The 72,089-nt window shown below is 39.4% G+C and overlaps 2 protein-coding genes and 1 pseudogene across 3 annotated transcripts; 2 read left to right on the top strand and 1 right to left on the bottom strand.

Annotated features, from left to right (window-relative positions):
- The window catches only part of LOC122070000, a 5,616-nt pseudogene extending 3,195 nt beyond the window's left edge, over positions 1-2,421 (top strand).
- A 19,654-nt stretch (positions 2,422-22,075) lies between these two features.
- Positions 22,076-23,995, top strand: LOC122070001 (expansin-A2-like). The gene is made up of 3 exons (XM_042634105.1): positions 22,076-22,286; positions 22,373-22,685; positions 23,212-23,995. Exons 1-3 carry the CDS (start codon positions 22,148-22,150, stop codon positions 23,513-23,515), a joined length of 756 nt encoding a protein of 251 aa, XP_042490039.1. The 5' UTR covers positions 22,076-22,147; the 3' UTR covers positions 23,516-23,995.
- Positions 23,996-27,197: 3,202 nt separating this feature from the next.
- LOC122069998 (monothiol glutaredoxin-S15, mitochondrial-like) lies at positions 27,198-47,171 on the bottom strand. 2 transcript variants are annotated; one of them, XM_042634100.1, is made up of 7 exons: positions 46,983-47,171; positions 45,428-45,588; positions 31,654-31,788; positions 31,414-31,513; positions 28,994-29,060; positions 27,574-27,652; positions 27,198-27,499 (listed from the first exon to the last, which is right to left on the bottom strand). In XM_042634100.1, exons 2-7 carry the CDS (start codon positions 45,500-45,502, stop codon positions 27,440-27,442), a joined length of 516 nt encoding a protein of 171 aa, XP_042490034.1. In that variant the 5' UTR covers positions 45,503-45,588; positions 46,983-47,171; the 3' UTR covers positions 27,198-27,439. The 2 variants fall into 2 exon arrangements, with proteins under 2 accessions (XP_042490034.1, XP_042490035.1); XM_042634101.1 differs by lacking the exon at positions 46,983-47,171 and adding an exon at positions 38,532-38,776 and having other exon boundaries at positions 45,428-45,564.
- Between the last annotated feature and the right edge of the window lie 24,918 nt (positions 47,172-72,089).

Genomic DNA, 72,089 nt, shown 5'->3' with positions numbered 1-72,089 from the left:
GAGAGAGAGAGAGAGAGATGTTTTCAGGATAAAGACTATAGTGGATGAGCCGAACTTGAGTGGGTTTAAACAAATAGATGGACGAACAAATGGATCGTCCGATGGGCAAGTGGGTTTAAACAAATGGATATATAGAAATATGGGTAATTGGCTTTAGAAAAGATAAACTACATTTATGTGCTTAATGATGATAACACTTCATGACCAGCCAATTGGTGGGTACATGCATAAAACCATGTGAGAGAGGAGTTCACATCCTTAGCAGTGAGTGATGAAATGTGGTGAGTATTGAACGGCCCAGAACATTTGGGCATGCATCCCAAGAGACTCCCAACCACTTGATGCTCACTACATTGGAACAGTGACTGCAAACTATTTTCACATGTGATAGAGGGCTTTCTCATGCATTTCATAGATAGAATTTCGTCTCAAATATTACAAATGTGCCATCTAATTTGCCATAGTATATTCATTTCCTTCTTGTGGTTATCTTGTAATTTTCTTAACTTTCAATTTTGCTAGCTTGGTGGGTTATGGCCTTCCTTGGCATGTTGAACATTAAGAACATGTATTGATGCCTGATGCACCGAAGGGACATGTCCCAATGAAACTCACGTGGTAGGGGATTGTGTTGGCATTAGGGCCCCCCTCATCTGACCTGAAATTTAGCTGTTGTGAGTTTGGTACCTCATTTGGGGCCATTGGTAACTGCATTCTGTGACCATGCAATTAACCACCGTTAGAAAGTGACCAATATGAAGTTGATAGTGGAAACCCTCAAGGGGTAGGGCACCCTATCCATATTACTTGTGCTGTGTGGGGTGGGGGGTCGCTTTGATCAGTCTAAAGTTCCTATCAAGTGGGACTAAGGGACAACCCTTGTTAAGGGCTCTTTCCTTGGAAATAATTAACAACACTATAAGATAAAAACTGTTTGTTGTATATGTACTCACATAGGTGCCTTTAGAATCACCATTCTTAGAAGAACATAATGTGACTATCCTATGAATAGGGATGTCCATCTCTATCCTTAGCCCAAATTGTTTTACATAAAAAATTAAAGGACAATCACAACCCATTAATCATATGTAACACTTCAAAATAATCAAATCAGTTAATTAATGGACACATAATTCCAATAGTTCATTTAACTGATCAGATTAGATTTGGGGAGAATTTCCCTTTAGAAGCTACTATGAACGAGGAGCAAAAAACAGTAGATTACAAAATAGTCATGCATGAATTATTGTGAGGAGAGCATAATGTCATAGCCTTATATCTTTCTAAGCAATCGCATCGACACTTAGCACTCTTGCTAGCACTAAGTCAGCCTTATTAAGGGACCTTGAAAGAGATGTAGTAAACATGAGAGTTTGAGGGAAAGAACTTGTATTACACTTAAGAGCTTTGAGTACAATGCTTGGATACTCACTTCTTGGTGTCTTGGCCAAATGAGGCCACTTCTTTCATAGGCACCCCAAGTTACAAAGAATGCGTAGGATTTGTACAAGTGCCACACATCTAATGACTAAGAATCTTCTAGTCACTTGGAGTAGAAGTTTCCAATTCGATCAAACCGGTAAGCCAAACGAGCCAAAAGGTAATTGGGCCAAACCGTGCATTATGGTTGCAAAAGTCTTATGATTTCCACAGAGGGTCTTGCGTGCCGGGCACCCAAGTGAGGGAACCAACTTTTTGTTGATTTCTATACATATATTTTATTTTCATTTCCCTTGTTAATCATGGCTCTCAATGGAGAAGGGTTTTTTTTCTTTTTTTTTTTTTTTTTTTTAAATGGGACCTCACTGGTCTGTGGACCATTTTTTTTAGGGTAATTTACAGCACCACCCCTTAGAGAATGCCACTATTATAAGAACAACCCCTCTGTTTCACCAAATTAAACTCAGACCCTTACTGTCAATCACTGTTAAAGAATATACCTTATGTGCTAATGCCAGCTATTATATTTTATTTTAAATACCAAAATGCCCTTACTATTAAGTACCTAAAATACCCCTCCGATTCAGATCGAGAGACTGGAAGATCTCTTTGTGACTTTCCATGATGAGCAGGCGATGAGGGACGCTATTGAAGGGATGAACGGCCAAAGCCTCGATGGTCGTAATATTACCGTCAATTAAGCACAGAACAGAGGAAGTAGTGGTGGAGGTGCTTACCGCAGTGGTGGCGGCGGCAAATACGGTGGTGGTGGCGAAGGATATGGCGGCGGTGGTGGTGGCTAAGGTGGAGGTCGACGTGATTGTGGTGGTGGTGAGGGGTACAGCCGCGGTGCTGGTTGTGGATATAGTCGTGGTGGTGGTGGTGGTGGATACAGTCACAGTGGTGATCGTGGTGGTTATGGAGACGGTGGATCTCGTTACTCGGGGTGGCGGTTCCTCCGATGGCAACTGGAGGAACTAGGGTTTGGTATTGATGTTTTAGGGTTTGATGTCATGTGATTAGTCTTTTTTACCGATGGGGTTACTCTTCACTGTTAAACAGAGGTTTCCCGACCGATGGTAACCGTGGTGGTTATGAAGATGAACCACTAGTATAAGTGATTCATCTTTTCCGACTGATGGCTTGTTATCTCTAGAGTTGTGATTCGAGTCCTCTGGTATCGTATTAATCATCTTACAAAGAATAGAAAAATATATGGTATTTTTCCATTAAAAAAAAAAACTTTAGAGAGAGAGAAAGAGAGAGAGAGAGAGAGAGAGAGAGAGAGAAAGAAAGAGATGTCGAAAGAGGAATTGGGTTTAAAAACAAAGTTTAGTGAATAGGATATAATAGTCATTTTAACTTTTTACTGTTAAGTGACTAACGGTGGGGGTCCTAAGTTTAATTTGGTGAAAGAGAGGAGGTGTTCCTATAATACTGGCATTCTCCAGGAGGTGGCATTGTAAATTACCCTTTTTTTTTTTATTCATCTTTTTTTTCATTTGTTTTTTTATTTTTCTTCTACGACATATTTTTTCTTAACCTCACGGTTCCATGAGATCTACTCTCTTCTCTCTTCTCTGTGTTTTCACTTTTTACAAAAAAAAAAAAAAAAAAAAAAAAAAAACCTAACCCACTTTCGTAGGAATCACGATTGCACTTAGTATGTGCAACAAGCCTTTAAACCCCTAGTTTACTCTAGTGGATGAGTTGTGTCTCGTGAATATTTATAGGGAATATACACACAAAATTCTAGTGTTAGTTGATCCGTTCATAAGCATAGGTAAAGAATACATCCATTTTTAAATTGACAATAAGCATGATAACCAAGCTTTGAAATTGAGATTCTTATGGACCCCATATTTTGAATTTTATTATCTCACTCCAAGTTGTGGAACTATCATACCTCCCAATTAAGGAGCTTCCTTATGATGTTCACTCTATTTCTTACCAAAACTATTCCATAGAGATTATCCTAAGAGCATCTTCTAGGTTACAAAAAACCTTAGCTTGGGCCAGACATAAACCTGGGAACTTTATATTATCATTGCACATTTTGCTAATGACGGGTATTCAGGCCTTCGGCCTGATTAGTCCCACGGGCCCATACTGACCCCACAACCGTATGGATCGGGTCATATTGGGGTTAAATGAGAACCATTCAACTTTCACTAACAGCAATGAAGAGCACTAAACAACCCGTGTGAGTGGCCCAAGGTGTGCCTAGTGGGAGTTAAACTTAGGATGTTCGAATTTATGGCTCTTCCCTTAACTATATATAAACTTTTCTAAAACCTTCTTGATTTTTAGAGTTTGTCTAGAAAGTCTAGAGGTTCTAGAAGCTTCCCTAGAAATGTTTAGATTCCCTACAATTTATGGAGAGTTCTATGCAGTGAAGAACATTAAACACTCCTGTGTGAGTAACCCAAGGTGTGCTTAGTGAGAGTCGAACTTAGGATATCTGAGTTTATAGCTCCTCCCTTAACTATATATAAACTTTTCTAAAATCTTCTTGATTTCTAGAGTTTGTCTAAAAAGTCTAGAGGTTCCAGATGATTCCCTATAAATGTTTAGATTCCCTACAATTTATGGAGAGTTCTAGACATTGGACTTTGCTTAACCCAATGAACATATGGGCTTGAAGCTTGGTTTGTGGGCCTTTATTGGGCGGGTTATGACAATAAACTAACATAGAGAAGGAAGCAGCAGCGAGATTGGAAAAAGATTTGGAATCACTTTTTACATGTCTTGTCCAAACATGTGTCTACTCTTGCAAAATCTCTCTCCATAAATTAATCACAAGAAATCACTACTAATTTATAATCAATAGTTTTTCTGAGCAAAATGTTGTCAAAACGTACCTAATTAATTACAGTTAAATCACATTGCATTATTATATTATGCCCCAATAGGGTGCAGCACCGGATCCTCTTCTGTGCCACTGGTGGCCTAATGTGCATCTAATGGCTAGAAGTACTTGGGAACACATCCCAACACATGGGCACGCACCCCAAGTCCTCCCAACCATCAGATGTGCGCTAGGTCTCTAGTGCCATTGGAAAGGATTTGAATACTAATCAACACATGTCTGGCTTTCTAAAAATATCAATGGCAACTGTTATGCTATGCAAGTCCGAGACAATATCGTTAAAGATGGTTTGATTATGGCTATTCCAAATCTGCCATAACATAGAAGATCAAATAATATGAAAACATAGATTGCTAGACGCATCCTCGTATCTTTAAAAAAATTCAGTCATTCTTTATCGCACACACCAATATTGAGATCCTGAGTATTAAAACGGAGTGGGGATACTAACCAAACATTCATAAGAAATTCCCATTTGAAAAGAGCATGTACAATAATTTCCTTCTCATTAGAGCACAAAGGGAAAAGAGCTATGGGAGTCAAGTTGCACTTAAACAACAGTTGTTTGACAGCAATGGCATTAGTGCAACAATTTCACACAAACAACGTAATTATGTGAGGGTTGCAAAAACCCAAGGGGTTAGCACAGCTGGTGAGCAACGAACTTGGTACGAGTCGTAAACTCAGACGTCCTAAGTTCGACTCCCACTAGGCACACCTTGGACCACCCACACGGGAGTGTTTAGTGCTCTTCACTGCTTTCAATGAAAGTTGAAGTGGGGTCAGTATGGGCCCGCGGGACTAGTTAGTAGATACCCGTTTTTAACAAAAATAAATAAAAAAATGTAAGGATTGCAAAGTCCATTGTTGATGAAATTTTGGTTAAAGAGGCCGCTGTTTTTGGATTGTATCATGTTCGGTGGTTTCAACCACCCCTTTTCATTTGTTATTATGTTATTTTGAGAAATATCTTCTCCTTTTTGGATTTTATCAGATAAAAATTCTTGTTTTTGCTATAAAGAATTTATATTATACGGTTGTAGATTATAACTATGTTGAAATATCTTGAAAAATGAAGATATAATAATAAACAAAAGAAACCCACCAAATTTTACAAGAATCTCCCAAGAGAGAGACAGAGATTTCAAAGAGGGAGAAATTTTGAAATTCCGTAAATTTTGATTTTCAACCACCTTGAGATGATCAAGTTTCGAAAATTTTGCCTCTAATTTCGGAAAATTTTAGTTCAACCCTAACTTTTAGAAATAATCCAGAAAAAATACCTAGTTCCATCAGATTTTAGAAATTTCGACCTAGATTTTGATTTTGACTTATCGAAACCTGCGGTTTAAAATTATGTTTGGAAGAATGTTTATCACATGAGAGAGAGAGAGAGAGAGAGAGAGAGAGAGAGAGAGAGAGGCTTCAAGAGGGATTTGGAAAGATGTTTTATCATGTTGGAAAGAATTCAAAGATGGAGTTGGAAAGAATTCAAAGATGGAGGTTTTTTCTTTTTCTATTTGGTTGGAATTTCGAAGAGGGAGTTGGAAGGATGTTTATCATTCATTCCCTCCTTTTCAAAGCAATCAAGCCGACATGAAGCCTAAAGGCACCATAGTTAGTTTGTTCTCTTCTTATGTCAATATCAGATCTCTTTATTTTCTCTTGTCAGTTCATTTGTACTTTTCTGTTAATTTAGTCCCCAAAGATATGAAAAGGATGCATCAATATTCTAATTAGCTTGGGACCGCAATTACCGTTAATTGCATGTGCTCGTAACATGGTAGGGCCCTTATAACACAAATCTCCCGACCTTTCTATTCACACGCTTTCACATACCAAATAGTTTCATATATATAAATAGATATGATTTCATAAAAAAACAAAATTACAACAAAAGGCTGCGATCGATGTCACTTAGGTTGTTCTTTTATTCGATAAAATAAAAATATAAATAATTTATAGAAGCCATCATTTGTACCACTAAATTTGTCAAAGTCCATGAATCAGAAATAAACACGTGTTCGATGCATGATTTGAACCGACAAATTATAGAGTGACATTTTGAATTCTTTGATTTTAATATATATATTTTAATAAATATTTATTAATTATCTTATCTGTTTAACTAATTAGAATATATTATTTATTTATTTGGCCGAAAGAGATTTGGGCTCTTTCAATTTTTTCATGAATGTGGCTAAAAAAACAAAATGAGCAAAACAAAATTTATGAAGATTTTTACAAATCTATGCAATCCATCTTAGTTACATAAACAAACAAAACAGCTATCAGGTGATCGTGTGATTGGATTATGTATATCTATTATTTTTTATTATTTAAAGAAAAATATACATAAGTAACAAATAAGGGAAAAGGTTTTCTCTGGATCTGATCACAGAGGTTATAGTAGCATACTCTCTCTATATCTTCTCACATGAATTGTTCTCTCTACAGGAAGCGTGTGGTTCTAAGTTCAACTCTTATTATCTCTTTGGTGCCACTCATACAAGGTGTTTAGTGTTTTTCACTATTTTTAGTGAAAGTTGAATGATTCTTATTAACCCGGGTCATCCATGCGGTTGTGGGGTCAGTATGGGCTCATAGGACTAATTAGGTTGAAAACCTGGATACCCGTTATTACCAACAACAAAAAAAAAAAAAAAAAACCCTTCTACATAAAACCCAATTTGTCGATCCTTGTTGGGGTATTCACCAATGCCACTTGCAAATAACCTTCTCCCAGGAAGTAATAACCTAGTAATGAGTTACCAATCTCAAATGACTAGAAGGACTTGGCTTTCGTTTAAATTAAGTTCACAATGAAACACTTCTTATCAAACTGGGTTGGAAACTCCTTCAACAGCCTTAGGTCATGCATGGTGTCGAGTTCTTAAAGCTAAGTATTTCACACAATCTAGTATTATTGCTTACAATTTTGTTCTCTGGAAGGATTCATGGATATGAATAGCATCAACCCATATCTTACCGAAGTTTAATAACTTATTCTGTTATAAAGTTGGTAATGACATGTTTGTAAATATTTAGAATGATCCATGGATTCCTTATTGGCCTCGTACATATTTAGATTCGGTTATATCCCTGATTCCCTCTTTTGAAAAAATATTAGATAGTTCATGGTTGGAAAGGGCTGTAATGTTGCAAGAGTATCCTTAATTTTCTAAGATTCCTTTGGCAGTCACAGGCCTTATTGCATTTTCCCACTTTTGGATTGACTGTCAAGAGCTAACAGTTTGAACAGAAGAGAACTCTATACGTAATTTCAAGTGATTTCAAGTGATCTCTGTCTCTTGTTGAAAGGTCATTTGCTCTCTCATTACTAAGCAAGCAAGTCAAGCCAAACGAGAAGTACTGTCTGTCTGTAAGTTGTCCTTCTATCCATTCAAGTAGGTTCTAGAGTGGAGTGATTGACTCTCGGGTGAGAGGCAGGAATGGAACACCCTTCAAGATAGTACTCATATAGGAGCTGTCTTCTTGGTAGGAGTAGTGCTAGGCACACTGTTCACTCTGTCTAAGAATTGTGATGTAGTGATGAGCGCTCTTGATTGAATGAGTCTAGTAAAGTAAGTGGAGTTGAAGTCAATGTTGAACAACGAAGGCTGAGTGTACTGAAAGCTCTTGGGAGTTATTTCTATACTATTGAAAATTAAATATGCTTTGGGAGTTATTTTCGATCTATACAATTGTGGAACAAGATAAGGACAATATTTCAGTAGCTCATAAATTATCATATAAAGCTAGGCTTGAAAAAATTAGGATAGTTGCATTTGAGAATTTAAACTCTCTATTTTCTTTTACCAAAAAAAAAAAAAACACTAAAACCCCTTGTTTGGTGGGAAGTCTATCTAGGACCGTCCGGCTATTCATATAATTCCCAATTCATCCTAACTGTCTGGCAACACACGGATGGGTGATTAATTGTCAAATTCTTTAATCACATACTTCCCATTAAAAAAACATTATTTTTTATATATTCAGTCATTTTTGTAGTAGTCATAACTCTTTTTTTTTTTTTTTGATAGTAGTCAGTCGATTCAGCCCATCCATTTCCATTCAACTATTTTTCAAAAAGTTTCAAATTTTAAAAGATCTTCAAAGTTCTAGTTCACAATGTGGCCTCATTTTAACTTCATTATTAATACAAGATTTAAGTATCGTTCGGCCACAGGAGGAGAAAGAGCCCCTCCACCGTTCATTATGTGACCCGGTGATTTGGTGAGGAAAAAATAATCTAATTTAGCTTCATTAAATGTAACGACTTCGTAGGAGCTTATAAATATTTATTAAGAAAAAAGAATGCGCTCTTCTATGTGCCAATAAAAAAAAGTCTAGGTTGAGGTAAAATCTCTTCCACAAATTGAGTTCACTTTTTCATTTAAACTCAATGCATGCCGTGCCATCTTGGTTTTCGCGACTCAAGGGGGTTATGTAAAATCTCAAAAAAGATGGAACAAATGTGTAAGGTCCAAGTTTCACGGAGGTCACGGTGAATGGGCATCAATTCATTGTGTCTCATCAACATTTTACAATAGGGAGAAGAGACATGGAAAAGATATGAGGTCACATCAAGATCCTGGCATCGTATATAGAGATAAGATATATGGAGGAGATAGGGGGTCACATCAGGATCCTGACAATCGTATATGGGGGAGAAAGAGAGTTACATCAAAACCCTATCTTCTTTCATCCACCGAATGAAGGAAAACTTTGTCTAATGTATAAAGGTTATGATGCCACAAACCCAAAAGGATCTAATAGTAAATCACTTTTTTTTTCTCTTTAAAATAAATTTTGGATAGTTAAGATTGTCCTTTTGTAACAAACTTTTTGGGTTGTTGAGTTTAGTACTTTTTTGGTTGATGATTTCAGTGTAGTCAATTCTACAAGGACTAAAGAGAGTTTTTGTAGTTTCAACGTTGGATGCTCTTATGATATCAGAGCAAGGTTTGAGAACTTAGTATCAACAATGGGATCAGTCAAGGTTGATACCCAATTTGATATGATTGTTACTTTTAGTTAGAGAAGGAAGGAATGGATGACATGGCGGTCTTTCAGCTCTTCGATTCCTTACTGTACCAGATGGATTTTTGCTTTGTTGGTCCCAGGTAAAAGAAAGATTGGTGATTGGTAGTCTTCTCTCCGTGAATTTTGGAGGTAGGGGGAGGTCGTCCCTTTAAACAGGTCTAATCTCGATTGGCCTAGATCGGAGAAAAATATCCTCATTTTCAATTAAAAAAAATCATCTTTTCACCATTTTACCTTTGCCCATATCAAACCACCAATATGATATCCGTCAAGAATTGAGATCGATCAAGGCTAATACTGGACTGGAGATTTTTTGGCCTTCATCATAATCTCCCACCACCACCTTGAAATCTAAACCACTGGGCAAGACCAGCTTTCCCACGACCTCACCAAAACTACTAGGTGCTTTCAGTAAATCAATCGCAATGTCATCCAATATTAAACCATAGAAGTCAACGAAGGCTGGTTAATGGAGAACAAAGGCTTACATTGCTTTCTATTGGCACCATAATCCCATTTATTGAAGCTTCCAAACCAAAACTTCCATAGAAAGCTTGGACAATCAAATCGAAGATATTGAATTGCATTTTACTTTCATAAAGGCTTCGATTGGTTGCAATGGAAATTTAAAGGGAAGAGAAGTAAAATTTTTATACTTTAAAAAAAATGTTTATAATCATTACCCCATGTGATTGTATAAACTACTTAATTTTTTAACCATATTTAGTAATGATATATTTTACATATAATTTTTATTTCACATATTATAGGAAAGGGTTTTGGATGCAAAGTAAAGTGAAATTTTATAACCAAATATGGAATGATTTGAAGTTAATGTTAAAGTCACTTTGGTAATAATTACATATATTTCTTTTTCAAGTATAAAATTGTACTTCCCTTCCCTTTAATTCCCCTTACAACCAAACATAGCCAAAGGGGTTTTGATGGGAAAATGGTGCTTCAATTGTGGTCAGAGGCATAGAAGGAGGTGAAGGAGGTTGATGGAAGAAGTAAGAGATGTGGGGATGATTGTGGTCGACGGCTACTAGGGTTTGCCTATCGAACCTAACTTATACTTGTATACTTATATATACTTCTTTACAATTAATAATAATAATAAAAAGACATATATACACTTATATATAATTAATTAACAAATATAAAATTAGGGTTGGGTTGGGTGAGCCAAGCTCAGCCCAAGGCCTCAACCTTAGCCAGGCCCAACCTTGACTCAGGGCTTGAGTTTTTCAAACCTAACCCGCCCTCAGGGCAGGGCCAAAATTCTTAGCTCATGCCTTGTTTGGGCTCAGGGTAGGCTAGGGCAGGTTCAGGCCAACAGGGCCAAACTTACACACCTAATATGAGGAAATTATTCAATAATTTTGATATAATTTTGCGACAGTAATAAACTGTGTATACATTATCTTTCTTTTGGAAAAAAACAAAAACCAGTATTACAATGACATATAAAAAGAGAGTTTTATAAAAGTCCTCCCACTCCAATTTTGGCATTATAATGGCATAAGAAAGGTGTTGGAAGAGTACTACTGATAGAAATTTTGGCATTATACTTGTTTACCCCGAAAGGGCCTAGTTCGGTTAGTTTCTCGAAGTCCTAATGCTTCTATAACGAACTCAACATAATTTAACTCTCAAGGGTATTATTAGTATTTTCCTACATTTGGGTTCTCTTGAGGGATTTTCCTACAGTTTGCCTTCTTTATTTTTTTTTCCTAATGGGGTTTGCTATTTATAGCCATAAGGATATGTATTTTTATCAGGAAATGGAGCTTTTGCTAGAGATAGGGTTTCACTGAATTTTTTATTTTTCTTCGATGGAAAACCTATAGTCTCTTTCGAAGAGGATTGAGAATTTCTAGAAATTACCTAGAATTAAACCCTAATATGGCCCAAAGCTCAAATCCAACCCGAAACCCTAATCTTTCCTGGGAGCTCTAGCCAAATCATATCTAATCTTGTAGCATTCGTTATTTACGCACTTTATATTAACAAATTGATTCTTAGTACTCTCTAATGATCCGAGAGCAGCATGAAAAAGGATTACCGAAAATCCCTACGGTGCAATAGGGCAAGAGTGCTTCCTTGAAAATCTCGAATTTTTCTAAGCAAAAAATGATATTGAAACCCACACCATTGGATAATGCTCATAAATACAATTTCGACAATACATGGTGCATAAAAATTGGACCACCGGATCTCCCGGAAGTCAGACACCCTAATTAGCGCAAAACTGCCTAGAAAATGACCATTTTGCCCTGAGGGCCCACAAAATTTTACCAGTTCAACAAGTTTTTTATGGCCCCATAAGGTTTTGGTGGGCTCGTGAGATCCAAAATGGCCATTTTACCCCTAACCCTTGCCAAAAGCCTATAAATAGGGCCATTTGCTCCATTCCAAGTCACATTAGGCCACTATGGGCTCCACATCCGAGGAGAAGTCCCTTTTGCCCTATCTCTCCTCCCTAAGTGAAAGATTAACAAGATTCCTTTACTTTGATTCGGGTGCTAAAACCCTAAAAAACCAAAAAAATGAAAAAATCCCAAAAAAATAAAATAAAAAACCCTTAGGATTCCCCAAAATGTCTTCTTGAATCTCAAATTCGTCAGATCCCTTGAGATTCCCTCACACCAGTTCTCGTGTCCAAAAATTCAAAAATTCTAAAATGATCCCTAGCCTTTAGGAAGCCCTAAGAATCCTTCCAAAGCTATTAGAAAGCCCAAAAAAAATCCATATTGTCCAAATTCTCTAAGGCCTCGTTTGTTTAGAGGGGAGTTAGGGGTGGGAGTGTTGTCAGGATGGGACCCACATGTTAGTGGGGTGAAATACAGAAAAGGAATGATGAGATAAAGTAAAAAAGATCCGACCCCAACAACGTTTGGTTGGAGGAGAGAGGAGAAAGATGGAGAGAAGGAAAAAGAAGTTATGGAGATTCGGCTGGAGCTCCTTCACCTATTGCAGAGATCAGCCAGAACCCCAATAGCAATCCCTATGCTTGGGTCCCTATACTTGATATTCGGTTGGGGTGGGAATACCAAAACCCCAAATCAGCAGTGATAGTGTTGCTTTGCAGCACTGTGAAAGAGAGCAAGGGGCTATGGGTTTTGATCTATACCATGAGAGTTGTGGATTTTGCAGATCAAGGAGCTGTCATTTTTTTTTTCTTTTATTCTTCAAAGAAAGGGTGGAAAGAGTTGGGGTTAGATCCGAACAACAGAATCAAATATCTACAGCTACTATCGAGTTTGGGCTGCGTTGGATATGGTCACGGTAGGGGTCTACTGTGACCTGTTGTAGGGGTGAAAGGGCGGAAAGAGTTGGGGGGTTCTGCTCCTTATGCTTTGCGTCGGATCAGTTAGAGAAATGCAGTGGCATTAGTGTTGTTGTGACCTGTTGCAGCGGTGGTGGGACGACAACGTCAGCAGTGATGATGGTTCGAATGGAGTTTGCCAAAGTCCCTATCAAACTCCTACCATTTTGGTGGGACTTTGGTGAGCACTGGGGTGGGAGAATATGAAGGCCACATGGGCCAACAAGAATTATTAGGATGTTCCCCCAAAATCCCATCTCTATTAAACAAACAACTCAAATTTTTTTGGGGTGGAATAGTTCGTATAACTATCCCACCCGTTAAATCTCACCCCAGCAAAACCCATCTAAATAAACGGGTCCTAAGATTCCTTTAGATTCTCAGAACACTACCAAAATTTTTATAAATTCTAAAAACTTCTCCAAAGTTGTGAAAGGTCATAAGAATGCAAGATTCTCCAAAGAAGGAAAGCAGATGGTCAAATCCACCTTCACCTCAACCAAGGAACACTTATTGAAGTTCATGTCCTTAACAACAGGGGTCCTCTGCTCTCAACACAAACAAGAGTTAAGCATAGGTATAATCTCTCAACTCAGTAGGAAAAATTTAGACTTTTAATTCATATGTGATAGTGTATATAGTAGTGTAATAATAACTTAGTCATGCATTCGATATCGGATTAATTAAGGGAGATGTTAGTTCTTAAGCATCTAGTAGGAAAATCAGTTCAATCCGGTGGAGTAGGTGCCTAACACATTCCCCAACTCTACAACCTGACACTTACCCTTGTGTCTAGATCAGACCAACTTTCAAGCCCTATCCTTAGGGATTGGGCTCACCCATCAAGTCCTAGGCCCTCATAGGCCCTAACCCTAGGTGGCCCTCTCTCACAGCTACTCTCGTTCCATATACTCGTACATTAGCTTTCGTTTCCTTTTCTAGTCTCCTATCCCATAACTTAACTCAACCCTTCTGGTTTCTTCCTTCTTGTTCCAAATTCGAGAGAAAAACCAACAACAGACATTTCAGCTTGCGGCTCAGTTTCTCGCTTTCGACAGGCCAAGGGACTGACGACTTACAAGCCTAGCCCGAAACAAAGGGATTGGATTTCACCTATGGTCAGATCCGTGGGCAATCATAGTGTACTTTCTTTGTGGTGTTGTTGACATTGTTGAAAGTAAATTTCCAATTTTTAAGTAGTCCTAGCTTTTCGGAGCTGATCCCAGCTCACACTATGGTGGAGGAGGTGCCATGAAGATCTAGGAGTGTGAGCGCAACATGAGCTGAAAGGCTCCCATACTGTTCGGAGGGCAGAGGGCATAGATGCTAAACATGACCCCCACCTATCATTGTAGAAGCTTCTAGGAAAAATTATGGTTCTCAGATACGTAATCAATTAATCCCCCAAACAAGCAAGGGCCCCACTATAGCTAAAGGCCCCTATTTGAGTAAGTTGCGGGACTCCAAATATCATGTTTTCTAATCCCCAATATTTTTCAATCTTTAATAATCCTTTTAGAAAACCTATATGGAATAGAGCCTCCGCAAAATAAGACCCCATGTATCTCCGAGTGAGGATGCGATGGTGTGGGGTCCATGGATTTCTAAAAGAAGACCGGATCCAAAATGGTCCCTTACAAATGGCAAGAAAATATGTCTTCTTCTCACCATAAGGTAGAAATGGGTATTTTATGATGAGACTTGTGTATCCCAAAATTGTAGGTGATTCTAAGAACGGTCATAATATCCAATTTCCAAGTGGTAAAATGTTTTCTGGTATACATTCCCTAAGGGTACTTTTGCCAATCTGTTTTATGGATATTGTGAGGGTTCCTTCGAGGTGGTAAAATTTTAGTGTCTACACCGACGTAGTAAAGATTTGGGCATAAAAAAAAAAATGTCCCTCTAATTGTTCAAAACCAACTTAAGATGTGGGAAAAGGGTGAATGTTAATTTATAAGATGTGGGGCCCCTAGAAAGAATAATTGCAACCCGAGAATTAATTTCTAGGACGTGAGGCCCGCAAAGAAAATAATTGCAACCCAAAAAGAAGGTTGTGTCTCCTTGGATCTTGGCTGAATTTTTTTGTCTATAATTATCGTGTTTCCGAGAACATACCCTACAAATGACAAAAGCAACTTGGAAAAAAAGTTGTGAAGGAAAATCTCATATGATAGGTAGGCCAAGTGTTCGATTTCATAACCTTCCAACAACAACAAATATAAATCTGCCAGGATGAATATACCCTACAACATTAAATTGATGTTTGTGCAATTACTGGGAGTTTGAGAGCTTCTCACCTCATGATAAATGGGTTTAAACTTTGATAATCTTTAATTTATTAACAATAAAAAACTCTCTTCATATAAAGGAGTTTTGATGGGTGTGAGAGTTATATTTATTTTCTTAAAAGCATGGTAAAGTAATGTGTTTGGATATAATGGGATGAAATATACTCTAAATAATATTGGGAGATGAACTTTCGTGTTTGCTATTGATGCTTTCACCCCATCCCCTTCCAAAATCCTACTAAATTGGTGAAACTTTATGGGGTGAAAAGTCATTACAATAAATGGCTCTCTTTCTTCATTCCTCTATTTTCTTTCTCACAACTATATGCTAACCAAATATAAAAGTCATTGTAATTAATGTCTAATTTTTCTCTAATTTTATTTTTTTTTCTTTAACCTAAATTAATATACAGAATTAATAGTCAAACATTCCCACCCTATACTCTCTTCTAAACATAAACAAACAGGCATCATAGTCTCACAAATGAAATCTTTTGAATGGTAAATTAATAATTTTACAGAAAAAGCTGAAAAACGGACGAAGCTTTAAAGCAACATCTCAATCGCATGTTCATAGGAGGTATTGTGAATTCAAGTTGAACCACTGTTTTAAAATAATAAAAGATTGTTCCACCCCTCATTTTGGGTACAGAATCCAGACATTTGTCAGTTCATTTGTACTTTTTTCTGTTTATTTAAGTCCCGACATTTTCATATGATAAGGATGTATCAATATTCCTAAGGACCGCAATTACCGGTAATTGCATGTGCTCGTAACATGGTAGGGCCCCTGAACAAAGCGAAGCAACACTCCTATCGGAGCCTTGTGCGCGTCAATGGATCTTACGTCGAACAAGTTACCGACCCTAAAGCTCTGTAGAGCTGTCGTATGCGGGCACTACTGGGCCCATGGCTTCTCGATGCCAATCTCGCATTTGACACGTAATACACATCTCATTAGAAAGATCACTAGGGAATTGAACCGCGATCGATGTCACTTGGGATTTATGTTGTTCTTTTATTCGATAAAAAGATAAAAATAATTTATAGAAGTCATCATTTGTACCACTAATTTTGTCAAAGTCAATGAATCCAAAATAAACACGTGTACGATGCATGATTCGCACCAACAAATTATCTTATCTGTTTAGCTAATTAGAATATATTATTTATTTATTTGGCCGAAAGAGATTTGAGCTCTTTCAATTTTTCATGTATGTGGCAAAAAAAACAAAACGAACAAAACAAAATTTATGAAGATTTTTACAAATCTATGCAATCCATCTTAGTTACATAAACAAACAAAACAGCTATCGGGCGATCGTTTGATTGGATTATGTACATCTATTATTTTTTTTTATTATTTAAAGAAAAATATATATAGTAATAAATAAGGGAAAATGTTTTTTCTTGACCTGACACGGAGGCTACAATAACATACTCTCACAATATTTTCTCACATCACCTGACATAATGGGTGTTAGAATACTCAAAGTGTCATCAAGCTTGAACATTTTCTTATTTCTCAAAAGTGTTCTCTCAGGCCGTTTATTTAGGGGGGTTTTGATGGGATTGGATTTAAGGGATGAGAGAGTTGTACTTATTTTTTTCGAAAGCATAATAAAGTCATGTGTTTGGGTATAATGGGGTAGAAAATACTCTAGACAATATTGAGAGATGAACTTTCCTGTCTGCTGATGTGGCTTTCACCTCATTTCTTTTCAAAGTCCTACCAAATTGCTAAGACTTTGTGGGGTGAGAAGTCATTGCTATTAATGACTCTCTTTCTTCATTCCTCTATTTTTTGTCTTCCACAACTATGTGTTAATCAAACAAAGTTGAAGTGGGAAAATCCAACTTTCTTCCAACTTTACTATCCTTGTCTTTAATTCTACCAATATGTGGGATCCTGTAATCAGACATTCCCACCCCAAACCCCCCCTTTAAACAAAGGGGCCAAAATTGTCTAACAAATGAAATCTTTTGAATGTAAAATAATAATTTTACAGCATAAGATGAAAACATATGAAACTTTGAAAGCAACATCTCAATCACATGTTAATGGGAGGAATGGTAAAATCAAGTTGAACCACTGTTTTAAAATAATAAAAGATTGTTCCACCCCTAGTTTTAGGTACAAAATCCAAACAATTGCCTACCTAGTATACCTAACACTTGTCTAAGGCATCTTGACCCACGCAACTTTCTTATACATGTTTCTTGATCGCTCTCCTGCCACCATTGCAACCACCGCCCTGCATTTCTCTCTGTCACCCTATTGCACGCCCACTTCCTTTCCTAGACGTGTATGTGAGAATTCAACACTTGTTCCTTTTGAACAGAAAAACTATGTAAAGCATATTAGATTGTTTTTGGCAAGAAGCATTGTTATGAGAGGTCAATTTAGGATATCGATCTATTTCTTTATTTGACACTAAAATTGCCTTCGCTCTCTTCACGCTGTGATCGCGATGGCCTAAAAATTTTCAAAGAAATAAATCCACCAAGGATCGAAAGGAACTAGGGATAGAGTTTGGGATTGTTTAGACTATTCATCTTCTTCCACTCAAAGCCATTCATCCCAAACTCATAGGCTATTGTTGCAGAGAAATAGCTTGAAGTGGAGGTAAAAAGAGAGATCATTGCACTCTTTTGGGTTAGATTCCGACAGAGATAGCCTAGTGGTGGTAGCTTCGGTTTGTGGAACCGGCACCCAAGGGAGGAGGTCATGGGATCGAACCCTATCATGCGCATTGTGTGAATGTGTGTGTGTATATTTTCTTATTTATTCTGTACCCATTCGTGGGTTGCCCAGATGGTTAGGGCGAACTGGGAATTGTGTGGATTAGGTGCACGGTCTCAAGTTCAATTTCCTATCTGTGTATCTACGATTTAAGTGGAGATCATGACGATGGGTTGATGTAATAGTCTCCCTGAGGATTAGTCGAGGTGCACGTAAGTTGGCATTTAATGATATGACTCTAAATAAGCTTAAAAATCTATTTTTAACCTTGAAAATAATCACTTTTCTTAATAAAACATAGGGCAAACAAAAAAAGATTTCACATACCAAATTCACTAATTGGCATGTCATTCAGACAGTCCCTTATATAAAAGAAGCCAACATTACAACAACACCTAAAAGCGAAAAACTAGGAGATTAACATGACATGAACAATTTCTTGTGGCACTGTTACTTTTGTTTGTATATAAAACTACGGAACGCACAATATGCAAGTATGATCCGGATTCAAGCCATGTGCTCCATTTTGTAGATATACCTAGGAAGACCGTAGCCAGCAGTAGCTCTAGCACTGCAAACCTTAACCAACAATGTCTAAACTTTTTTCTAATCTAATATAATTTTTTCGGAAAATTACATCTCCTCTCCTATAATTTGTCGAAATTACGTGTGAGTTCAAGGGTTTGAGAGAATTACGCCCCCTCTCTTGAAACTGACAGTGTGAGTATTCTGTAAATTTCAAACATAAAAAAACTTAAATACCCTTTTATTAAAGAAAGTCTTTTGTTGAGAAGACCATTATACCCTTCTCTCCTACAATCTTCTGATGCCCTTATATACACATGAGGCTTCCCCTCGCCGGAGAAGATGACCGAAATTTCCTACCTTCTACCCAATGAGTCCCCATTCAAACCCTTCAGTCTTTCTTACTTTCTCTCTCTACTTTGATGGAAAACGTCAGCAACAATGGGGAAATATTGCAAAATCCACCCACATTGTCAGGCTATGGTAGATGCTCGAGTGGTGGTGTCAAAAAGCTCCATCGGCTGCATTGGAGTCTATGATCCATATCAGAAAGGACATCGTCATCATCTGGAGATGATTATAACTCCTTCATTCGTCTACAGCTGACGATCATATGTGATAGGGGAGTCTACTGATGGCCTACTTCAGCTTGCAACTCTTCGTGGTTCTCATATTAAGGTATGGGTTTGCATTCAGAAAAGGAGGAAAAGGCATTGGTCGTTGTTAAATGGCTGCAACTTGATCCACTACCACCATCTTATCCTAGCCCATATAAGTCTATAGCAGCATTCCATTCTCATAACCCCGAAGCTGTATTTATGAATTTCTATGGTCACATCTTCCTCTACACTTCAACGCCACTTTTACTCCAAGATTTGAAAGAGTTCAGCACCTTTACCGTGTCTTCCGATTCGTCTTAGCTCAACTACACCCATGATTTTTCCCACTTTGGCCCATCTCTCCTTACCCAACTACCATATTGACAAAAAGCACTAGTCAAGGTTTTAAAAAGCGGAAGCAGAGATCAAATCCGCCATCGTCCGAATCTGTCAAAATTGGGAATAAACATAGCAGAATCGGTAGGCGGGGATCGAGCAGAAGCATCCAAATCGACTTTAGTGATTTTTCATTGTGAACTGAACTGGATTTTGAGGAAGCGGCTCAACAAGGGTGAGGACGATGGCAGCAGTAGTGGTGGTACTAGTAGTTTTCTGGCCTACTTGTTGTGTGGTAGATCTAACGGTCCCAACGGTGACAATACAGAGGTCAGTGCCGACGGTAATGGAGTAGTCAACAGAGGCAACAATCTTGGTGCGTGGAAGGAAGGCGCGGCGTGCTGGAGGTCAAGCATCTCACTGCGGAGGGCGTTAATATCAATTAGGGCTTGGATGAAGACGATGAGATTGAAAGATGATTTCCCTCTTTCAATCTCATTTTAAGTGTAGGTTATTTCGGTCTCTTCACTTCGTTCTAGGGGTATATTAGGTATAAAAAATGTGACCTCACCACAAAACAGATTCAAACTCACGGCCCCTAACGGATTGGACTCAAATATAAGAATCTTTCATACTTCAGGGGAAGGGGGTGTAATTCGCTCAAACCCTTAGACCTATACGTAATTTCCGCAAACTATAGGAGGGGGGGATATAATTTTCCCTAATTTTTTCAAAAAACATGAAATGCCCATAGGAAATTGAGTGTCAAGCAAGGCAAGCCCCCCCAACCCTCATTAAATCTTCACAAACATCAATAAGTGGATATAAGATCTTGACCCAACTCAACCCAACACCAACCACACCTAAACTCGACACACCTCTACCCTACTCTACCAAAAAAAAAAAAAAAAAAAAAAAATTCTACCCTTTTATAAAAATCCAAATGCCATCGCTAAGCATATCATATACTATTATGATAGGGGAGTATTTTGAAGACTCGCACAAAGTGGGATGGGCAGTTTATTTTTACATAAATCAATTATATGTGCCTCGTAAGGAATGCACAGGAATCAAAGATCAAAGGTATCATTAAAGGAGTGCAACAAGAACGTTGATTAGGAGCCACTGTTGTCACGATCTAGGGCCCGTTTGATAACGTTTCAAGAAACACGTTTCTGCTGTTTCTATTTCCAGAAACAGTAGAAACGGAGCAAAAAGTGTTTGATAAAACTGTTTCATTTCACTTATTTTTAGAAATAGAAATAGAAATTTTTACTTATTTATGGTTCAAGAATCGACTCAGGCGAAATAAGTTCAACTTATTTCGCCGTTTCTGGAAATGACTTGTGGCCATTCTTTCACTGTTTACTATCGACTTCTAAAAACATGACTTATCAAACACCTTCAATTTCGTTTATGTTTCTAGAAACGAAAATTTATGTTTCTGTCATTTCTTGAAACAGAAATGGCAGAAATAGATAATTGCAAGAACATGATCAATTTCTTTCATCAAGGGCAAGAGTTGTTGGCCTTGGGAATTATTCACACTTTTTTTTGTTAGATCTAAAACATTAAGTGAATCAATAATCCACCGGCTAGCCTTAAAGGCTATAACTGAAGCTTTATGTAACTATGTGATAGTTGACCTCTTCTATTTTCTTCTTTCTTAATGCATTTTAATTTTCAAATAAAAAGAAACGGAAAAAAAAAAAAAAAGACATGGCTAGACCAATCTAATCCCACTGCATATCAAGGTCGCTCGATAGTCTCTCTCTCTCTTTCTTTTGTTTTTTTGGGTACATCTAGTGGTGAAATAGGGTCAGGTGGGGCCAAGTTTCTTAAAACTCTAACCGAACCCTAGATCCTAAAAATTCATCATAAGCACAACCCCAGTTCATATCAACCCAACCTAGCCCTAATTGATCCTATCAAAGCCGAGTTGGGTTGGGTTGGGCTGGGTTGAGTTGACTCTGACTTCTGTAATGGTTGGATTAAGCTTGATTGACTTGTTTTTTCATTTATATCCTATAGATTTAAAAATTATAAAAAAATAAAATATTAATAGAAGTCTTAAATTCTAATATAAAAATTCAGAGACAAATTTCGATTGGGTTAAATCGAACTAAGACCTCAATCTTGTCCCAAGATTTTCATTTTTTAACTCTAATTCGTCTTCAGGATAAAAAAACTTGATCCAAACCTTATTATTCAGGATGGATTAAGGCGAGTTTGGATTGTAGCCAAAGTTTCCATCCTAGACACAGCCCGCTTTCAACGACTAAAATGTCCGTTGCATGTGCATACCACTAATATGCATATGTGTGGCTTTCAACAATTAAATTAAACAAAAGATAGAGATACATAATATAATGCCACGTTAGCATCCTTTAGTTGATTGGGCCAAGCCTCCGAATCACCAACCACACTAATTACCCTGCTCCCTCACGTGGCCCCAAATACCAACACGTCAGCCCACTTAAAGACACGTAAGATTTCCCGGAATGACATGTCGGTCCCAAAAAAGAAAGAATAACTAGAAATTAATAAAAGAATAATATGAAGAAATAAATAAAGTCATTTTCAATATTTCGGCGGAAATAATAAATTAAAAAGAATTATCAGAAAAAATAATAAAAAAAAGGAAGAAATCTTGGGAGACGCATGTGCGGGCTGGGGCCCATTGGACGTATCCGGTTGGCTTTCCAGTTAGAAGCATTTGCATGTGCAATTGATTTTGCTTTGATTACTTAAATGTTTCAAACTCCATTTCGTGGGCTTTGGCCTTCTCATCAAAGGGCCCACTTCGAAAGCCAGAACCGCTACTTTTATCTCTCCCGTGGGCCCAAACCCATCCCTTACTCTTCTATAAATCCACACCTTCACCTCCTCCTCCTTCCTACCTCCAAAGCCGCCTCCTCTCTCTCTCTATATCTCTTCTCCCCTGTTTCAGCTCCTCTGTTTCTCATCACAATGGCCATAACTATTTGTTCTCTTCTCTTCTTCTCTTCTCTCTTCTGCTTCTCCTTACAAAGAACTTATGGAGACTATGGAGGTTGGGAGAGCGGCCACGCCACCTTCTACGGTGGTGGTGATGCTTCCGGCACAATGGGTTAGCTTCATTTATTTCTCTTCATATAATTCTTTTCAGAAACCATTTCTATATATTGACTGTTTGGTTTTGGTGTTTAATATCAGGAGGAGCTTGTGGGTATGGGAACTTGTACAGCCAAGGATACGGCACTAACACTGTAGCTCTAAGCACTGCTCTGTTCAACAATGGCTTGAGTTGTGGTTCTTGTTATGAGATGAGATGTGATTCTGATCCCAAATGGTGCCTCCCCGGAACCATTACAGTCACTGCCACCAACTTTTGCCCTCCCAACTTGGCTTTATCTAACGATAATGGTGGATGGTGCAATCCTCCTCTCCAGCATTTCGACATGGCTGAGCCAGCTTTTCTCCAGATTGCTCAATACCGTGCGGGAATCGTTCCCGTTGCCTTTAGAAGGTTACTACTTACTTTGAAATTTTGCTGCTACCTGGGTTGGAATAACTTTCATGCTATTAACTACAACTGCATAGCACAATTGGTGAAACTGTGGAGCACTAAGTCCATGCTCATTGGGAGGTCTCGAGTTACTTCCTCCCCTTCTATAGAATAAGTACTGCTACAAGACAAAAAAAATCCTGTTACCTAAGCTAGCGATCAAAGAAATGAAATCTCGAAATATTTTTAAAAGTAGGAAGATATTTATGAACCAAAAGTGAAGTGAATCTTCCATTTCTTTGTCTGCAAGCTCGATAACAAAAAGGTAACATGGATTAGATTCTCGGGCTGATCCACATAGATTAAATCCACCACAAAGTTAATTATTGAATAGATTCCATCTGTGCGGATAAGCTCCATAGGACTTGACCTACTTTCGCAAAAAAAAGGTTTTGTAAGCTGGGTAGCACCAAATTGTTTTCCTCTTTATTGGGTCCTACAAATGATGAATGAATGCTGATGTGTAGGGTTGTGGATGTTTATGCAGGGTGTCCTGTGTGAAGAAGGGAGGAATAAGGTTCACAATTAACGGCCACTCTTACTTCAACTTGGTATTGATCACCAACGTTGCAGGTGCAGGAGACATCCATGCAGTGTCGATCAAAGGGTCCAAAACTGGGTGGCAAACCATGTCAAGGAACTGGGGACAGAACTGGCAGAGCAACTCTTACCTCAACGGCGAGAGTCTCTCCTTCCAGGTCACCACCAGTGATGGCCGAACCGTCACTAGCTACAATGCTGTCCCAGCCGGTTGGCAATTTGGTCAGACCTTCGAAGGTGGCCAGTTCTAGGAGGAGTTCTGGTCCGGTCTGGTCCAGGTTGGTCTGACCAGGTTGGTTGGTGGATGAATCATTGAACTTGTACAATATCTTCTTTTCAATTTTTTCTTTTTCAGATCTAGACGAGCAAAGAAGTTGGGTGGCCCTTGATGCTGAGGTTGCTATTTTAGTACCCGCTAGACCTTCTTATATATGTAATAATGGATAGGAAATCAGTTAGAAATATAGTTAGGTCAGTTATTGATACCTCATCGCAAGCTTTGTTGAAATCAAGGCAATGGGTATTGAAGGAAAAGAGTTTTTGGTGAGAGTGAGAGAGAGATTGATTTTAGCCCTACTGCAACTTGATATAATTATAAGGAAAAGCAAGGGCAAAAAACATAAGTGTACTTTTTATTTTTGGTATCTTACTTGTGTTCCCTCGAAGCAATGTATTTGTCATTAGAAAATATATTATATTGGGAGATGAATGTAATTTATTATTTTCCATGATTTGTACATGTGATCTTTTTTTTTTTTTTTTAGTCGTATTTATATGGAATTCGATGGGCACCACTGCTCTCAACATGCGAGGTAATGCAAGAAATAAAAGTAGTCATTGGGTGAATAATACGTTAGGTGGTTGTAAACTTGCATGTGAGTATCTCAAGATAAGGCAATTTATGGAGGAATCATTCATGACAACAAGGGCCACCCGTGTTCATTCGGTTAGATTCCATGATAGCAGTGGATATCCTCAATGGAAAGATTAAGGAACCATGGAATATTCAACTTATTAAGAGCAAAATTTTATTACAAGTTGATCAGATGTCCAAAATAGAATTTAAGCATATTTAGAGGGAAATGAACAAATCAACTGATTATATGGCTTCATTTGCTTCTTCTTTGGAGGAATTAGTTATCAGCCCTATGGAGTTTCCTAGTGATGAGCTGATCCCTTTGGTGGATGATGATGCTAAAAAGGTGGTGTACTTTAGGCTATAATGGAATGTATTTTGCTTCAGATCCCCTACTTGTTTAGGGAACTATGTTTGGTTGAAATGGAAACTTAAGGGAAGTGAGGCGATCTTTCAAAGTTAAAAAATATTTTTTTGTAATTATTATTCCATGTCATTGTATGAATTACTTAAACTCTTTATCATATTTAATAATGATACATTATACATGTAAATCTTTTTCTTTTTTTAACATTTTATTTAACTTAAAGCGTTTTAGATGTAAAGTAAAATGAAATTTAATAACCAAAAATATAATGATTTTGAGTTAATAATATAGTCATACGCGGTAACAATTACATTGTTTTTTATATTTTTATATATTTTTTAATTTAACTATCTTTTCATTCCCTTGAATTCCCCTTACAACCAAATAGAGCATTTGATTATATTATGGGCCTATGGGAGATGAATAGGGTCCATATAATGTTGAGACCTGACATCATTAATGTGCAGTCTCAAATGAGACCGGCAAGATGGAATCGATTTGGATCTTTTTGTTTAGATGTGAACTGATCTGCAATTCATATAAAAGTGATCTGCAAATTAAATAAATAAAATATTTTCCATAAAATTTTCATGGATCAAGACATCAAGTGTCCTTAACGAAAAGGAATATATTTGATTTTTAGCATGTACAATCATCAAACCAGAGACCAAAGCAAAGCTCAATAAAACAAAAAGTATCACGGTACGTTGTCCTTCCCTCAAATGGAACTTTCATGCTGGAGCGAGAACTAGCATGAAAGTCAAATTGCCATAGTGAATGAGAATCAATTCACCAAGCAGGCCTTAAATGCACATAGGGGGTATTTTGGGAAGGTTCTAAAACCCTAAGATGAAATGGTGAACCTCATCGTGTGGTGAAGGAAAACTTTTCTCAATTTTCATAGGTTAAAACAAAAATGAGAATAGAATAGGACATGAAATTAAGTTACTTTCATCACCCTAATTCACTAAATAGCTAGATCAAAACATCTTGGCCATTGATTGATTGGACAAAAAAAAAAAAATTTGATAAAATATTTATAAATGATAATTTTTTAAATTCTTTGCAAATAATTTACAGTTAAACCACTGAGCTCAGAATTTCATCCAATCAAATTCTAGATTTTCTATCAAGATATTTTCCCTATATAAGAAGTAGATTCCTTATTAAACATCATCTTCGTTGTTAGGAAAAATAGAGGATTCAATGAACTAATGTATAGCCAGTCATATGTAAGCATAAATTATATATACCTTAAAGTACACAATGTTGATCTGCAACAAAAAGACTTCTCATGACTAGGATCACATAATTATCACGAGAACCCCATTATATAAAATATAGAACAAGGTTCTTGCATGATCGAACCCAATACACACACAAATGTGTACCCTTATTTGTCTCAAGAATACACAATGCGTCAACCATGCCAACCATGTCAACAGAGTAGGGGTGTCAATCGATCAATTTCGGTTGGGTTGAATCAGTTTTGGTCTAGGAATGAGGGAGACCAAAACCAATCCGTTAAGAAACTTCAGTTTTCGTGCGGTTTCGATTTCGGTCCGCTTTGGTTTAAGTTTATTTCGGTTTTTCAATATTGGGTTGATACCGGTTTATTATTAAGCTTGAATCATAATGAAATCTTACATCCATAACTTAAAGTGACAAAATATGACCAAAAAAACACTTTACATTTATGATTAAATCAAGGATTATCGTTGTAAAGGAAAAAAAAATAATATTGAAACCAATGGATAACAAATTACTAAGAAGATGACTAATATTGAAATCACAAAAAAACCCCTATTATCCAATCATTTATTTAACTATCCAACTAGTTCTATATCATGAACAAGGAAATCAATAGAAGCATTATTACAACTTACAAATCCATTTCTATATTCATAACTTAATATTCAATGATTTGTAACAATTCCCTTAAAATAAAAATTGTCTCACTAATATTGTAAAAAGATGGATAGTCAATTCACCAATTTATAATCTCATAATCATTTTTTTTTTTGTCGATTTCATTCGGTATGATTTCGATTTAGTTATTGATCGATTTTCAGCCGGTCCCAATATATCTCAGTTCAAAACCAATCCAATAAGATCGATTTGGTTCGATTTGAGTTTTATCAATCAGTCTCGATCAGTTTTATAAGTTCGGGCTAGGTTTTGACACCCCGACAACAGAGAACCCAACTCCATCCCTACTTAGAGATCATCGATTTTCTATTGTTAAGAGATCTCATATCACATTTGCTTCATAAAAGAGGGACATTATAGCTCTATTATAGTTAACGCATCAATACATCACATGTATCATTAAACGAATGTGGATACATTTCATACATAAAAAAATTTAATCATGGTTATGGGAGTTTATCTAAATCAATTTAATATTTATCATTTGGTCATTGGGTCGATTCCAAATGTATGGGAGCATTAAGCTATCAACATGCTCCTACTCGACGTAACAATTCCTACAATATACATTGCATTCATACATTCCACCATAATTTCAAAAGAAAATTCCACACATCACAACACATAATTAAAAATATGGCAAGAGAACGCTACCCCACTGGCCAGGTACATACGAGCGTATAGGCCAATGGGAGGGTGCACAGCAGCATCTTCAGCATAGCAGGGCAGCAGTCTTTTCGCACCCACTAGCATGTACCTGCTTTAGCGGGAGCATTCTTTATTGCTTAAAAATATATATCACTATTAAAGAAAACTAAAGAAATTCAACCAACAATTTTAGCTACAAGTGGAGTACATCATTCTTGACAACATAGAGGTGGTAAAAGAACAGGGATAAGGAAGGGGGACGAGATGAATCAAAACATCATTCATCTTTCTCATGAACTAAACAGTATAACAAAATTATGCAATATCACTCCCATGCAAAAGAGAAATATTTATCTTTTGATGTAAAAGCAGCGTCTATTCCTTGCTTTCCTGGTTGGCAGTAACATCCTTGAGTTTTTCCTTCAGTTCCCCAGTCTACACATTGGCATAAATTGGAGTTAATAAACAAACCTTAAAGGTGCTAACAGTCTATGATAACTAGTATTCACCTGGTGCATATTGAGAATAATATCAGATCCTCCAACAAATTCTCCTTTGATGAAGATCTGTGGGAATGTAGGCCAGTTGCTGCACAAAAGATCCACAAATTGCAGGGTTAAGGAACATATGGTTATGAGAGCAAACAAAATTTGGTCATTGCCATGACAAAGATGTTTGGTTGCATTTTGGTATTGAACTTGGTGTGTAAAGTGTAAAGCTTTGCTAACAATCAGCAAAAGAGAGCAGCCCACCAAAACAAAGCCTGAATGCTTCAGAAAATGTAATAATTATATTGCACTACTTTTTTTTTTTGGGGTGGGGGGGGGGAAGCAGCCTGTATGCATAGGATGCTTTAGAAATAGTATTCAGTCCTCAGAGGAGTTATGTCCAAAATCAAAACATGTACCAACAGAATCAGCGAACCAAACACCCCCTAAGGGAACTCTATACATCACAAAACCCAGCCCCCTTTCTAGTAACTATCAATTAAAACATTGTACCTAAACACCGCCCCTTTTCTTCCTACTCATCAGTCAGAATCATGGTTTGAGGAATCGGATTGGATCGCTATCGGCCTTGACCAATCCAGGTTCTTGGCCGATATGGTATCAGAGGATCGGTACAGATGAAGGGTAAAAAGATTAAAAAAAAAAGTGTTTTTTTTTTTCTTTTCTAAATTAAATGCAGTAGTATTTCTGTCCAATCCAGGCTGATTCCAGATCAGTATCCACCCTGACCAATCCTGACCCCAATTCCGTGTTCTTAAACCATGGTCAGAATATCTCAAGGTCGACAACAATGCTCGACATATGATTTCACGATCAACGCCGGGATCTATAATTTACAACATTGACAGCATCATAAACTCAGGACTCCCCAATCAGTGAACCATCTTAGGAGGAGAATGATATTGTCTAAAAACGAAAAAAAAACTAAAGTCAAGCCAAGCAACTCCAAATGGCCAAAAACATTTAATGGAATGTAGGTATTTGTGCTGGATAATGATGCAAACCAACAACAAATACACTATTGATTCTATATAAGTTTCGGTAAAAAAGCAAACATAAACAATGTCCATCTGTTTCAGACTTTCAGTTCTGAGAAAACCCTAAATGCTACGCACATACTCGTTGGCACAGACAACTGAGCATCAAGAGTGTCCTTCAAACATAGTGACCAACTGGTATCAGGTAGACATAAAATTAAGGTCCAACCAGCTTCTCTAAGAACATTCATGTTGAAAAATAAGCTCACACCCATTTTATATCACAGATCTATCAAGATTTATGGAGAAATTGTGTTACTTGATAACAGCGCTACAAGTTAGGCTACAATTAGTTTTCATAGGGCAGGTATAACCGTATAAGATTGCTCAAAATGGTAAAAACAAAGTTATTTCATGTTTATGCAGAAACATGAGAAACTTACCTGAAGGATTTTACAGCAGTCTTCAGTTCAGAGTCTTCCAGAATGTTTCTAGCACCGAAAGGAACATCTGTAGGCAACATCAGTCACAAGTAAATTTCCTTCAATAATTAGTCCGTCTCAAAATAGACTCCAAATATAATTGGAATATAATGAGCAAACCTTATATAGTTAAAGACTGTAATATAAAGAAAATATAAGACTACTAACGTAACAGGTAGAAGCCAATAAATGTTAGGGCGTAGGATAAAAGCTTTGACAGAATCATCCACATCATAACTTCTGCTATCATGTCCTCATAGGACGTTTACAACAAAATGATATTTACAGTTTTATAATATAACTGTAAATATCATCTCTCTCGTGATCAGTTAGACCCATCTTTACTAAGGCAAAAACACATCATCCCGTGAAAGTTAGACCTATCTTTCCTAATGTAAAAACTCATTGTAGGGAACAGCTGCCCTCAGGTTGCCTAGCATTTATGTACTTTCAAGGACTAATCTAGTTGCATTATGTGTAACGCATAGCATGATGAAAGTATTGCCTTTGCCAGAGTAAAATCAACATCTGTAGTCTTAGTAAAAGGAGGAATGACTCTGCTACAGCCATCGGATGGATGAGGAAAAAGGCTGGCTGGCCTGGGCGGTCATTCCATCTGATTCGCTTTGTCACTCACCTTGCTTCCTGAGGGAGTATCACTTTCCAATGGAAGTTGAGTTCGGCAAATGACATAGCTGACATTCTTGCAAAGCAAGTGATGCAGATCAATGGAGGATCTGCTGATTGATGCAGATAAATCACAGATCTGGGCTTATTTCAGTAAAAATAAGCCTTGGGTTGGGTTGTTGGCCCCTTAGTCCAATGGCTTTTCTTTATAATTGGTCACTTTAATAACCCTAAATTATGGGTAGTAGCATAGTTGCCAAGGCATCGCCAACGCCTTGGCATCCAGTTGCCTAGTTGGTGTCACCTTACGTCCAAGACCCCTCCAACACCTTGGGTTGCCTCTGAGTGGTCGATTGTTATTGGATATCTCCTAAATCTGGTCTTTCCTCTTCAATGAGAATCTGGCTTTCAACTGAGTTTTTTTAACCAAACCCCTTAGGCTTGTAGAAACCCATCAAGAAGTATCAGAGCAATGGCCAGTACTGATTCAAAGAGTCCTGACACAGCTAGTATGAAAAAACATATTGGCTGCGTTGGTCCAGAAGGCTGAAGCTGAGATGCCTAGGCAACTGGTTAATAGACTTGATGCTCTAGTTCAGCAAGAAGGGGCATATCAGGGAAAAAATAATCCCATGGGAGGTTTATTGAACAAACTGATTTCCCTTCTTAAGTACAGGCTAAGCTCGAATTTAGACAGCACTAGTCAACGAAGCAAAGCCTGAATCTCAGGATAGAATCAAAGACGTCACAGGAACCTGTAACGACAACGAACAGGCTACTTTAAGACTTTAAAGCCGACAATCAACAATCAGAGGCTGTTAATATAAGATTATCAGCAATTCTGATCTGGCCAATTTTCTGGTCAAGTGGACTGTTTATCAGTTAGAACATCTCAGTAAATTTGGGGAACAATGTAACAGTCAGATTTCATAGTATGGAAGAATCCTTGTTGAATAGAAAATTGAAATTCTGAAAGGAAACCAAAATTCGAAACCATGTACCAACAGAATTAGCGTACCAAAATTCTGACAGAAATTAGCTCTAATTTGTTCATTCCTTAGTTTTACCACTCATCCATCTCAACATCCTCATTCAGCTACTCTAAGTTTGTTTATATGTTGTTGTCCTTCATTGAACAACATTCAGCGTCATACATCATTTCTGGTCATATAATTGTCCTATAAAATTTCCCTGAGTTTTAAAGGAATACGTGAATCACACACAATATTCAAATGCACCCCTCCACTTCATCCACCCTATTTTAATTATGTGCAACATCATTCTCCATTTCTCCTTCTCGTTTATGATTGAATCTACGTACCAAAAACTTTCACTTTGCGGTATATCTCCCTATCATCATTTTTCATCACCTCCCCTCAATCCTATTTTTACTAAAGTTACTGGCCATCTCTTGAAAAGATCCAATATCAAAATCTTATTAAGAGACAATGGGTACTCAAATGGAATTTGTTAGGAGAAAAGTGGCAGTGCCACGTAAGTTTAGCAAATTTATGGTAATTTTTCATTTTTGGTAATTTCCACTAGTATTATGGACATTTTGGGAAATTTCAATTCGGCCACCTTGAAATAAAAAAAATTTGGGAAATTAGGAAATTGTGAATATTTTAATATTTACTACAAGGTACATTAAAAATATGAATTATTACACATGGGACCCAAAAAATATGAATTTCAATCAATGAGCTAACTGGGAAAAACTATAAAAAAAAAAATGGCACAATTGTAACACTTACGGTATGTTTTCAGTACTCTAACTGCTAGTGAACTAAATCCACATTGAGGCATATCAGGAACTCCTTTCATATAAATCATCACAGGGTTTTCCTTGACATCCTATACACCAAAATGTAACCACAATCCATAAATGAGGAACTACAAAATTACAGAAGCAATCCTGGAGGAGCAATATATAGTTAACCATGTTCAATTGAGATATCATAAAGAAACTTCTCTAGCAAATTGCAAACATATACCTGCTCAACAATGGCATTGTTAGAAAGGTCAGATCCGACAAGCTTGCTGGTGGGTCTAAAATCCTCGTGGGTATCAGGATCATCAGTCACATTAGTAGAATAGGTCATGACATGATGGTAGAAAGATCCTGCCACCTATTTGTACAAATTACAATCAGGCCAAGGATAATAATTCATCTCCACAGGTAGAACATTAAGCATAAACTAAAAAATTGAAACAAGTGGAAAGTTTGAATATTATTTAAAACCAACACCCCTCTAGCTCCAGTCTGAGTGTACAGGAGAGTACCCGTACGAGTTCTCAATATTCAGACCTTATTAGATTTAATAAACATTAAAGATTGAATGTATAGTTCAATCATAATAGTCTCAACTGCTTATGCAGGTTACAGTAGATTATGCTCAACTGCTTATGTATAAGTTCAATCAGATTATTCTTGACTGCTTCTCCTGTTCTTTGAAAAGCCACTTTCTTAATACAGAAGACACCTCCAGGACTTGCACATTTCCACCCATTTCTGAATTATGAGATCCCTTCCTATCCCCTCATTCTCAATTCCCAGACTTCAAAGATAGGCGTGGCAACTTTATAGGCAAGGCCGGGCTTGGATAGGGAACTTGAGCTGGAAAGTGCCAGCTTAATCTGGCTGTGAGATAGATGGCTTGTTGGTCCAAGGGAAGGTTGCCACACCTACTAAAGAAATGTAATACTTTTAGGAGTATAATACAATCAAGAGTTACACACCAATCCTTGATAATATATAACTGATGTATGCATCCATCAATGCTTAGAATAACTCTTTTTCTTTAAATATCAGCCACTGATTTGGGAGCATCTTCACCTTTCAAATCCGAATTGAGCTTGATTTGTTCATGTAAGCATCCTATTACTTGGTGAGGAATGAATAGAACTACAATTTAATGGGAATTTCTGTGTAATTTTATTTTTAACGAGGTCTGGGCATGTGGGTAGTAGGGTCAGTTTAGGTGTGGTTTGGATAAAATAAGATGAGTGGATGTAGCCCATTCCTGGTGGATAACATATCCAGACATTTTTTGGGTCTTATCCATCTATTTTCTTATTTCCTTATAACTGTTTTATTGTGTCTATAAATATTGGGCATAGAAAACAAGCAACAGGTTAATTTTTAGTATATTTTGATTGTGAAATAGAGAGGTTTCACTTCAGCATATGGTTGGTGTAATCGCTATCTAATTACCCAAAGCTGGGAATCAACAGCCTACAAAGATCTAGAATAGCAGGTCTCTCAATAACCCTCCAAAAGAGCAATATCAGCAACCTCATCAAAGTATGATTAGATCTGGCTGCAACTCTGATCACAAGGCCTTTTAGATATATGGAATGGGTTTCCAAAATTAAAAGTGAATCCAACGGCTAGAAGAAAATAGAAAGTAACAAAAATAGAAACTTAGGATTAGAAACAACAGAAAACCCGTAACTATAGTGAAGACATAGAAAGTTTAAACAAAATAGAAAGTAGGAGAATGAAAATAGAAACTACGAAACAAAGTCAGATGAGTGTATAGGAATAGAAACTAGAAGAAAATAAGGATATATAAGGAAAGAAGGATAAGGTAGGCCTTTCACCGAACTGTGGAGAATGAATCCCACCAACTACAACCTTGGCATCCCACCAAGGTTTCCTAACTGCATCACACATTAGAGCAGTTCTGAATCTCACAGAACCAGGCTTTGTCTCTCACAGAACTCACACAAGCTCATGGCTAATCTTTTTTTTTTTTTTTTTTTTAAATCATTGTGGTGGGTATGATCCCCTACTTTTTATTTAAAACCTTGATGCAGATCAAAGCCTGAAGAAGAAGAGGACGAGAATCAAATTCGGAAGGAAAAAAATTACACTGTACACATGAACGGTAGCTGCAGTGGATGGACAGCTTGTGCAGACCCTTTTAGTTGAGATATGGTGGATCTTTGATAGAGGGATAACTTACCATTTTGTTTACATGCTATTTCTTAAGATTCATTTGCTATAGTTTCTATTTTCAGTTTTAGAAAGTAGGAGTTTCTAATTTATTAGGTTTCTGTTTTTTGTTTTCCTGGGCCAGCAAGTAGTTGTCTTTGTTAGAGTTTCTTTCTATTTTCTAATGCAACTCTATTTTGATAACTCTCCAATAGCCATAGAGAGTTTGATGCAGAATCAAGGTTGAACCATGTTGACCCTTCGGTAATCTCGATCAAGACGAACTGGGTCTAAATTGGTTTTTGGGTTCAGTAAGATATTTTAGGATGTATTTTATTTAGGAAAGATTTAGTTATTTTAATTGGAAAGATATGTAATCTTTTTTTTTCGGTAGTTGTTAAACAAGTAGGGAGTTACCAATTCAAGTTTTAATTTGTGTCTAATTTTGTTAGCTTAGGATTTAGGAGATATTGGGAGATTTTATTTGATTTCAGTTTTAGATTTTAATTAAGAGGTTTCAAATTGATTTTTCTTATAAATAAGCATGTAACCCAACTTGTTGAACAGATTTGAGAATGAATTGAACTGAGTTGTTAATGTCAGATGGGTACTTGCAAGGTCATGTGACCATTCTTTCCCCCCCTCCTCCACTTGTGCGATTCTCTTTCCCTTTCTCTCTTCTTCCCTTTGTTACTTCTTCTTCTTCTCTGGCTCGATCTCTTTTCTCTCTTGCTGTGTCTGAATGATTTAACAATCAGGAACAGCGAACACCCTCAGCTGCCCTTGTTTCTCCTTCAGGTTATAAGCATAGGATTTCCTTTCCCGAGCGACTATAGTTGTGACATCGCTTGCTGTTTGATGTCGTTGAAGCTTGAATACAATAGGACTGGAGAAGGCGACTGTGCTTCCAGATTTTCTCGAAAATTTTTTATTGGGTGGCTGGATTGGCTGCAAGGCTCTTTGTCCTCCGCCATGACTGAAACCTAAGAGGTTGAAGACAATCCTCTCTAACCCACGATTCTTTGGTCCTTATGTTATTCCTTGTATTTTCCAAACTGCGCCCCCCCCCCTCCTCTTTTTCTTTTAATATGCTTTGTCCCATACCTTAATTCCTAATTTGTTCCTTCACAATAATTCCTATTTCCCTCTGTTTACAAGCCTGCCACCCTATAATAAAGCTCAAAATATTTACTGTTTTGCCATTAGTTCCTTAGTTTGAGATATAATAAGCAAGAGGCTGCACACAACAGCCAACAATTTAGAGAAAAGAGAAAATTCTGATTTGATAGCCATGAATGCTGTGAGATTCAATGAGGGAGAGATTCCTTGAGTGGGTGAGAGGCCCAGGAGAGACTGAGAGGCTCAATTCATCTATCCTTTCTTCTATCTTTTATTTCTATTTTTCTATTTTTATCCCAATCAATTTTGTGACTGATGCAGCGATTCAGTATTCCTATGGTGTGTTGCTGAAAATCTCCATTGATAGACAATGCATCGATCCTACTGTAGGATTGGTTCTTAGTTGAACTAGCCCCTACATTATTTCGTATCAAAGCCTTACCAAGGCCAGCAATGAATATATTTATAGGGAGCTGAAGCAATTATTAGACTGCATGATCATTCTTGAGCACCAATTTGAAGCCGATTTGGTCCCCTCTACTGTCCACTTACAAAGGATGCTACTGTGGCAGCCATTAAAACTTTTGAAGGTGGTAGAGCAATAAATAGTAGTCCTACCGAAGTGGTCTTTGTCGAAGACATCAAAGAAGAGATAACTGAGATGACTGTGGACCACCAAGAAGAAGAATCTGAAAAGATCGACATTGCACCGGAGTCTGAAGAGGTGGAGATCAGGAATGTGATGGAAGAAATTTCCATGGATACTTCGTCAAGAACAAATCTGATATTAAATTTGATCATGTCGAATTCATTATGCCAACCTGAATTTTTTGAAGAACGAGAGCCACACTCCAAGACTTCAATCCGAACACGCATGAGCTACCAGAATATTGTTTTAGGCTGGATCTAGATGTGCATTATGCCAAGATTGTCATTGAACTATACAAAACTCGAGGTTGAGTTTTTTTTTAAGACGGGGCAAGTTGATGCAAATTAAAGCCTGAAGAAAAAGAGGATGAGAATAAAATTCAGGGAAAAAAAATACTCTACAGTTCACATGAACAGTATATGTGCAGCTTGTGTGGGCCCTTTTAATGGATATAGTGGATCTTTGATGGAGAGATAACCTACTATTTTTGTTTACATGAAAATCTTAAGTTTCATTTTCTACAAATTCTGAAGTTTCATTTTCTATAGTTTCTATTTTTAGTTTTAGAAAGTAGAATTTTCTAATTTATAGGTTTCCATTTTTGTTTTCCTTGGACAGCAATTAGTTGTCTTTGTTAGAGTTTCTTTCTATTTTATAATGCAACTTTATTTTGGTAACTCTCCAATAGCCATAGAGAGTTCATGTTTTCTTGTAATTGGTCTTATTATAAATAAAAGCAAGAGGCTGCACACAAAAGCCAACGATTTAGAGAAACGAGAAAATTCTGGTTTGATAGCCATGAATGCTGCGAGACGCAGTGAGGGAGAGATTCCTTGTGTGGGTGAAATGCCTATGAGAGGTGAGAGGCCCCAGAGGCTCAATCCATCTATGCTTTCTTCTATCTTCTTATATTTTCTATTTTCATTCAAATCAATTTTGTGACTGATCTGTAGCGATTCAGTATTCCTATGGTGTGTTTCTGTAAATCTACATTGACAGACAGTGCATCAATCCTACTATAGAGTTGGTTCTTAGTTGAAGTAGCTCCTACATTAAACTTCAATGAAATTAGAAAAAAAAAAAGAAGGGAATCCTATGATGGCAGCAAGAATCCCTTGCAACTAGAGTTTTCCACAAAATAGAAAATCTTCTAAAACTTAATGAAAGAAACTATAACTGGATTGTAGCATATCTATCCAACCCTTCTAGAAACACTACTAAATAAAGAACACAACTTACCAAAATAGGGTGGACCTCGATGCAATGGTTAAGGTTGATCTATTGCGACCTAGTGGTCGTGGGTTCAAGTTTGCAAAACAGGCTCTCCGCGAAGTGGGGGTAAAGCTGTGTACATTATCACCCTCCCCAGACCCCGCAGTGGCGGGAGCCTAGTGAACTGGGTACGCCCTTTTTTTAACTAAATAAAATATAAACCAAGTCTAATCCCGCATATGCTTAATACCTAATATTTGGGCTTATAGAATTGACCCTTAACAATAGAAAACCCAAAAATAATCAGCCCATGACCATATAACACAGAGGCATTCAAAATTAGGCCCATTAATCCATTCTTGGCCCAATTTGACCCAACCGATAGCCTGGTTCGTGGCTGGCTTTTTGTTCTTCTGAACTGCATCACAGTATTAATTAAGCTGTTGTTGAGGTTTTTCCTGCTGCTAAAGATTGGGTCACAAAAACGGTTATGGACCTATGAAGAAGAGCCATGACTTATATTTAAAAAACAATGGTGATATTCAAAGTGGCACCAGTAATCATGGAATAATGCTACAACCCATGCAATATTGTAATGAAATTCTACGAGAGCACGATAGTGATTAAATACAAGTTAACGCATAATACTATAGTATCGTCAAAAAACACGTCCAGAGCTATGGCAGGGAGATAGAATACTAGGGCAGATTCACAGAAAAAATATACTACAGGCATAGTTTAAACTTTAAAGTATCTCCGCTACGATATGAAACGATACTCTCCGATGCATATCTTAAATTTAGCCGATTGATACGGCGATCAATACTAATAGTTTAATCCTTGATTTTTAGTATATCTTAGTGTATCTCCGATACAATACGAGACTCTCCGATACATATCTCAAATTTAGCCGGCCAATATGGCGACCAATACCGACATTTTGATCCTTGAATACAGGACCTTGAAAATCATCTAGTAGGTACTGAAAATAAATATATCTCAAATAAATACAATGATGCAGAAATATATGACTAACCAGTAATAGAAAGCTTGAGGTGTGAGTTTTCAGTAGCAGTTAGTTTACACCAGCGGGCAACATCGCCCATGTATCTTTGCATTAATTACAAATGAACAGTTAAATATGCAAAGAGGAGGTCTAGAGTGTACGTTGTTTCTAATGAAAGTCTCTCCGCGCCTCCGCCGCACATTCCCCCCCCCCCCCCAAAAAAAAAAAATCCAATATGAGACTTAAGGGACTAAAGTGTTGGCATATGTTGTCTGCCAAAGAGACAGGGGAAGCTGTAATCCTTCAGTGGTCTCCTCAAGTCCTTAACACCAAAACCACAAAGTTGAATCTGTTCCAATCTCCATATACTGCAGTCAATCTGCATATATTCTTAAGCAGACCATACATCAAGCAACATTCCAGAAGTATTTGCTACAATCACTGAATATCAATGATCTTATACCTTTATGGAAGCCTTGCATTGCCCTCCAAAAGTATGTATTCATTCTCCATATCAAGCCCATAAGGCAACCACTCATATCCTCCTGATTCGGATCCAGGATCCAAAACCGGAATTGGATCGCTTATGGGCCCATCCAAATAGCAAACACCCAAATTACAAGAGAGAATGGCAAATTTGTAATTGTACTCAAGTTTTAAATCAAAGTGGTAGAATCGTGATTCCAAGAACTTCCACTTAGAAGTAGAAAAAGTAAAAAAAAAAGATGGTCTACGCATGGCTAAAGGGCATTCTCGAAACTAAAAAACAAATAAGGACATGAGAGACAAAGGGGTAAGGTAAGGGCAATATGGGAAACTAACTAAAAGAGGGCAAACGTCATGAATGAGGTGGGAATCGAATATTGTCTTCAACCTTAATAGAAATCAGAATACCCAGGCAGAAGACCAGCAAGGCTGAGAGAGAGAGAGAGAGAGAGAGAGCACTCACTGGTTTGGCGCTTGTTAGGCCTGAAATTTCAGGCGAAGGTCCACAACAAGGAGCTCTATCAATTCCGCAAGATATCCACTTGGACCTGCATGCTGGAAAGCTGGTGGAAGAACCTGAAATAGACCCCTGTGGTAGAGGTTGCTGCTGTTCAGTTGCAGGCTTCAATCTGCATAACTGAAAAGTGATTTCAAGTTCATCTTCAGAGATTAAATCTGCCACTAAATTGGCTTTCCTTCGACCTAGATCTGAAAACCAATCGACACGAAATAGGGTTTCAGCTAGCTCTCTTTTGATCTTGAAATCATCGCCCAGCAGAGAAGAAAGGGCAGTAACTAGTAACAGAGAACAGAAAAGCAGGGAAAAGAAGAAGAAGAAGAAAATAGAGGAAGGAAAGGAAACGAAGGTCATCAGAGAAGTAAGAAACACATGCAGATAATGGCAACCATAGCTTCAACCAAAACATTCATTCAATTCTCAAAACTCCAACTTAATCTTTGAGTACAAAAGACTACTTATAGACTCAAAACACACCTACTTTCCTATTCTGAAATTGAAAGAAACTTACATCTAAATCTAAAGATAGAAATAAAATTTCACTCAAACAAGAATAAAAATTTGACTACCAAACAAAGTTCTAATTCTAAAAATAGAAACAAAACTTGACTCCAACTCAGCTTCCTATTAACTATAAAATTAAAATAAAACAAACGAAGAATAAATCCCTAAGACTAAATCCAACATGTAACTGCATCAACTCTCCCAATCTTAAGAGAACTCGACTCTGTCGAGTTAGGCCATGCTCCTAAGATACCCTTGTAAATCGTTCATCGATGAGCTGGAACATATCTCGGAGTAGATGACGGGAACGTAACTCTAAGAAGAGGGAGAGCAGACTGATGTGTCACTAGAGTAGGAGATTGTCGCCGACGTGACATATCTGATAACGTGTGTGGCATCATTATGTACGGCCTCCTTGCTTCACCTTGATGGTGTTTCGTGCACCATTGTAAGGAATACCAACATGTCGTTGCCAAAGTCGCCCTAGAAGGATGTCGCAGTGCGTTAATGAGGTGACTAAGGCATATGATACTGTAATGGCCCACTATAGATACACTCGATCTACTACAGTGGCCACTTCTCGAATTGTAGGCCCAAAACCTTGCACATGAATCTTCTTGAAGAGTTACTTTTGTGGAAGGTTGTGTGCTCATACAAATTCCATAAAGATAAAATATGCTTCTGCCCGGTATGCTTCTGCCCGGTATCAATGACTGTACAAACATTTGTAGAACAATAACCATGTAGAAGAGTACCTTTTTGTCTAAAGAGTGGAGCTTTATCAAATAGTTTGTTTGAGAATAACGGAAGACTAGCGGAGTAAGCTTCAACGTCATCATCAACATCAAAATCGAAAGGATAAAGATATAAATTAGGATCAACACCAACATCATCATGAACATCTTCTCTATCCGTTGTTTCGCTGTGACATTCACAAAACGAGTCCTATTGGAGAATTTGTTGGCATAGTGACCCTTCTCCCACAGTTACGACATACAATGTTTTTCACCCCATCACTACCTTTGCTAGCTTCTGGCTTCTTTCTTTCATTCTGCGAGATTCAATATTTTTTTCTTCCATACGTGGTGGAGGAGGCCTATAAACTGAAGGGGTCTTAATCATACTCTTCCAATAATTGGACTTGATGCGGATCCGGGTTCTAAAAGCTGGAATCGGATTGCTTAGGGACCCACCCAATCACCAAATAACTCAATCCAAGAATAGAGTGGCGGAATTGTAAATATTGGGACTCTTGTAATAGGATGGCAAGCTTGTAAATAAAAGGGATCTTAAAAGGGTAAATGGAGGTTAAAGTAAATGATGGGAATTGGAGGGAATTAAGAATTATTGTGAAGGGATAAATTAGGAAGCAAAATTAAGGCAAAGGTTGAAGGTAAAAAGGGAGAAAAGTAGGGGTATTTTAGTAACACAAGGGACAAAAGAGAATAATAGACAAAAGAAAAGGTACCTCTTAGAAATAGGCAAGACACGATTCTGGTTTAGGTTGTCTTCAACCTCACGACAGCCAAGGGGTCTCGTTAAACACCAAAGAAGAAGAAACCGACTTCAGCCCTTATAACCTCTTTCAACAGCTCTTAATCTTCAGATCTGTAGTTGCCTAGGCCTACTGAGCCGACCCAAAACATTACAGCTCAAGGGATTCGGCAGAGATAAAGTGCAGATTTCTGAAACAAGGAATCAGCAACAGTAGCAGGTTCCACCATGAATGATAGGTAGGTTTCCTCAGTGAGAGGGATTTCAGCCACGAAAACCACAGGGCTTCTGATCGCCCAGGTTAGTACATGCTTCACTCAAAGTTTCAGAATTAATAGATGGATTTCAAGAGATTTTTGAACCAACAGAAGGCTGTTGGGTTAGTCCAGAACAAAGTAAGTCCAGAAGAGGAAAATTACAGTAGGAAATAGTAAGGAAGAACAAGAAAAGAAGGGAGAAGAAAGTGAATCTCAGAGAGGGAGGAAAAGAGAATCGGCAGCTATGATTCAGCCAAGCAAATATTCAATTTCAAAGCTCAAATCTGAGTTCTTCACAAGTGTATCACATGGTTATAAAAAGAAAATCAAAGCATAAAATTGGTAGTTTATTAAAATGGAAACTACCTAATTGGAAAATAAAAATTCAATCTAAATAAAAATACTACCAAACTAATTTTTAACTAAAAAGGAAAGCAAATAAGGAATCAAATCAAAAGATAATTTTCTAAACCCATCGCCCAACTGCATCAGGTCTCCTGGTCTTAAGAGAACTCAATTCCGTCGAGTTAGGTCGTGCTCCCAAGATACCCTTGTAAATCGCTCGCCAATAAGGTGGCACATATCTCGAAGCAAATGACAGGAGCGTAACTCCGTGAAAAGAGAGAGTAGGCTGACGTGTCACTGGAACATGAGTCAGTCGCCGATGTGGCATGTCTGATAATATGTGTGGCATCATTAAACACGTATGACCTCCTTGCTTCACCCTGAAGGTGTTCCGTGCACCATCATAGAGAATACCTGCATGTCGTTGCCAAGGTTACCCTAGAAGAATGTCGCAGTGCGCCAATGGGGTGACCAAACAAGATACATGGCACTGTAACAACCCAAACTGTAAGTGTACTCGGACAACTGCAATGGCCTCTTCTCGAGCTATGGGTCCAAAACCTTGCACCTGAATCTTTTTGAACAGTTGCTTTTGTGGAAGGTTATGTGCTCGAACAAATTCAGTAGAGATGAAGTTCGCTTCTGCCCCAGTATCAACAACTGTATGAATATCAGTGGGATCAAAACCATGCAAGATAGTACCTTTTTGTCTGAAGAGAGGAGCCTTGTCAACTAGTCTATTTGAAAATGTTAAAAGACTAACGGAATGAGCTTCTACATCCTCATCATCATCATCGTCAATATCATCTTCATCGAGGGGATAAAGATATAAAGCAGGATCAATATCATCACTCTTCGATATCGGTTGCTTCTCTACTGCATTCACAAAACAAGTCTTTTGGGACACTTGTTGGAGTAGTGACCCTTCTGGCTACAACTATGGCATCTGATGTTCTTCACCCAATCACTATCCTTGTTGAACTCTGACCTTTTTTCTTTAACTCTGCGAGTTTCAGGCTTCTTTTCCTCTATGCGTGGTGGTCTCTAAACTAAAGGAGTCTTGAGCATACTCTTCCGATAAATGACTTCTCTTCAGCTGTCTTGGCATGAGTTGCTGCCACATCAATGGACCTGAAATCAGTGTTAGTCAATTCGAGCCGGATCTCAGTACTTAGCCACTGATATATCGCATCACCCATTGCTGGTCTGTTTCCTGAAGTCGACACCTTCAGGATAGTTTGTGGAACTCGAGGGTGTAGGTATCTATCCACATGCTTGATGCCTTGTTGCAAATTAAGCAATTTATGGAACATCACCTTCTCATAATTATAAGGAAAAAAATTTTTAGTCAAGATCTGCTTCATGACCTCCCAATTGGTAACGGGTCCAAGTCTTCCGACAAACCTTGTATGCAGTACATCATCCCACCATGAACATGCATACCCAATAAACTTGACGATGATGAATTCACACTTCTTGTCCAGAAGAGATTTATAAGCAAAAATTCTCTCCACTTTGGCAAGCAAGTCAAGGAATTCTTGAAGTCCCTTTTCATCACTGAACTCTGGAATCTCAACTTTAATGCCATAATCTCTGTCAAAAAATTGCCGAGTAACATCCTAGGGGACAATGGAATCAATTTGTTGTCTATGAGGTGTATCTTTGACTCGTAAGGTATTGAACTGAGGAGGTAGTGTAGAGGATCCTTCTTTAGTTCGCTTGTTGGACCTCTTCATAAAGGCAGTCATCTCTTCCATAAACTTGTCAAACTTGGCTTTAGTCCTCTCAAGCCTAGCATCAGTATTTTGTTGATTCTCACGCTGTACCCGATGACCCTCAGCTAACTCAAGATACAATTTTTGTAGCTCAACATTGGTGACATGACTTGACATGGTCAAGAAATTGCAGGAAATTTCGCTCTGATACCACTTGATGCGGATCCGGGTTCACAGACTGAAATCAGATCGCTTAGGGCCCACAAAAATGATAAAATATCTCAATTTAATGGTTAGGTGGCAATCTTGTAATTTCAGAAACAATCCAAGTACTAAAAGATATTGAAATAGATACTAGGATTAAGCTGAAATAGAAAATTAGGAGAAGAGGGGCTTTTTGGAATTAAAAGTTTAAAGAATGGGCTACCCTGGAAATTAAAGAGGAAAGGAATAAACCGAAATAAGGTCCAGCCAAGGGGTCCTTTTGTAATTTGAAGAATTTGTCTTCTTCTTCTCCATGATAAACAGAAACTAGGGCGGAAAGAACCAAACCTTGAAATCGATCCAACAGCCCTATGGAAGTTCCAAATCTCACGAAAACTTGGGAATAGGATCGCTTTTCCTAACCGAGTTGAATCCAGGCAACCAATCTTCAAACGGAGGATCTGAAACTGAAACTACGCTGCCACAATCAAACCTAGCGCACGTTGCAAAACCAGATTTGGCTTCGAGTTGATTTCTCACAACAGGAGAACACTTGAGGTCTAAAACTTAAAGGGAGAGCTGATGCAGTTACATGTTGGGTTTAGTCTTAAGATTTACCTTTATTTATTTATTTATTTTTTAGTTAATAAGAAGCTAAGTTGGAGTCAAACTTTGTTTCTATTTTTAAAGTTAGATTTTTATTTCCATTTTAGTTTTAGATTAAAAAATTTGTTCCAATTTCAAAGAAGGAAAGTAGGGTTGTTTTGAGTCTATAAATATTCCCTTGTACTCAACGATTTAGTTTAGAATTTGAGAATTGAATGATTTTTTTTGGTTGAAACCATGGCTGCAGTGAGTTTCTTCTCTGCCTTCCCTTTCTCTATTCTCTTCTTCTTCTTACCCTGCTTTACTGTTCACGATTAATAGTTATTGCCCTTTTTTTTCTGCTAGTTGATGATTCTAAGAACTAAAGAGAGCAAAATGAAACCTAATTTCTTGCCGATTGGTTCTCAAATCCGGATCAAAGGAAGTCAACTTTTCGGCGATTCAAACCCCTGAAGATCAACTCAAAATCCTCCATCAATTGTGCCAACCAAACCCTGAAACTGCACAGCAGCACCTTCACCACCAGTTCTTGACTCAGATCTTCCTGATTAACTTCTGGGTGGCTGTTTCAAGACACTGAGTGTGCAAATCAAGAGAGCATTGCAAGGCTATCTTTCGTTTGCAATTTCAAGCACCACCTGATCGGAATCAAAGGAGTTTCTATCTTTCAAAACCCTAGCCTTCAGATGGACTCCTTGCTGGTTGAGTTTCGTGAGAAGGAAGAAGATTATTCTTCCTTTACTTGCTATTAAAGGTAAGTTTGCTGTTTTTACAATTAAGCCCCTGTTTTCTAAAGCTGTGTTCTATTAATCCCCTTATCTTTCGTATATCCAATATACCCCTCTACTCTCAAGTTTTAACTCCAGTTGACCCCACTATTTATTCCCTTCACTTTTGAAGGTTTAAATTGTTCCTGAATATACAAAATTGCCAATCAACCATTAATTTGAGTTAACTATATTCTTGTGGGCCCGTAGCAATCCAATTTGAGGTTTTTGAACCCCGGATCCGCATCACCTCCACAATTGTTTTCTAGGTGCCCAATAAAAGTTCTGACTTACATATCCTCTCTCCATTTGAAGTTCCTTGAATTGATACCTCCACATTTTCTTAGAATTGTGTGTCTTCTTTAATCTAATTCTATTAACTAACAGTGACTATCTCCTCCTGGAATGCAATCAGAACGAACAAACATAAGCCTGTCACCAGAATACTCTATATGTTCCTACTAAGGATTAAAATCAATCATATCATAAGAATTATATGCACAAAGTTTAGCTAATATCATAAGGATTATGTGCACAAAGTTTAGCTCATCAGCTACTTCCTTGAGATTGCTATCCATTTGGATACAGAGGTAGTTCTTTGTGTCTTCAGGTAAGCAAGCCTTTTACTCTATGATTGGAACCCAGACAGGAAGTTTGGAAAGAGTTTTAGCATTTCGGTATTTTTCACATTACTCTGTTCCTGTTATAAGTTGAGACTCCTGTTCATGCGGTAATATTTATTGTTAATATTTTCTTTTTCACCACAGTTTTTTCCTGAACTTTTGGAGCTACAGAAGACAGGAGAAAGGAGGCTTTATACATTTTTGCGTCTGGATTCTGGACAATGATTCTTGGTAGATCGTGTCAACAAGGTCATATTCAGAATCTTTAAACAAATCATATAGACTTGGGAAGCAAAATTTACAAGAACTGAAAAGCACCTATCTTACCGCTGTCCTCAAGGAATGAGCAGCTGGAAGGCCTGCAACACCCTTCATGAGTAAACTAGATAATGATCTAGCCATTATATTATATATGGAGATTCAAATGCTTCAGCCCTTGTATTTAGGATAGGCCCAAACCAATATGTAAATGAAAGTATGTAATATACCTGAACAAAAGAACAAAAGAAATATTAGTTCAACAGGTACAATCCACAAAGGGTTTACAAAAATTCTCAGTTCAAGGAGAAACAAAATGAATAACAGAATGTCTGAAGCAGATGTGAAACTAAAGTAACTAAACCATCATGTATATTATTCAACTCTACAAAGAAGTCCATAATATCATAAATTGAGATGCACCAAAATTGAGATCCAAAACAGCATTCTAGATGAGTGTGATAAGAGATAAATATCTACTTGAAAAGAAACAGAATCGTAGTGTAGATACCTGAAGACTAATCAATATATCCTAGAACAACAAATGCAATGCAAATATACAAATCTCTGAAATCATATGCTTATGTATCCTTGCACTTTCACCAAATCAGCACCATCAATATAGTCTCAACTCAGCTCTTTCCCAACTAAATGGGGTTGACATCAACAATGTGATCAATTTTCCTAAGTACCATATCTTCAAAGCCATATCTCAACGGAAGTGCGACAAACTTAATTTCCAGGTTAATACATAAAACTAAATTCCAAAAATTGTATTGCTACTGTTAATCCCCATATTAATCCTAGCAAATTAGGTGGGTCTTAAATGTCTAATAATGATAAATCTGGGAGTTGCAACTTCTTCCAATCATCTTTCAATTATTTCTGGGTAAGTGATTCCTTCTAAACGCCAATACCCCTTAGAGCGACAAAGAGTATACTCCTCGGTCAAGGAACACTGTCACTCAAAATCCGAAGTTGCTCCAACTCACCAGCAAACATCATCTAAAAGAAAAAAAAAAACCCATTTTTTTAAAAGAAAGACGAGAGAGCCCCATGAGAAAGTAGTGTTCATCAAAGGAGAGGCCAAAGAGCGCACATCTCTGATGAGTTTCTCGAAGCCTAAGGTTACTAAGTTCAACAAAACAATGAAACGAGAATCCCAGTGGCAGGTTTAGAAACAAGATTTTAAAAGAAATATAACTAAGAATCAGGAACTCGCGTGGACTTAGAATTCTTATCGAAGGTCAAAATATGGCCAAGAATATCTCCTCAAAAGATGAGTGATCCAATAGTCTGATTTATAGGATAATTTAGAACAAAATTCCAGAATTGAAAATTAATAGCATATCTTATGAGCTCAAAACAAAAATCAAAAGTGCCTCAAAACAGCAACAGGTTTCAGCAATAAGATAAGGTTACTGATCTGAAACAAAATAACAAAAATAGAGAACTAGAAACCAACTGGAAGTAGGGACTCCAGAAATCAACACAAAATCAAAATTTGAAACCGTAGGAGTGCTCGGACTACTATCCAATTACAAAATATGAAATCACAGATAGAACAATGGTAAAATTGAAATTCCAGCAACGGAGGAGAGAAGAAAAGAAAACACACACATACTCTGAGAATCTGAGAGATGAAAACCCTGCCGTGCCGCCAACCAGAGAGAGTAGAACACCGGAGGAGGGAGCGAATCTCGCCTTCAGTAGCACGCCGAATGGAGGAATTCCGAAACTACTATTGAGCTTCTGTTTTTTTTACGCTGAGGAGAGAAGAAGACACATCTCGATTTGTTTCACAATTTGATCTCATTTCCCCTATTTTGTTTCACGATTTTTGATTTTTGATTTTTGATTTTTGATTTTTGATTTTTGATTTTTGATTTTTGATTTTTGATTTTTGATTTTTGATTTTTGATTTTATTTTTGATTTTTTGATTTTTTTGATTTTTTTGATTTTTTTTTTTTTTTGTGTGACATTAGTTCAATTTACATGCTGGATCATATCTAATTATAGGTAATTTAGTAGTTGTAGTTTCATACGTTAGATACTTAAGTTCAGCTAGAGACGAGTGTCTAGTTATATTACAAAAGGTGGGGTACTTAGAATGAGTCTCTATTTCATGGCATAGCATAACTAGAGTTGTAGGCCATGACTCCAAAAGTTTTGAAATTGCTTTGCAAAAAGAAGATCAATCTCCATCGCGTCACTCTATACTTGATCCACAACCCAATTGTTCATTCTCGCTCGAGCCATCCCTTGATGGAGTCCTAGAGCGTCCACCTCACCACTTTTTCCTGTAACACATAGTTTGCTTCCCATAAGACATCGGTGTTTTGAGATATGAATTTAAAAGCCCATGCAGACGGCTTTGATTTTTCATCTTTGATACTTGTAATGATTAGAACATTTGAGGTGGATTGCAAAGTTGATGGGCTTGATAGAGGAGCTGACAAAGGGGTAGGAGTTGATATTACTTGGTCTTTTGAATTTATTGTGATACCGTTCGCGATCCAAAATTCTATTTCCTTAAAGATCCCTGTGACATCGTGTTTATGAGTGGAGAACAAGGTTTTATTTCTGTAGCTCCAAATGAAGATACACGTTATTATTAGTACAGAAAAAAACCATTTCATATCTTTTTTTGGGATAGAACCTGATGAGAAGCAAAAAGAGACTAATTCCTTAGTGGAGTTGCATGGAAGACGAAATGGTCCCCGATATCCAAATCTTATTTGCTAGTTCACACTCAAACAAAATATGAAAAGTAGATTCTCTCTGAGAGAGGCAAAAGGAACAAAGAGGGTCAATATCCAACTATTTTGACAAAATGCCCTTTGTCGGGAGTCCTTCATTGATCATTCTCAGAAAAATAACTTAAACTTCGAGTGGATATTGATTCTCCAAAAGAATCGCTACCATCGAGAGCAATGAGAAGAGCAACAATACCTGTTTCAGCAGCCATTGAAGCTAGTTAATGATCGGGTTTTAAGAAATGTTGCTACTAACTTAGTTGAGAAGGACCCATCCTTCGAGAGGAGGCACCACCACTTGTCAGGTAGATGAGATAATGGGGTTTGAACAATTATAGTGGTTAGGTTGGCAGGAAGCATAGTATTTAACAGATCCAAGTTCCAAGTATTGCTCAAAAAGACAAAACTTATGGGGATGTTTGGAAGATTGGATGCATTACTAGTAATACAAGTTTCATGTATTTCAATTGTTTTGTTTTGTTTTGTGGGCGGACCCATGGGTCGAACTAGAAAGGGGTGGTAGCTCCATCCCCAATCTTTCGGACAACAATGGTTTTCAGTGTCGGGAGAATTGTGGTGATGCTATTCCAGCATGGAGATCCCCTAGCTTTCAAAATTTTAGGGTGAAATATGGATCTCTCTACAAAGTGCTTAGATTTAAGGATTCTGGCCCAAAGGCTGTCCATATTGGAGAGGAGCTGCCAACCAAGTTTAAGGAGCAATGCCTTGTTTTGAGTTTCAGCATCTCTGAATCCAAGGCCAGCAAGATTTTTTGGTCGGCAGATCTTGTTCCATCCAATAAGATGAGCTTTCCTATTGTTTTCATCATCACCATTCCAAAAATGTAGTATAATTGAGTATAAAGACTTGCAAACATTTTTAGGAAATGTAAAACATGACATGAGATATGATGGTATAGAGGCGAGGGAAGATTGAAGAAGTATACCTCTACCAACAAAAGACAATAATTTTGATTTTCACATGCCTAGCTTTTTTTTTACTCTATTCACAATATTGGTGAAAATCCTAGATTTACTTCTAGAATGGACAATATTAGAACCCAAATATTGTGAGTCAGGTCCCATTTCCCTGATTCCGATTATCTTACAAAGCGAATTTTTGGTATGATCATCCATATTGGAGCTAAATAGAAGGCCACTTTTATCAAAGTTAATAGTTAGCCCGAAGAGATCAAAAAATAGGTCAAGAATGCATTTTATTGTGGCAAGATCATCTTTAGTAGCCCGACAAAAAATAAAGGTATCATTCGTAAAAAATAAATGTGATACCTCAGGGGCGGATCTAATAATTTTGATACCTTTAAACTTGTTTAATTCTCTATACATTGTCAAGAGTCTTGAGAGCCCTTCCATAAACATTATAAACAAAAATGGGCTTAAGGGGCATCCCTGTCGGATCCCTCTCGATGGTTTGAAAAAATTGAGAGCTGAACCATTTAATTTCATGGAAAATGAAGTACTTACCAGGTTGTGAACTAGCTTGGTCCATGATTTGCCAAATCCTAAGAATTGAAATATGGATGAAAGGAAACCCCATTCTACTTTATCATATGCCTTAGCCATGACCAATTTTATGGCAACAAATCTCGACTTACATTTTTCCCTTTTGAGGAAGTGAAAGATTTCCTATGCAATGACAATATTATTGATGATTTATCGTCCAGGGACAAATGCAGCCTGGTAGGGGGAGATGATTTTCCAAATAATTGGTTTTAAACGAGAGGCCACAATTTTTGCCACAAATTTGTATGTGACATTACAAAGGCTGATGGGTAGAAAATCAGTGACCACCTGAGCATTATCCTTTTTTGGAATCATGCAGAGTGGAGTGTGATTGACATTTGGGGGCAGGGATCCTGATTGGAAGAAATTTTGGAAAAAGGAAATGATGTCAACATGGAGCAGGTCCCAAAATTTTTGGAAGAAGATAGCTTGGAATCCGTCATGTCCTGAGGCCTTGAAAGGGCCAATAGAGAAGACTGCAGTCTTAATTTCCTCAATGGGTGGTGAGGCGGTGAGGGAAATTACATCCAACTCATCTATGGGGGGGGGGGAAGAGACATTCAACAAAGTGAGGATCCAAAGGGTTTGAGGTCATGAAAAGTTCTTGAAGAAAGGTTGCAAAGGCCGTGGCCATTGCACAAGGATTCTCTATTTTATTCCCATTTGAATCCAAAATGAAATTGATTTGTCTTTTGTATTGGTTGACCTTAGCCGTAGTGTGAAAGAATTTTATGTTTCGGTCACCCAAAAGAATGAAGTCTTGTCTAGACTTCTGGTACTAGAATTTCTCCTCCGTGTCCACAATCCACGAGAATTTACTTTCAATGTCACTGAGATTAAGAGTACAATGATTATTTTCAGAGATAAGATGTTGAGAGATCAGTTGCTCTTAATGTGTTCAATGTGACTAAAGACATTTCGGTTCCAGAGTGAGAAGGATCTACTTAGAGAGGAAAGTTTGGTCATGATATTGTCATTGGGGTCTAGAGAGAGCCATTTTCTTGAAAAGAAGGACAAGAATTCCGGGTGATGCATCCAAGCATGGTGGTAATGAAACAACTTTCTATAAGATGATGTCACTTGAGCAGTGTTTAAGAGAATGGGGTTATGGTATGATCATAGGGATGATTTCTTAGTGAGGGTGACCATCAAGCACAGGGAAATCCACAGGTTGTTGGCATAGGCTCTATCAAGGGTTTCTTTAATCAGATTCGGTGGGTGTTGTCTGTTGAACCAGGTGTATGGGTTCCCCTTCAATGGAACACTATGAAAGCTGTACTTAGAAAGCACCTCTTCTAGTTTCAAGGATGATGGTGAGTGTTTAAAGGGTTTCCCTCCAAACTTGTGTTCTTGTGAAAGAACTTCATTAAAATCACCAAGAAGAAGGGTAAGTGAAGAATGCATTTGCAGGTAAAGGTCAAGTTCTTGCCAAAATTCTAATCTACAAGCAGGTTGTGGTGGAGCATAAATATAGACAAGGGTCCAGGATAAAGGGAGATCTATAGAGGGTTTGAATTGAACCGCAATGCTCCATTGGTTGATATGTAAAATGGAGAATTTCATATGCTTTTTGATAAGCAACCAGATCCCACCTTTTCTTCCTGCTGAGCCGGAATTATTATTAAAAAGGTCTATGACAAACTGCCTTAAGTGTTTTAGTGGTTTGAAGTTGGCATGGTCAGAAATCTTTGTTTCACATAGAAAGACACAGTTAGCCAAGGTATCGGAAATGTGATTATTGAGACACATTCTTGTAGTTTTGGCATTTAGTCCTCTAACATTCCAGAATAGAATCCTCATGATGCCTCTACTACTAATTCAAGGGTGTGGCACTGGGGAGGGAAATGCTTTCTCACTCTAAATGGTATCCGTACATAATCTTCAGTAGGGGTGCACAAATTAACACATAAGAATAGTGCATGGAAAAAACCAGGAAAGCTAGAATAATACAGTCCTTAAGGGGGAGGGTGTGTGATGTTGTAGGTGATTTATATACAAGTGACTTAAGATGGGCACCTTAAGACATGAATATCATAATGACAAATGAAGTCATAAAAACATGCACAGTAAGTACCTTGGAATAAACTGTCTACGCATGTAACGTGTGAAGATCAAGCCAAGATAAAACCAAACTCAAGAGAACACAGAAAAGACAACCAATAAATGGAATTTGGATTAAAATAGTGAAAAAGGATTACCCGGTCTCGATTGGTGTTTGGAGCCTCCCTCTCATATGTTGCTTCCCTCGCTTGAGGATTAATATCATCTTTGTCACTGTCATCTTCCTCAGTCTGGGTATTAGTGTCACACCATGTTCTCACAGAACTAGATCGGTGACCGAGTTAACACCTGTTAATCTAAAACCTATCAGGATCATCTGATACAATAACCACAGCACAACATATACACATACTAAGTCAAGTAAGTTCTGCATTTCAACGGAAGTCTTACATGTACATACTAGTAAATATCCCAATACTCTTGATACTCAAATTGTATTACATAATACATATACATGTGAGCCCGTAGGCATGATATATGCACAAGAATTACAATTTAAACATCCAAATCACAAAAGGGGTAGCATCATAAAATAATCAAAAGAAACCTAGGTTGGTATCAGTGTTGCTATCCCACAACATAGCTCTCGCACGGGCACTTGGCTCTGTGCCCTAGATCTTTAGGGACCCACCAATCCTCAGCTGGAAATTCCATAGTAGGTCCCGGCTCTAGCTCTTCAATCAGATAACCTGCAAGATCATCTAAAAAGTGATGCACACTTGGGATGAGCTCACTAACCAGTAAGTGAAAAGAAATATCATGCAAGCATTCGTAATAGAAATGATCTTATATGCGTACAATTCATTTTATTATCTTAATCCACCTAAACAACAATTCTAAGTCATAGGTAAAGTGCTACTTGCAACCACAGTGCCTGTATGCCCTGAGTACGAGCCACGAACCCCATCTCACGATATACCCATAGGGTTGCCGGAGAAGGCTAACTGTGGGTACCGAAAAGTAAAATGAGCCTTACCCTGCATTAAAGTAAAATGAGCCTTGCCCTGCATTAATTTAAAAGCAGTACCATTTGCCCTCTTGTTATATCACCAAAGTTGTCGAACGTCCTAGTAAACGACCAGGCATACTTCTAACCACCACCATTGGTACACAACCTCAGGCTTCCCCCAGTGATATACCCAACACTTAAACCCCTATTGGGAAGGGTCGTAGCATAGGGATATGTTATTCCTAACCGTATGCTCCTATGTGAGATAGTATGACTATATAATGCCACCGCGTCCCAATTCCACGGGCCACCAATGTATTCGTGTCCAAGTTGACTACAACATCTAGTCTAGCAATGCATCATAATCAATAGTTTAAAGTCATCCATCTCATATCTCAAAGTAAGAATAAGAATAAGAAATTAATAATTAAAAATAACAGCATATAAAATCATAAATGATATTCATAATGCACACGTCAATGCATGCAAATGGCATTTTGAGGATGACTAGGCTACACACAATAACGAAATGATGACATGATTAGTTTACATTAATTATAAAATGATGCAAAACACTCCAAAAATAAAATCAATATCCTTTTTTCACTTACCTAATTATGTACAATGATCACCCTTGGTACGAGGAAGATCCGATGTGCGATGACATGAGTTTTAGTACAACCTATCATAAAAGAGGTCAAGTTTAGTATGACTCCACTTTAGATTCATAACCAACGAAGTATGATGATCCCAACGCGTTTAGAATCACCAAAGAAGGTTTTTCGACATTTTGGGCTCATTTGGAACCAGGAAGGTTGGATTGGTGGGTCAATCGATGGGCAAGGCACCCACCAGTCCTTGCTCACCCCTCGACCCAGAGGCTTTGCCTGGACCGGTGGGCCAAATGCCCACCAGTCTTACTCACTGATTGAGCCAATAGCTTAACTAGGACAGGCGGACTCCGGATTGGTGGGTCCGACCATTTCCAGGCACCCACTAGTCGGAACTAGGATTTTGTATGTTCTTTTCCATTCCTCATCCCACCTTGGGAAAATCAAAAGGGTTCGATTCAACCTCATTTTCCACAAATCTAAGGTCACACATCATGATTCCAACATAGATCTATGATCGATTCAAAGTTCCAAGCTTGGGTTTTATCTCTTTGCTCAAGAACACTTCAAAAACCTCAAATCTTCTCTTTAGCTCAAGAGATCAACAAATGCTTCACAAATCTTACAAGTTCTTCCTCAAAATCCTTCATAAACAACATGTAGGTCATTTATTAAACCTTAGATTCACATTCCCAAGAGAGATTAATAAGATTATAGGATTCCTACCCCAAATCATAAGATTTCACTTAAGGTTTCATGAGGGTTTCAGAAATATCGTCTTTACTCACCTCAAAACGTAGATCTCGAGATGAGAGTCGCTAATCCGGTGTCGGATTCAAGAGATCTAACCTCGGCAACGTGCAACGATCATCTTCTTCCCCATTTCTTCCTTCTTCTTCCCTTCTGTTTCTTCTCTCTCTCTCTTCTTTACTTTTCTCACCCACCGTGAAAGACAATAAATGACGGTGAAGAAAGTAAAAATGTTATTTATAGTGGGGTCAAAATATCTAAAGATCAGAGTGGTAGGTTACACTGGTGGGTCTGACCCATCTATGACCACCAATTAGTCAAAACTTAGCCGAATCATTGGAATTTCGATGGGGCTCGGCCCCAACATGTATTTCACTCTTAGTACTTGATTAGTCACACGAGATTGACATAATATATGGTTATATACCTTTATTGTGCGTACATGGCTTAGTGATACGTGCAAGTGCATGGCTTGGGCACGCGAACCTCACTAGGTACTGACTCCAACTCATCTGGCCAACCTGAGTTCAGAGTCACCCTTGCCATCATGTTCCATAAGGTACTCACCATAGATCGCTCGAGTTCAGGTCTTGTAAGACCAAACTGAACCAATCAGAAAATCAGACCGGGTTTAGAAAGTAGGGTATCACATTTACCCCCCCTTTTTGAAAATTTCATCCTAGAAATTGTAGTACATTGTTGTCTGAAAAGATGAGGATACTTGACTTGAATGTCATCTTCCTTTTCTTAAGATGATTCTTAAAGCGAATGATTGGCCCATCGAACTTTCACAAAAGCGATAGAGTGATTGCGAAGAGTCTTTATCTTTCGGTCTAAAATTTCAACGGGCTATTCTTTATAGGTCATATCAGCTTCTAAATATTCAGGTACCACGGGCAGCACATGTGATGGATTATGGATGCACAGCTTCAGCATAGACATGTGGAACACATTATGAACATTGTTGAGGGAAGGTGGAAGAACTAACATATATGCCACGGAGTCGACTTGAGCCAATAGTTCAAATGGGCCAATATATCTTGGACTTAACTTGCCCTTCCTGTGGAATCTATGCTTCCCCTCCCTGTGGAATCTATGCTTCCCCTTGGTAAGAGAGATTTTGAGGAATACTTTCTCCCCCTCTTACAATTCAATATCCTTCCTACAGTTGTCTGCATAGCTCTTTTGGCTTGATGTGCTGCCTTAATCCTTTTCCGAATGACGTCAACCTTATCACACATCATTTGTATTATTTTCGGCCCAAGCATTCATCGTTTGCCTACTTCATCCCAATATAGTGGTGTTTTGCACTTTCTGCTATACAATGCCTCATACGAAGCATCCCAATGGTGGTTTGATAGCTATTATTATAAGCAAACTCCATAAGAGGTATATATTCTTCCAAACTGCCACACATTTTCATTGCACAGGCCCTGAGCATATCTTCCAGTATTTGCATAGTTTGCTCTGACTGTCCATCGATCTGTGGATGTAAAGCAGTACTCAGATTCACTTATGTTCATAAGGCTTGTTAGAGACTTTTTCAGAATCCAGATGTGAATCTCGGGTCTCTATCTGACACAATGCTTGCCAGTACTCTATGTGAATGGACTATGTTATCCATATAAAGTTGGGCTAACTTGTCCATGGAGTAATTGGTCCTGATCAGGATAAAATGAGCAGTCTTGGTAAGCCTGTCGACTACCACCCAAATTGCATCCATTCCTTTGGGTGTATGGGGTAGTCCTGTGACAAAGTCCATGGTAATCCTTTCCCATTTTCACTCCGATACGGGGAGTGGCATTAGAGTACCATATGGTCGATGCCTTTCTTCCTTGACCTTATGACACATGAGACATTTTGCTACATACAAGGCAATAGTGGTCTTCATTGTTGACTACCAATAGCTTTGTTTAAGCTCTTTAGACATATTTGTACTTTCAGGATTAAGTGAGCATTCATAACTGTGTGCTTCCTTAACAATCTTATCCTGTATCTCTATGTCATCAGGCACACAACAACCTATCCCAAAATAGCAATGCCCCATCGTTGGCTACTATGAAGTCAAGGTCATTCACAGTCTGCTCTTGAATTTGCAGCATGATCCTTTGTAGCAGAAGATCCAAAGATTATTTCGCTATCACCTCTTGTCTGATGGATGGGTGTACCTGTAAGTCTGACAATGATATAGTCAAATGCTTAACATCATCTGGCTGATGTTCTAGATCCAAGGTTGCTCCCTCATATAGAAGGATTTCATCCATCAACATCGCATCTTGTATCAATTGTGGACTAACAGCTAAGTACGAAAGTGAAACTGTCTTAGCCTTCCAACTTAGAGCGTCAACCACCACATTAGCTTTACCCAGGTGATACTGAATATCACAATCATAGTCCTTTATAAGCTCAAGACATCTTCTCTGCCTCATGTTTAAATCTTGTTGAGTGAAGAAGTACTTAAGGCTTTTGTGATCACTGTATATTGCGCACTTTTTCCCATACAGATAATGACTCCAGATCTTCAAAGCAAAGATGACTGCTGCCAGTTCTAGATCATGAGTGGGGTAGTTCTTCTCATACTCCTTGAGTTTCCTAGATGCATACACTACCACCTTGCTATGTTGTATGAGAACATAGCCAACCCAATCTTGGATGCATCAATATAGACTATCATCCCACATATATCATTTGGAATGGTTAATACAGGAGCTGACACTAACCGTTCCTTCAACTCTTGGAAGCTATTTTCACACTCTTTTGACCACTCATACTTTACACCTTTCCTGGTCAACTTGGTCATTGGCGCTGAAATCCGAAAAAAATTTTCAATAAAGCACCGGTAGTGGCTTGTTAAGCCCAAGAAACTTCTGATCTCTGTTACATTCTTAGGTCCACCTCGATCCCATTCTCAGACACCACGTGTCCTAGGAATCCTAATTTCTTGAGCCAAAATTCACATTTGCTGAATTTGGCATATAACTACTGCTCTCTTAGTCTCTGTAATACCATCCTCAAGTGCCTTGCATGTTCTTCTTCCGACTTTGAGTAAATCAAGATGTTATCAATGAAAATGATGACCCACTTATTGAGGACATCATGAAATACCTGATTCATTAAATCCATAAAAGCAGTCGATGCATTGGTTAACCTAAAAGACAACACTAGAAATTTATAATGACCATATCGGGTTCTAAAAGCTATCTTTGGTATATCACTGCTCTTTATCTTGAGCTAGTAGTAACCTAATCTAAGATCAACCTTTGAAAACACCTTAACACTTTGTAGTTGATCAAATAGATTGTTGATATGCAACAATGGATATTGGTTCTCGATGGTCAACTTATTCAGTTCCTAGTAATCGATACACATATGTAGACTACCATCCTTCTTCTTGACAAATAAGGCTGATGCACCCCAAGGTGAGACACCTGGGTGTATAAACCTCTTTTTCAAAAAATCTTGCAACTGTGTCTGTAGCTCTTTTAATTTAGCTGGTGCTATTCTATACGAAGCTTTAAACACTGGGGCAGCTCTAGGAATCAGGTCAATAGCAAACTCCAGGTCTCTATCAGGTGGTAGCCAGGTTAGATCATCTGAGAAGACATCAGGGAATTCTTTGACTACCTGTAATTCTTCCAGTGGTGTAATCTTTGCATCCACATCTAGTTCTGATGCAAGGTATCCCTGACATCCATCTTCTAATAACTTCACCACCTGCAATGCATAAATGATGGTCTTTCTAGGTTGCCTTGACCTTTCAGCTTGACACACAAGCTCTACTCCTTCGTTATCCAACATCTTAACTTGTTTTTGGCACACATCATATTTGCTCGATGAGCTGATAACCAATCCATGCCCAGAATGATGTAAAAATTCTGCATGTTGAATTTGATAAGCTGGGCATCTAGCTTCTTTCCATTAATCTTAATTGAACACGGCCCAAAGACTTCTTTCAACTGTTCTACCGTGCTTGTAGGTGTGCTAACCACTAGCTTGCATTCTAAGGTTTTAGATGGCACATCAAATTTCTTAGCAAATCTCTTAAACACAAATGAATGTGAAGCTCCAGAATCGAACAAGACATATGTATGTATACCTAACACAGATAAGACACCTAGCGTTGCGTTGCATATAAGTATAACAGGTTACTTAAAGTTTAATCACAAAGTCTTTTAATTAAAGTGTATCTGCTACTTCAGTACTGCCTTCAGCCTCCTCAGCTGTTAGGGTATATATTCTTCCCTGAGGCTAATTTTCCTGAGTCAATATAGGTCTATGGATAGGGGGACTGATTATCTGGTACCACTACTGGGTATCAGCAATCCTTGGCGAAGTGCCCGCACGAATGAAAATTATAGCATTGGTTCAATGATGCTTAAACCAGAGCGGGAGTTCTCTGTACAGATCCTAGTACAACCGGAGGACGAGGCGGTCTTAAGGCCATAGGCACCACACTAGTGCTAGGATAGAAAGATTAGTGCCCGCTCCACTAGCGGGTCAGGAAGGATAACCCGATGACCTGTAAGGCTGCCGATAGGAGGGACCATAGGAGTATAACCCATGAAAACTCTTGCTCGAGCTACCTGAATCAACATATGGATTTGCTCTCTTCCACAATCCTAGTGTAAGGAGTGACTCTCCCCTTTGCTTATCTTCCATTGTTTTGGCTTTTCCAGCACTGTACCAATAGATCTCTTTAGCCCCTTCAAAATTTCTGGGCTTTTTCCTCAGCCGACTTCATATGGCGAGGAGTAAAATAAAATAAGCTTTCAAACTATTTTTGATACTCCAGAACAATTTTTCTTCCCTAAGTTGGTGCCATAAACTTCGCCTCTTTATGGTCTCCAAAGCTCTTTGGGTAGTAGTTTGATAAGAACAATTCCTTGAATTGTTCCCAAGTAGGCTCCGGGTGAGTTGCCATCAATATAGGCTTGGAAGCTTTCCACCAAGAATTAGCTTCATTTCTTAGTTATAACCTTGCACATGTAAGCTTTTGTGCCTCTGTGTATTCTACAATATCGAATACTTTCTCCAACTCTTGGATCCACCCATCCGGCTCCAACTGGTCATTACCCACCTTGGTGAAGATGGGTGGCATGTACTTCTTAAAAGACTCTACCACATTTGTCGTAGTGGTAGATGGTGGATGATAAGGTGGATAAGCCGGATGGTAGGGATAGGGTGGAGGCATCATGAATGGTGGAGTGCCATATGGTGGAACCGGAGGGGTACTTCCTAGTTGATCTTGAGGTACAACCCCGGGTGGTGTTCCTCCAGATTGCACTCCAATACCTGACCCCACGGGAGGGTTCTGTAGAGTAACCCCACTAGGAGGCTGACTCTGTAGAGTAGGGTTCAAGTATTGTTATATAGCAGCCATAAAAGTTTGTTGCTACTGAAAGGCCCCTTGCGACTGTTGTATAAGGGTTGTCACATCACCAGGAGTGATGACATGTGGGGGGCCCGGGATGTCGTTCACGGTTGGGTTACCCTGAACTTCCTCCAGATCATGATCCACTTGTGGTGGTGGATGTGAGGATTGCCCCATTGGTCAAGGACCATGGGAAATGGTTGGTCGACCACGAGAGGTACCACGGGCATAATCACCGGATCTGGTGTGTACCATGGTGTTCTGTACCTAGATTATTCCAAATGCAAGCAATGATTGAGTACCACAACATTTGTATATATATTCACAATCAAATGCATTTCATATCACAGGCTATATTGATACACCACACCACATAACCACCACACTCACACTTAATTATCAATACATAGTTCGGTCTCACAATGATGTTTAACTAAATAGTAAAACACCCCTATTGGTGTCTAATTGGGGCCCACTAGGCACGGAATACAAAAAATTCCAGATCGGGCCTTGATCCCCAGACCGACAAGCAAGGTCAGGTTGGGACTGGCCGGTCGGTGGCCCACCGGTCTCGTTTGAGACTGTTTAAAAGGGGTTTTAAAAACCCATTTTTCCCACTTTCTCTCTTTCTTCTTTCCAAACTCGGCTAGGGTGATTTGAGGGACCTATCCCTCGCTTCAACTCATGATCTTACTCAGGGAATCGGTGTTCAATTCTTCTTCATCCTCTCAAAACCACAAGTAAGTTCCATTTTCTCTATTTTCTCTATGAGAATGTTGTTTTTCGGTATTCTTTCACAATAGAACTTATAATCTCTTAATTTGTCTCATTTTCTTCCATGAAAATGTTGTTTCTTGTCAATGTGATGACTCATTTTATGCTTTCTATTGAGACGCGAATAATTACATTTTCAGCTTACATGGAATGGCTATGGCTCTGGAATGTCTTCTTCTCAAATAGGGTAAAGCCCCCGCGCTAACATACAAAACTGGTCACAGAAAAGGGCAAAAGAGACGAGCCCTTCCGATGTTGGGGGGCAAAGAGATATTCCTTCCACTGCTACTGCTTCTATGCCTACTGACTGCTACTCTTCCAGATGCGACCTATGTCATTGATGTCGGTGGATCCAGGTCATCAACGTACTTTCGAAGAGGCGCTTTCTTCATCTCCATCTGGTTTGTTGGCTTTGATTGACCGTTTATAGAGAGGAAATCTTAATTTCTTGCCCTAATTTCTCTGTTTTAGGGTTTTCCTTCTCATTTCACTTATTTCTTGCAATTGTATGATTCAATAACACTACTCACTCTCAATGCACACATATACACACTAGTAGAGTAATGATTTCCACTTGCGTGTGAATAGATTTCCCTTCTCTTGATATACATTTTCCCCCTTTTATGATCAAATCTTTGGAAATTTTGGGGGTTTCCCTCCATTTCTTCGCTTTTCCCTTATGAATGAATTATCACTGTGTCCATCCTCTATCAATGACCTGTAAAGTAGTTTGAATAAATCCTTTATAGGGATACATAAATTTTCCCTTGAGTTTGTCTCAATTTCCCTCATGTACAAATTCCATTTTCTTCCAAGTTCATGTTTGGGGTTTCCATCACTTTTCTTCAATTTAATGTAACCATTGCCATCATTATGCTTGTTATTTCTCATTCGGTTGCATTTGGGTCTTAAGTAGGTTCTCACACTCATTCACTTCCTCATTACATATTTTCATTTCTTTCCAAGTTTATCTCCTAATGTCCTTGCATTTTGATATTTATACTTGCACTGTGGGGTTCTTTCATTCATGTCATTTCTCATAAGGTTCATCTCACCCCCTTTTTAAAATATTGCATATCATATTCTTTTCATATTCCCCATTCATTTTACTTACACATCTACTTTGTGTTTTTAGGACGTCTTCTAGGAAGGGAAAAGAGATTGCCTCCTCCTCTAAACGGAGGAAGACTAGTACATCTAGAGGGAGAAATGCGGTTCTGAGTTCTTCTTCATCCCCAAGCCCGACCTGCAAGGAACCCTCTCATCAATCCGATAAACTTTGATGAGAGTTTATTCCATAGCCCCGAGACAGCTGTGGCCTGGTCCATCTTCTCCAAAAATCCGAATATAATGGAGAAGACGGTGGTGATTGAGGATTTGTAGATTACCAGATGTTGGAGAAATTCACCTCTCTAGGTTGGGATCCCATGCTTCATCCCGAAGGTCCTTGCTACGAGGATCTTGTTCGATATTTTTATTGCAACTTGGAGGTGTCCTACGAGAATGAGGAGTACTCTATTACCAGTCTGGTAAAGGGGGTAAATATTATTTTAACTGTGGATCTGTTGGCAGCATTCTAGGCGTCTTAGTTGAGGGTGCCCATTTTTATAATCCCCTAAGGATCAAGGTTGTGGACTCAGACTTGAGTGTTGAGATGCAAGAGCACATCTATAGGACTATTTGTGGTCACAAGGAGTGTCCCTTGTCCGAGACAACCTACAATGTAGATGCACATGTATTTTCTCGCTTGGCCTAGTTTAACCTGCTCCCCAGAGCGGGTCATAGGAACCAGGTGAGTTTCATGATCGCCTACATGGCCTACTTCTTTTTTATAGCCTAGGATGAGGGTGCAACCCGTCTTTGCCTTCCTTATGTCATGATGAAGACCATGGAGTATCACACCGCTTACCTCAATAACTCCGATTTCCCTTATGGAAGATCACTCACCAAGGTATTTAAGTACTTCCAAGTAGATTTGTTGGGTGAGGAGGGGAAGTATCCAGGAGACAAGTTCATTAGGGAGAACTTGAAGAGGATGGGGTTGCCAATGCCAGTGGGGGCACCACAGGAGGCAGATGAGCACGGGCCAGAGGATATGGAGGTAGAGTATGTCAGTGAGGAAGATGATGATTATTTTCCCCATCCGGATGAGGAGGATATCGTAGAGGAGGAACTTTTAGAGTCCCACTGATCCACACTTTACAACTCCACCACCTTCAGGTGGGGCTTTTTATTTACAGAGGTTAGTGGACAGCATTAGTACCTTGAAAGAAGGGCAAGATCAGATTTTAGAGCATGTAGAGGAGAGTGTCGCCCAGGAGTTGGCGATACAGCGTAGGCTGGGGGAGAATGGAGGCTGATTTCCAGACCCTAGCAGAGGACTTGGATAAGGTTTCCAAGGGTGTTACCGTTGATTTTCGTTGAGTGCAAAAGGAGGTGGTCTTGATAAATGACCAGTTAGACTTTTATGACTACCAATTCCATTGTAAATCGCGGCCAAACCGGGGAAGCTCATCCATTGCGCTAAAAGACAATCAATGAAGCGACAGATCCTCCTCTACATTTCTTCTTTCCTAGTTGATGATGGTGATTTTGATACTTATTGGTTGTATTTTTGATATACTTTCATGGTTTGGAACTTGGATAGTATTTATGAGGTGGTTTAGTACTTTTAGAATAGTTTTATTTGTTTTGATTTATTCGGTGGTGGTTTGGTGGTGACAATGGTTGTCACCTATTTTGTAATTATGTTTATATCTGTGACTTGTAAAATTTGTTTTTGGAATTTTAATATAGCGGCGATATACTGCCCAAATTTTTGTTAAAATTTAACTTAATGGTTTATAGAATAGACCAATTGGTCCTTTGTTAATCTATCTAAGTTCTACTCCCATACATGTCATGGATTGCAAGAATTTAAACTTTTCATCTGTTCATAGGTTTTAGTCCTTTAAAGCTTTTATGTTTACCCAACCCTGGGGTCCTATTATAGATTCTATGAAATCCATTAGAGCATCGAGCTCTAATACTACCGTTGTCACATCCCATTTTCATAAAACCAGACCACTGATCGAGTTAACACTTGTTAACCCAAAATCTGCCAGGATTATCTGATATAATAACCACAACACAGCATACACACACATACACACTAAGTCAAGCAAGTTCTGTATTTCTGCGGAAGTCTTACATGTGCATACCTCTAAATACCCCAATACTCTTGTACCCAAATTGTATTACATAGTACATATACACGTGGGCCCATAGGCATGATATATACACAAGAATTACAATTTAAACATCCAAAGCACAAAAGGGATAGCATCATAAAATAATCAAAAGAAACCTGGGTTGGTATTAGTGTTACTGTCCCGCAACACAGCTCTCGCACTGGCACTCAGCCCCATGCCCAAGATCTTCAGGGACCCACCACTCCCCAGTTGGAAACTCCATAGTGGGTCTCAGCTTTAGTTCTTTAACCAGATAACCTGCAAGATCATCTAAAAAGTGATGGACGCATGGGATGAGCTCACTAGCCCAGTAAGTGAAAAGAAAAACCAAGCAAGCATTCGCAATACAAATGATCCTATATGCGTGCAATTCATTTTATTAGCTTAATCCACTTAGACAACAATTCTAAGTCATAGGTAATGTGCTACTTGTAACCATAGTACGCGTATGCCTCGGGTATGAGCCGCGAACCCCATCCTGGGATAAGCCCATAGGTTTTCCTGAGAAGGTCAACCATGGGTACTGAAAAGTAAAATGGGTCTTGCCCTGCATTAAAATAAAATGAGCCTTGCCCTGCATTAAAGTAAAATGGGCCTTGCCCTGAATTAATTTAAAAGCAGTACGATTGGTCCTTTTATTATATCACCAAAGTTGCTGACTGTCCTAGTGATTGGCCGGGCATACTTCTAACTGTCACCGTTAGTACACAACCTCGGCCTTCCCCTAGTAATATACCCAACACCTAAACCCTTGCTAGGAAGGATCATAGTACAGGGATATGTCATTCCTCACCGCATGCTCCTATGTGAGATAGTATGACTACATAGTGCCATTGCGTCCCATTCCACGGGTCACCAATGCAATCGTGTTCAAGCCGACTATGGCATCTAGTCTAGCAATGCATCATAATCAATAGTTTAAAGTCATCCATCTCATATCTCAAACCAAGAATAAGAAATTAACAATTAAAGATAACAACAGATCAAATCATAAATGAATTTCATAATGCACACATCAATGTATGCAAATGGCATTCAAGGATGACTAGGTTACACACAATAATGAAATGATGACATAGCTAGTCTACAAAAATAATGGAATGTTGCAAAAACACTCAGAAAATAAAGTCAATGTCCTCTTCGTACTTACCTAGTTGTGTACAATGATCACCCTTGGTACGAGTAAGATTCGACGTGCGATGACGTGAGTTCTTAGTAAAACCTATCATAAAAGAGGTCAAGTTTAATATAACTCCATTTTAGGTTCACAACCAATGGAGTACGATGATCCCAATGCGTTTAGAATCACCAAAGAAGGTTATTCGATAATTTGGCCCCCATCTGAACCCGAAGGGATTGGTGGGTCAACTGGTGGGTGAGGTACCCGTCGGTCCCTGCTCACCGCACAGCCTAAGGGCCCTGTAAGGACCGATGGGCCAGGTGCCCACCGATCCTCGCTTACCGCTTAGCCCAGCGGCTCTGCCTGGATCGACAGGCCAGGTACCCATCGGTCTTGCTCGCCAGTCGAACCAACAACCCATCTAGGATAGTAGGGCTCTTGATTGGTGGGTCCGACCATTTCCAGGCACCTACCACTCAGAACTGAGACTTTGCTGTTCACTCCCATTCTTCAGCCCACCACTACGGGTCAATTCAACCGCATTTACCATGAATCTAAGGTTCCATATCATGATTCCAACATAGATCTAGGTCGATTCAAGGTTCTAAGCTTGGGTTTTACCTCTTTGCTCAAGAACACTTCAAAACCTCAAATCTTTTCTTTAGCTTAAGAGATCAACAAATGCTTCTCAAATCTAGAAATTTATTCTTGCAAAACCTTTATAAACAAAACATAGGTCTCTCATTAAACCTTAGATTCATCATCTCAAGTGAGATTCACAAGATCTAAAAGATTCCTACCCAAATCATTGGATTTCACTTAGGGTTTCATAAGGGTTTAAGAAATACAGTCTTTACTCACCTCAAATCGTAGATCTCGAGATGAGGGTCATTAATCCGGTGTCAAAATCGAAAGATTCAACCCCGATTTCGCACAACGAGCATCTACTTCCCCTTTTTCTTCCTCCTTCTTCCCTTCTCTTTCTTCTTTTTCTCTCTCTTCTTTACTTTTCTCACCCACTGTGTAAAACAATAAATGAGGGAAAGAAAGGTAATAAATGCTATTTATACTTGGGTTAAGATATCTAGTGAGCAGAGTGATAGGTCACACTAGTGGGTCTGACCCACCCATGACCACCCACCAGTCGGCCAAAACTTAGCCGAAACATTGGGATTTTTGATGGGGGCTCGGCTGCGACACGTATTTCACTATCGGTAATTAATTAATGTGCGTACTTAACATAAAATACGGTCATGTATCTTTATTGTGCGTACATGGCCCGGTGATACATGCAAGTGCACGGCTTGGGCACACGAACTTCACTAGGCACTGACTCCAACTCATCTAGCCATCTAGAGTTTAGGATCACCCTTGCCATCATGTTCCATAAGGTACTCGCCTCGGCTCACTTGGGTTCAGGTCCTACAAGACGAAACTGGACCAATCGGGAAATTAGACTGGGTTTAGAAAGTAGGATATCACAATTAGCATGACCAGTGAAACCATCCCTCCCCTTGAGCCGATCAAGTAACTGGGTCATAAATCAGTTTGGGTCCTCAGTCTGTGCTCTTGCTTCCAATACCAAGTCATACACACTCTCAACAATGGGTTGTTCCATTGATACGGCCAAATTGATTGCCCAATAGGGTAAGGACACGCGTCGCCCACTTGGACACATGTCACCCACCTGATAGAGGCTGCAAGGACTCTACCACGTCAACCGCGTGAAGAGAATATTCCCCACGAAGGGGATAGGACGTATCCGAGTAGGACTCTAAAAGGAAAGGAGGTGGACCCGAGGAGGACTCCTCCAAGGAAAGGGGAAACCCTAAACCCTAAGAGCTATATAAGAGGGCCCGAGAGGAAGGAAGAAGGTAAGCATCAAAACCCACACCATTACTCCTATAAAAAAACTGTGCGGTCGATCTCTAACTTGAGCGTAGGAGGACTAACCCTGGATAAAGCTCCGGGCCTCTGCCGTCTGTGCTTGTGTAGGATCAGCTCATACGGATTTTCGGCAGCAATAGATTGGCGCCGTCTGTGGGAACGACAGTAATGGTGGGGAGAACCTACAATCATAAGAAGACGAGAGCAGCATCGAACATGAACATGGGGGAGGAGGAGCCTTCAGAAGGGCTCCCTCCCTCGATGAAAATTGGACAAGAAAGGGGGAACGATGATCGGGAAGGTTCCTTGAGGTACCAGCGTTCGGTCGGATATTCAGTGCACGGAGATAGTAATCCTTCGCCCCCTCCTGGAGTGTAGGAATATGTGATAAGGGAGCAATTCGAAGCCTTCCAGGACAAATATGATCGAATGGCCCAGGCAATGAAGGAGGTCTCCAAATATCTCTCAAAAGACCGACAGAGCACCGCGAGGCCCCCATATCCAGCCCGAGAGAGCTTGAGACGAGGACCGGAGCAATATAGGATCAATAAGGTCCGATCATAATTTTTGAAACTGAGCAATGAGGGAAAGTCCCGCACCCAGGGGAAGGACGCGGTGTGCCATCGGAGACCACCATGGGGAACCACGTCAAGGAAACAAACAGAGACACTAGGACTCAAGGTTAAAGCAGATGATCCTGGACCTGAAAGATGAGATCAAGAAGGTGGCAGAAAATCAGACGGGAGCTCGCGAGCCAGACCTCACTAATGAGACGGCTCTAGCTGATGAGGTCATGAGGGACCGGCTCCCGATCAGCTTTCGCCTGCCAAAGTATGACACTTATGATGGGTCTGGGGACCCCGTCGATCATCTGGAAGGCTTCAAGGTCGCTATGCAGTTCCATCGAGTCTTGAAAAACATTATGTGCCACGCCCTGCCATTGACGTTCAGAGGAGCGGCAAGGCTATGGTACAACCGTCTGCTGACGAAGTCGATCCATAGCTTTAGCGATCTAAGTTATTTCTTCGTAAAGGGATTCTCCAGTAGCCAACCCCTTCAGAAGACTACGTTGAACTTGACCAATGTCAAGCAACATGAAGGAGAATCACTACGGAATTACATGAAGCGCTTCCAACAAGAGAAGATCACGATCAGAGGTCTGAACCCAAAAGAAGAGTTCACAGCCCTGCTGGGAGGCATCAAGGATAAGGAGCTGAAAAGGTCTTTGGCGAAGCATACATCGAAGAACCTGGCCAAGCTGAGAGCTCGGTGCGATAAGTACATCTAGATGGAAGAAACCCTTTAAGCCGATGAAGAAGCTGAAAGGAAGAAGGGAAGGAAAAGGATCTCAAGGGGCGATGAAAAATCCTCCAAAGAAGGCAAAAGACGAAAGTCTGAGCGTGGTCGAGCACTTAGTCCACCAAGTTCGAGAAATACGTACCCCTGAACCGGAGACGAATGGATGTACTGATGCAGATAAAGGACTCCCCAGATGCCAGAGCCATGAAGTGGCCAGGGAAGATGGGACGGCACCCCGAGAGACTCAATATGGATAGATATTGCCACTTCCACAAGGACCACAGCCACGACACTGAAGATTGTCAGCACCTCAAGGGGGAAATAGAAGGAATGATTCGAAGAGGATATCTACGCCGATTCGTGGACTGCGAAAAGGAGGATGCCCAAGACGGTAATGACCGTAGGGACAACCGTCAGAGAGATGGCAGAGGCTGCTATGAAAGAAGGGGGCCTACCCGCAGAGGCAATCAGGAACGGCGAAGGGACTGGACACCCGAGGAAGCTGACCATCGCCTCGGGGATGAGAATAAGAGCCCAACTAGAGTTATAGTGACCATCTGTGGAGGCCTAGCCACTAGAGAAAGTTCAGTTTCGGCCAGGAAAGCAAAAGCCTATGTGAGAAGCATACATGTGGCTGAATGGTCGAACAAAAAGGCGAGGATGGGGATGGTTATTTCCTTCTCAGACGACAATCTGGAAGGGGTGCACACTTCGCACGATGATGCCCTGGTAGTCACCATGACCATAGTGGATTGCAGAGTGAAGAGGATCTTAGTGGATAACGACAGTTCAGCTGATATCCTGTTCCTGGAGGCTTTCCAGAAGATGGGCCTAGATGAGGGAAAGTTGAAGAAAGTCGAACACCCGTTACAGGGATTCTCCGACGTCCCAGTAAAAGTGGAAGGATCGATTGAGTTGCCAGTAAGAGCCGGCACCGGAGATCGCCAAGTAACAATCATGATCAACTTCCTGGTAGTAGGCATTACCTCGGCATACAACGCCATCCTAGGGAGGGTTGGTTTGAACCTACTAAAGGCTGTCGTCTCCACACCCCATCTCAAGATGAAATTCCCAACCAAGAACGGTGTCAGGGAATGTCGAGGCGATCAGGAGGCATCCCGGAGGTGCTACGCCACTACCTTGTGGGGAAGAGAAAAGGTGGGCGAGGCAGTCCCGATAGAAGATCTGCGCGATGACGCCAGTTATCAATGGGGGAAACCAGCTGAGGATCTGGTACAAGTTGAGGCCGAAGAGGGGGATAACGCTCGGTAATTCTAGATCTGGGCTACAATGCCGAGGCAACAACGAGAAAAACTCGTCTTATTCCTCTGAAACAACTCTGACGTCTTCGCCTGGTCAGCTTCAGACATGCCTGGAATAGATCGAGAGGTAATAAAGCATCATCTGAATGTTAACCCAGTGAAGAAGCCGGTGCAACAGAAGAAGAGGACTTTTGCCCCCGAAAGGCAGTGGAAAATAGGCGAAGAAGTAGAGAAGATGCTGAAGGCCCAGTTCATCCATGAGATCCAATACTCAGAGTGGATATCCAACGTGGTGATGGTCCCGAAGGCAAATGGAAAGTGGAGGATCTGCATCGACTTCACCGACCTGAATAAGGCCTGCCCGAAGGACGCAGACCCCTTGTCGAAAATAAACCTCCTCATTGATGCCACGACAGGATACGAGGCGCTGAGCTTCATGGATGCATACTCGAGGTACAATCATATCAAGATGTCAGAGGTTGATGTCCCGAAAACATCCTTCGTGATCGAGGGAGGATTGAACTGCTATGAAGTCATGCCCTTTGAGCTAAAAAACGCGGGGGCCACCTATCAAAGGTTGGTGAATAAAATCTTCAAGGATATGATCGGAAAAACTATGGAGGTGTACGTGGATGATATGCTCGTAAAAATCCTGAAGGTGGAACGACACATTCAAGACTTAGAAAAGGCGTTCCAGGTGCTGAGGCGGTACGACATGAAGCTGAACCCAGCAAAGTGTGCATTCGGAGTAGCCTCGGAAAAGTTCCTCGGCTTCATTGTCTCGGAGAGGGGAATTGAAGCTAACCCGGTGAAAATACAAGCCATTCGGGATATGAGGTCACCCCAGAATGTGAAGCAAGTCCAGGAGCTAACAGGTCAAGTCATCGCCCTAGGGCGATTCATGTCTCGATCGGCTGACAGGTGCCTCCCCTTCTTCAAAGCCTTGAAGGGAACCAAAAAGTTTGAATGGACAGAGGAGTGTAAAAAGTCCTTTGAACAACTGAAGGAGTACCTGGCCGCACCCCCACTGCTGACGAAGCCAAACACCAGGGATACCTTGTAGCTATACCTTGCTGTATCAGCAGTGGCAGTAAGCGCAGTACTGACGAAGAAAGAAGGAAGGCAACAATGGCCAATATACTACGTTAGTTGAACACTGCTAGATGCCGAAACAAGATACAGAAAGACGGAGAAAGTGGCGTATGCCCTGGTAATAGCGGCAAGAAAGCTGAAGCCCTATTTTCAATCACATACGGTATGTGTACTCACAGACCAGCCCCTGAAGAAGATACTGCAGCGGTCGGATATGTCTGATTGCCTGGTAAACTGGGCTATAGAGTTAGGAGAATTCGACATCCAGTACAAACCAAGAACCACAATTAAAGCATAGGCCCTCTTAAACTTCATCGCCGAGACGACGCTCCCTGATGATCCCCAGGAGTTTACTGAGGACCGAGGAGAAAAGGCTTGGGCATTGTACGTGGATGGTGCTTCCAACAACGCAGGAAGCAGAGCAGAAATCATATTGGTGAGCCCCGAAGGTTTCAAGATAGAGTAAGCCCTACGGTTCGACTTCGATGCCTCCAACAATGAAGTAGAATACGAAGCGTTAATAGCTGGAATTAATCTGGCTCGGGCTTTAATGGTACAGGAGCTGGTGGTATATAGTGATTCATAGCTCGTGGTACGACAGGTGAATGGAGACTACGAAGCCAAGGAATAAAGGATGGCTGGGTACTTGAAGACAGTGCGAGAAAGAATAATAGTCTTCAAGGATTTTGAGATAAGGCAAGTGCCACAAAAGAGAATGCTAGTGCAAACGCACTATCACAGTTGGCCACCTCCGACTTCACTGACCTCGGATGATCAGTGTATTTTGAAGTGCTACCACAACCAAGTACTGAAAGACCCCAAGAGGTATTATCCATAGACGAATACAGCCACGGTTAGATGGATGCCATAACCGAATACTTGAAGGAAGGAACACTCCTTGAGAATAAGGACGAGGGAAGGAAGGTACGAATGAGGTCAGCACGGTTCCTTCTGAAGGACGGGATGCTTTACAAAATAGGGTTTACCGTGCCGTACCTCAAGTGCTTGAACCCCACCGATGGCGAGTACGCACTCCGAGAAGTGCATGAAGGGATATGCGGCAAACACCTAGGAGCCTGGGCCTTGGCACATAAAGTGCTAAGGCGGGGCCTACTGGTCGAAAATGAGGAAGGAGCGAAATCATTAGTCAAGAAGTGCGTCAAGTGTCAGATGTTCGCCCCCGTTCCCAGGCAGCACTCTACCGAGCTCTCATCTCTATCGAGCCCAATACCATTCGTCATGTGTGGAATCGACATCCTGGGCCCATTCCCCCTGGCCACGAGACAAAGGAAGTTTGTCGTGGTGGCAGTAGACTACTTCACGAAATGGGCAGAAGCCGAAGCACTGGCGACGATAACCGAAAAGAACGTAAGGGACTTCTTCCAGAGGGTGGTAGTCTATCGATTTGGAATCCCTCGGGTTGTGGTAACAGATAATGGAACTCAGTTCACCAACCCGACCTTCGGCTTGTTCTGTGATGCCCTCGGGATTGACAGTAGGAAAACCTCTGTCGGTTATCCACCAACCAATGGGCTGACAGAGGTGACCAACCGTACCCTGCTTCAAGGAATAAAGAAGAGATTGGATGATGCCAAAGGGCTATGGGCAGACAAGTTGCACCACATCCTCTGGCCCTACCGCACAACTGAGAGATCGGCCACCGAAGAAACACCCTTCATTTTAACATACGGCACTGAAGCTGTACTTCCAGTGGAGATAGGGGCCATAACCCATCGGATTCAGTACTACAATGAAGAGGAAAACGATGGAGGACTCTGAGCGAATTTAGACCTCTTGGCCGAAGTCAGGGACACCTCACAAGAAAGGATGGCTGCTTACCAACAGAGGGTTGCAAGGCACTACAGCACCAAAGTTCAAAAGAACGAGTTTAGAATGGGTGACCTATCCTCAGAAGGGCTGAAGTATCAGACCTGAGACATCAAGGAAAGCTAGCTCCAAATTGGGAAGGTCCCTACAGAATCTCAAAGGTAATACGACCAGGGTCCTATCACTTGGAGACTACGGGGGGAGAAAGGGTACCCCGA

Source organism: Macadamia integrifolia, unplaced genomic scaffold, assembly GCF_013358625.1.
Source record: "Macadamia integrifolia cultivar HAES 741 unplaced genomic scaffold, SCU_Mint_v3 scaffold805, whole genome shotgun sequence".
Classification (NCBI taxonomy): domain Eukaryota; kingdom Viridiplantae; phylum Streptophyta; class Magnoliopsida; order Proteales; family Proteaceae; genus Macadamia; species Macadamia integrifolia.
This window is presented reverse-complemented; position numbering and strand designations above follow the sequence as displayed.

What these genes read in the sequence shown, in the direction of transcription:
- LOC122070001 (XM_042634105.1), top strand. Translation starts at nt 22,148, where the DNA reads ATGGCCATAACTATTTGTTCTCTTCTCTTCTTCTCTTCTCTCTTCTGC. An exon ending in TGATGCTTCCGGCACAATGG is followed by an intron (nt 22,287 to 22,372) that starts GTTAGCTTCATT and finishes GTTTAATATCAG; the next exon opens with GAGGAGCTTGTGGGTATGGG. An exon ending in GTTCCCGTTGCCTTTAGAAG is followed by an intron (nt 22,686 to 23,211) that starts GTTACTACTTAC and finishes ATGTTTATGCAG; the next exon opens with GGTGTCCTGTGTGAAGAAGG.
- LOC122069998 (XM_042634100.1), bottom strand. Translation starts at nt 45,502, where the DNA reads ATGGCTAGATCATTATCTAGTTTACTCATGAAGGGTGTTGCAGGCCTT. An exon ending in ACAATGCCATTGTTGAGCAG is followed by an intron (nt 31,514 to 31,653) that starts GTATATGTTTGC and finishes TTTGGTGTATAG; the next exon opens with GATGTCAAGGAAAACCCTGT. An exon ending in TAGAGTACTGAAAACATACC is followed by an intron (nt 29,061 to 31,413) that starts GTAAGTGTTACA and finishes TGTTGCCTACAG; the next exon opens with ATGTTCCTTTCGGTGCTAGA.